The sequence below is a fragment of the Lithobates pipiens genome, unplaced genomic scaffold, assembly GCF_037356315.1.
Source record: "Lithobates pipiens isolate NorthernLeopardFrog02 unplaced genomic scaffold, aLitPip1_a1.2 Scaffold_8, whole genome shotgun sequence".
NCBI classification, from domain to species: domain Eukaryota; kingdom Metazoa; phylum Chordata; class Amphibia; order Anura; family Ranidae; genus Lithobates; species Lithobates pipiens.
In genome coordinates, this window is record NW_027507903.1 from 421,945,108 (window position 1) to 422,017,196 (window position 72,089).

The window sequence follows — 72,089 nt, forward strand, 5'->3', positions numbered from 1 at the left end:
ACGGATGTGATTCGCACCGCACTGCAGTGCAAATCACATCCGATCTCTGTGCGATTCGAGTTCAGCCATACAGATAGTATGGCTGAATTCATGTCGCACCCGCCGCAAACTCGCACGGGACCCTTTTTTTGGTCCGCAGCAGAATCGGATCGCATGGGTGTTCACACCATGCGATCCGAGTTTGCAGATCGCACTGCGATATGCGAACTGATCTGGGGGTGTCATTAACATTTCACTGACACTCCCAGCAGTTCGCATAGGGCAGTGTGAACTGCGGCCTGGAGGCATGCGATGCGGGAACCCGCCGCGGATTCGTGGCGTTCCCGCATCGCTCCAGTGTGAACCCAGCCTAATAAGCGATCGTTTTTCTGATCGCTGTATTAGGCCGCGTACACACGCGCGGACTGTTGGCCCAACCTTGTCCGCTGAACAGTGTTTGGGCGGACAGTCCGCTCGTGTGTGGGCTTTCAGCGGACAGTTTCAGCGGACAGTTGGACGGACAAGGTTTTACGGAAATTCCGAAAAACTGTCCGCTGAAACCTTGTTTCAACGAACAGTCCGCCCGTGTGTAGGCTTGTTCGTCAAACTAAGTTCCGCGCATGCTCAGAAAGGATTTTCAAGCCGAAAGTTATAATGCAGTGTATAGGACGTCGTATTTTGCGTCCCGTCGTACGTGCCGTTCACGTCATCGCGCACGGTTTCAGCAAACTGTTCGTTCGTCGTGTGTGGCTTGTCCGTCCATGCTAAGTTTGAGCGGACTGTTCGCTCAAACTGTTGGACGGACAAAGTTGGGCTAACAGTCCGCGCGTGTGTACGCGGCCTTAGTGTCACAGGTGACGCTAGTTAGGCAGGTAGGTATTTAGGTTCGCCGCAGCTTTTTTTAGCGCCAGGGACCCCCCATATACTACCGCATAAAGCCCCCTGATTGCCCCTAGTTAACCCTTTCACCAGTGATCACCATATAACTGTTACAGGTGACGCTGGTTGGTTAGTTATTTTTTTTATAGTTTCAGGGCACCCGCCATTTATTACCTCACTAGTGTACCCCTAAATTTAGGGGTGTCTACTTTCCAAAATGGGGTCATTTGGGGGGGGTTTGTGCCATCTTGGCATTTTATGGCCTTCAAAACTGTAACGCCCTTAGAAAGCCTGAAGGCGGTGCTTGGTTTTCGGGGCCCCGTACGCGGCTAGGCTCCCAAAAAGTCCCACATATGTGGTATCCCCATACTCAGGAGAAACATCAGAATTTATTTTGGGGTGTCATTTCACATATGCCCATGGCATGCGTGAGCAATATATCATTTAGTGACAACTTTGTGAAAAAAAAATAAAAAAAAATTAAAGTTTGTAATTTTCCTGCAACTTGTGGCAAAATATAAAATATTCCATGGACTCAACATGCCTCTCAGCAAATAGCTTGGGGTGTCTACTTTCTAAAATGGGGTCATTTGTGGGGGTTTTGTGCCATCTTGGCATTTTATGGCCTTCAAAACTGTAATAGGTAGTGAGGAGTGAAGTCAAATATTTACGCCCTTAGAAAACCTGAAGGCGGTTCTTGGCTTTCGGGGCCCCGTACGCGGCTAGGCTCCCAAAAAATCCCACACATGTGGTATCCCCGTACTCAGGAGAAGCAGCAGAATTTATTTTGGGGTGTCATTTCACATATGCCCATGGCATGTGTGAGCAATATATCATTTAGTGACAACTTTGTGAAAAAAAAATAAAAAAAAATTAAAGTTTGTAATTTTCCTGCAACTTGTGGCAAAATATAAAATATTCCATGGACTCAACATGCCTCTCAGCAAATAGCTTGGGGTGTCTACTTTCTAAAATGTGGTCATTTGTGGGGGTTTTGTGCCATCTTGGCATTTTATGGCCTTCAAAACTGTAATAGGTAGTGAGAAGTGAAATCAAAAATTTACGCCCTTAGAAAGCCTGAAGTCATTATTCAATCGCTTGAGGCAAAATAATAAAATATTCAATGGGCTCAACATGCCACTTATCAATTTCCTTAGGGGGTCTACTTTCCAAAATGGGGTCATTTGGGGGGGTTTTGTACTGCCCTGCCATTTTAGCACCTCAAGAAATGAGATAGGCAGTCGTAAACTAAAAGCTGCGTAAATTCCAGAAAACGTACCTTAGTTTGTAGATGTGACAACTTTTGCGCAAACCAATAAATATACAGTTATTGACTTTTTTTTTACCAAAGACATGTGGCTGAATACATTTTGGCATAAATGTATGACTAAAATTGAGTTTATTGGATTTTTCTAATAACAAAAAGTAGAAAATATCATTTTTTTTCAAAATTTGCGGTCTTTTTACGTTTATATCGCAAAGAATGAAAATCGCAGAGGCAATCATATACCATCAAAAGAAAGCTCTATTTGTGGGAAGAAAAGGACGCAAATTTTGTTTGGGTACAACATTGCATGACCGCGCAATTACCAGTTAAAGCAGCGCAGTGCCAAATTGTAAAAAGACCTCTGGTCATTGACCAGCAAAATGGTCCGGTCTGAAAGTGGTTAATGTTACATTATTGCTTAGATTGTCTTTAAATATTGCTGAATTATGAGGTGACTCCTATGGTCTAAAAACTTTTTCTGCTCCACATTCCTTAAATATATTAATTTATTCCAACCACAATGTATTTGGGATTTTTATGGTGCCAAAACACAGTTTTTCTTAAAAAAAACATATAATTGTATTTCACATACATTAAAATCATGTTACAAAAAATTTCATTTTCCATATACAGCAGAAATGTTACAGTTAGTTGTTCCTTCTGTATAGGCTACAATAGGGTTTTTATAACATCTTACCTGTAAAATCCTTTTATAGTCCACCTTCAGGTGCTGGACACTGGCACACCCTAAACAGGAAGTTACCTCCCGATATAACCCCTCTTAAACCAGGAGTATCTCCGTTTTGTAGCAAAGCAATACACGTGTATACTATAAAGAGGGGCAGGACCCCTGTGTCCTGTGATGTACTTCAAAAGAAAAGGATTTTACAGGTAAGCTGTTATAAAAATCCTATTTTCTTTAATCGTATATCACGGGAAACAGAGCCATAGTAATTACTATGTGCAATGTCCCAGAGCAATGCCAACTGAGGGGAGGGAGACATAACCAAAGTAGGGCACCATGAGATCAGAGGATTAATACTGCTGCCTGCAGTACACTGCACCAAGAGGCAACATCCTCATATCTTTTTACATCCACCAGATAGAATCTGGTAAATGTATGGATTGAAGACCAATTTGTGGCCTTGCAGAATTGAGCCATGGAGGCTTGGTGATGCACTGCCCACAAAGCACTAACAGCCCTGCAAAGCACGTGGTCGTTGAAATAATACTGATAAGGCCGAGACCTGTCCTTAGAAAGCACTCAAGGCCAGCTTTATTTCTCACCCCATCTGCAGAAAGTCAAGGACTCTACCTTTGACCTATTTCCTGGGGTGCAACTCCAGGTTTCACACCAGGAGACATATGTTTACCAGATTGCATAATATATAATTATGGAGGCCGCCTTCCTTGCATTAATCAAGGTAGAAACTACTGAACCTGACAGCCCATGCTTCTTCAGAGCGTGGGTCTCATTAGCCAAACCATTAAATTTAGCGTTTGTAAAGTAGGATGGAACACCGGAACTTGCAAGAGAAGGTCTGGCCGTGATGGTAGGGTCCATGGGTCCCCTACTACCATCTTTACGATCTCTGCATACCAAGATTTCCTGGGCCCCGCTGGGGGCCACAAGAATCAATGACTTCCCTGCCTGCTTGATCCTGCAAAGAAATCACAGATGCAGGCAGAATTGGAGGGAATACATAAATCAGCGAGGACCGTTTCCACGGGAATAGCAAGGCATCTGTTCCGCATGCTAGTAGATCCTTTGTTTTTTACACAAAGTTGTCAATTTCTTTATTGAACCTGGATGCAAACAGATCTATGTCTGGGATCCCCCATCTTTGACATATTGACAGGAAGATGTAGGGGTGAAGGAACAATTCTCTCAGGAACAACTGCTGGCGACTCAAGTAGTCCACCTGCCAATCTTCAATTCCTAGAATGAAGACTGTTGATAGGTAAAATACATTGTTTTCTGCCCAAGATAGGATATGATTCACCTTTCTCTGGGCTGCACAACTTCTTGTGCCCCCTTGGTGATTAATATAGGCCATTGCTGTGGCATTGTCGAATTGAATCCTGGCAGGACAATACCGTAAACTGAACATTCAGGCCCTCGGGACCAAGTGATCTGCCTGAATTTCTAAAATGTTAATGGTCAAGGCCATTTCTAATCTGGGCCACTTCTCTTGGACAGTTGCCACTTTCAGGACTGTTCCCCAACCTAAAAAAAAAAAGGTTGGCTCCGGCGCACCCAGCCTACAGCACCTGGTATTTCCAGGTGGTCTCTCATCTGAGTACTAACCCGGCCAACCCTGCTTAGCCTCCAAGATCAGATGAGATCGGGGTGATGTGGCCATAGGCTTTAGAGTCAGACAAATTGGGAATGTAGAGCTTGAACCCTTTGTTCCAAGATGAAAGGATACTGTTTTGCAGCAATCTTGAATGAAACTGAGCATAAGGAACGGCCTTGAATGAAGCCACCATCTTTCCCAACAACCTCATGCAAAGTTAAATAGAAGAAATTCATCTTGCTTCGACCACCCAAATCAGTTCATTTATGGTGCTGATCTTTGCCTGGGGTAAGAATACACTTTTCTGGGTGTACCTATGATCAGACCCAAATATTTTAGCCTTTGTCATGGTTTTAAAGAATATAGTCCAAAGTGCAGCGCTTATCCAAGTTCAATCATTGAAGAGAAGGCTGTAAACACTCTATGATAGTGAGAAAGCTTCCACCATTTCTGATGAGTGGAGAGAAAGGCACACAACACCCAGGTGTATCAAATCTGCTTACCAGATATCAAATAAAGATGAGCATCAAATGTAAATCACAGGGACTATACAGCTTCCGCTCTCCACCAAATAAACAGATAATCACCAGGACTTGGCCACTCTTAGCTGATGTCAATCTCTCACACCAAATATGAATGCATCCAAGAGGCAATCAGGATAACCCGTTTAACGCTAAGTTTGACCCATCTTGCTAGGTCAATTTTTGCCTTCCCCTATATGCTAAGGTATGCACGGTGGGCTCTGCTGATGTCCTCCTCCTCCTCACTTGTTCCACTGTATATACAGATACCCTTTCTTTAGTGGGGTGTGTGGCCCTTTAAAACTGAAGTTTTTTCTTACACAGGAGATCCCTGCACCTTTGGATACAATGTCACACTCATACAGCTCCTTCCTCTGTATCATATGATGCTTCCTCCTCACTCAGCTGACTCAGATTTCTCCTAGGTTGAGAATTTGACCTAGATATTCCAGGTAGTTGAATGTGGTGACCATACTTTGGTCTAAGCAGGCTACCGACTGGAACAGATTGTCTTGGTAAACCATAATCTTTAAACTTTGGGCCCTTAATCTGACTAGAAGAGGGGCCAGAACATTTGCAAACACTCAAGGTGCAGTAGCTAGACTGGAAAGCAGAACTACACACTGAAAATGAAGATTTTCCACCTTGAAAAGTAGATATTACTAGTGAGCGAGGAAATAGGCATATGGAGGTATCTTTTATGTCGATTGACGCCAGAAGTTCTCCTCCTTGTATGATGGCGATAACTGATTGGATTTACTCCATATGAAAAAAGAGTGGTTATATTCAGGAACTGAATGAACATTTTTGAGATCCAGAATGTCCATTCAGATTTGGAACCGTAAAGAAAAAAGAGGTTTGAATCAAACCCCAACCTCTGTCCTAACATGGGGACCCCCATGATCACTTTTTTCTTTTTGTCTGGATCCTTAGATACGTTTGATCTGAGAAAACAAGGAGTTCGGAACTCTTGGAACTCCAGTTTGTACCCTGAAGCTATTGAGGAAGTTCCCCATTCATCTCAATACTCTTCCTGCCAGATGATTTGAGAACTGCATAAGAATTTGAGCAAGCGGGTGCACCCTCTCATAAGGAGGCTTCAGTATCTTGTAGGTTTCCTCCCCCAAGACCTCTTTTGTCCTTGGGGTCAACCCTGACAATTACCTTTTGAATCTGATGGTGGAAGCCGCCGTGACTGCCTGGAGTTTGATGCCCCAGGCACAGGAAAAGTAACTTTAAAATACATTTACTCCTTTTCTAAAATGGCAAAAGGGGTGCTTTTTCCCACTAGAATTTCTTTGGATGCATTATCCAAAACATCCCCAAATAGCCATTTCACTGCAAAAAGGAAGACTAGCCAGGAGCTTTTTACAAGGTGCTTAGCGAAGAACGCAAGGCCTGAAAGTAGAATCTCTCATAGCAACTATTGCAAACATAAAGATCCTGGGCCTGCTGAGCAGGATAACCTTGAACACCTGTTTAAACTGTCTCTCAACGATTAAGCAATTACTGTAAGCAAAGGTTGAGACACTCAATCTGCCAGAGAAAAAAGTGTTTTTTTTTCAATAGGATTTCCACCTTTTTATCCGTTGGATCCCTAAGCATTTTGGCATTGTCTGATGGACTAGTCCATCTTATTCACAGAGGATATAGCAGCGTTATTTGCTGGTATATGCTATTTAGTGAATTTTCTCCATAGGATAAAGTGTAAAAACTTTTTAAGAGGGAAAATAATGCTTATCTGGGTGATCCTCTCAGATACAAAAAAACTTTTCCAGCAATGAATGGACAGGAAAAGGCATACACAGCTTGAGGAGGCTTTAGCAAACCCAAACACTCAGTTAAGGGTACATAATGTCTTAAGATTGAAACAGCCAATTCTCATGCATTTGACACCTCAGAAGAGGAGTCATCAGCCTCATCACAGTCCCCTGAGGGAATTCGTCTTCTCTTGTCTGAGGGTCCTGAGTAATGGAAGAGAACCTGTCACATTTTGATCCACACTGGGATGCGATTAAATTCGCTAAACTTTTTTTTAAAATAAATTATAAAATAAACAGGGGCTGCAGTGTTAAAAACAGTTGCAGACATTTCATGGCCCCAATGCTCACTCTGACCAGCTACCCCCTCTCAGGGGAGAATGCTATTTGTAGAGAGGAGTAGGCTTTCCAGAGTTTGAGGGAGACTCTTTTAGCTCTTTTTTGGGGGTGTTTCAACCCCCCTTCTGACCATAGCCTGATGCACAAAGCAGAAGTACTACCAGAAGAAATTGCATCCACTGCTTGATCAATAGTCCAGCCACCGTCGCTGCTATTAATTCTCAGCCTGATGCAAATAGTAAACGTGTCAAATAGGAAATGCCTGTGGCACCAAAACCTCTTTCATGCTCTTCTTTGCTCTTATGTCTCTCCGACAATCTTTCAGCCAAGTGTGGCACACTCCCGCGTTTGAGTATGCCAACGCCATGCTAAGCCCCGCCCCCCACCATCATATCCTCTCCTTTCTTTTTAAAAAACAAAAATTGGCCCAAGCAAGTATGGGCCTCTGATCCAACAGGATGTGCAAGAGAGGGATGGCGTGGAGGAGACCTGGAAGCCACCGCCGAGTAGGGGCGGTTGAAAGAAAATGGCATTGCCGATCATTTTTATTTCTTCCTTATACTCAGCCTCTTGAAGAGGAGAAGAGTTCAGCCCAGGTGGGGTGACTGGAAGAAGCAAGACCCCCCAAACTTACCGGAGGTCTGCCTGCTAGTCAGAGGAAACAAGTCTGCTGCTTCTGTGACACAGCATGATCTCTGAGCAAAGCATTAGAAGGTACATGCTCCATACAGCCCCCAGTGATGACAACATTTACTTTAAAGGAGACATTTCAGAAGAAAATTCAAACGTTTCTTAGAAAACTCCACTTACCTTTCCCGTCGCAGGGTTTTCGGTGGTAAAAACCAACAGACGAGTTCCATTAACAAACCTTCAGGAACCGGGGACCCTCAGGGAACCCACAATCCTGGACCCCACCAGTAAAACTTTATGGCCTTAATACCAAAAGTACTGGATGCCAGTGTCCAGCTCTCTAAAAAGAGAAGCGTTTACAAGCAAAACCTTGTTTCTTCAGATATGAGGCCCGGGTACCATTCAATTCGGCCTACAATACACTTTAAATGGATCCGGCAGCATAGCTAGCCCCAGCAAGGATTGCTCCAATGGAGCTCAGCACAGCATATCTTCACTCATGACCGACTCTGGTGAAAAAACTGAGATACTCCCGGTATGGGAGGGGTTATGTAGGGAGGTAACTTCCTGTTTAGGATGTGCTAGTGTCCAGCACCTGAAGGTAGACTATAACCCACATAGTAATTACTATGGCTCTGTGTCTCATGATTTTTGATTAAAGAAAATGTTGTTTCCTCTACATGTTTCGCTGACAAACTGTTTGTTAACAACATATATATATGTACAGTAAGAAAGCATCATACAAAAACCATATACCATTTTTTCAAAAACAGAATGCTGTCACACAATCATGCTTACCTTGGTCCTTATCTACCAGTAGGAATATTTACTCCTGATTAATGTTATTTCTACTACAGTAGCATTTTTTATCCTTAGATTCCAAGGTGGCACTTAAAGCGGTAGTAAACCCGCAATTTTTTTTTTTTTTTTTTTAAACCTGCAAAGCAAAAGGCATAATGAGCTAGTATGCACCGCATACTAGCTCATTATGAAATACTTACCTTAGAACGAGGCCCCGACATCTCGCCCGATCCACGCCGAGGGAGCCGACATGCTCCCTCGGCGTCTCTTCCGGGTATCGCGGCTCTGGCGCTGTGAGTGGCCGGAGCCGCGATATCGTCACTCCCGCGCATGCGCGCGGGAGATTTAAATCCGGCCGGACGAGCGCTGCCGGATTTTCACGGAGAGAACCCCCTTGTGCGCATGCACCGCTGCAGTCAGCGGCGCATACCGCGGGGAATATCTCCTAAACCGTACAGGTTTAGGAGATATTTTTTTTACCTACAGGTAAGCCTTATTATAGGCTTTCCTGTAGGTAAAAGTTAAAAAAGTGGGTATACAACCACTTTAAGCAGTCATAGAAGGGGCAATATGGTCCCAGCTATAAAAACAATAGATATTCCTTTAAATCCATATGTCATACATCTACATATATCTGTCCTAGGATTGTTATAACAAAAATTGATACCTCCCAAGTGAACCAAAATAGTTGCCAACATCCCAGAAGTTCAAATACGAGCAATGTGGAGACCCCCAATGCATTGGGACTTTAAGGACAACTCAAATATACAGATATATAGTAAAAAATAAAGTTTTATTTATATACATAATTAAAAAGTTGGTGCTTACATCACCAAAGAACAACATATCCAATAGACACTAAAATATGACCATTGGTAGAGCTAGCTGTAATATTGAGATTCTCTTGGCACTATTGTCAATGCCTTTCAGGAACAGTAAAGAATCCTTTATTCAGGGGCATTTCATAGCGATGATCATAAGTTTGCAATACTCTATAACAGAATATAACACACATTAACCACTTGCCGACCAGCCGCTGCAGTTATACTGTGGCAAGTTGGCCCGGCTGCGCAAATCACAGTAGGTGTACGTCGGGCTCGTACACACCAATCTCGTGTAGCAATTGGTCAGTGGGGGAGCCAATCAGCGGGTCTGGCGGACTCAATGTCTGCTGGCCACCCGCGGTCGCTCTCTCCATGGAGAGAATGGGGATCTGCCATAGTAAACAAAGCAGATCTCTGTTCTGTCTATGATGACACACAGATCCTGTCTTTCTGCTATACAGGAAGAGGGATCTGTGTGTTGTATCAGGCAGCCCATCCCCCCATACAGTTAGTAAACACACTGAGAGAACATATTTAACCCTTTAGTCGTCCCTGATGTTAAACCATTCCCCGCCAATGCCATTAGTACAATGTCAGTGCATATTTTTAGCATTGATCACTGTAATAATGTCACTGGTTCCTAAAAAAAGTGTCAAAAATGTCAGTTAGATGTCCAATCTGTCTGCCGCAATGTCGCAGCATCGCTAAAAATCTCAGATTACCTCCATCACTAGCACAAAAAAAATAAATAATAAAAATGTCATAAATGTATCCCCTATTTTGTAAACGCTATAACGTTTGCGCAAACCAATCAATATATGCTTAATGTTTTTTTTTTTACCAAACATATATAGCAGAATAAAAATTGGCCTAAATTGATGAAGAAATTCGATTTTTTTTTAAATGTTATTGGGTGTGTTTTATAGTCAGCAATAAAAAATATTGTTTTTTTTTTTTTTTTCAAAATTATCGGTCTTTTTTGTTTGTAGCACAAAAAATTTAAAACGCAGAGGTGATCAAATACCATTTATTAAACAGCTCCGGGAGTCGTGTGTATGCGGCAATAGAGGTGTCCACCATGAAGTGACACCAAGGCCCCAGATGATCCTCACAAGTAGGGATGAGCCGAACACCCCCCGGTTCGGTTCGCACCAGAACTTTCAAACGGACCCCACGTTCGTTATGAACGTTAGAACCCCATTGAAGTCTATGGGACTCGAACGTTCGAAATGGAAAGTGCTAATTTTAACGGCTAATATGCAAGATACTGTCCTAAAAAGGGTTTGGGGACCTGGCTCCTGCCCCAGGGGACATGGGTCAATGCCTAAAATGTTTTTAAAAATGGCCGTTTTGGCGGGAGCACTGATTTTACTGACGATTAAAGTGAAAAAAAAAGTGAAATATTCCTTTAAATATGGTGCTTGGGGGGTGTCTGTAGTATGCCTGTGAAGTGCCACGTGTTTCCCGTGTTTAGAACAGTCCCTGCACAAAATGACATTAAACGGAAATAACACCATTTAAAACTGCTTGCGGTTTTAATGTTATATCTGGTTCCTGCAATATGGTTGAAAATCATTCAGAAAAATGGCATGGGTAGCCCTCCCTGCCCATTACCAGCCTATTTGGGTCTTGTACGCATATTAAGGGGAACCCTGTACCCATATTAAAAAAAGGAAATGCGTGTGGCCCCCAGGCCCTATATACTCAGAACAGCAGTATACAGGCGGTGCAAACAAGACAGGGACTGTGTAGGTTTGTTGTGTTAAGTTGAATCTGTTTGTAATTTTCAACTGGTACATTTTTAAAGTGTAGCTCCAGTCAAAAAAACTATTTTTAAGCTTTTTGGAAAACATAGGGAAGGGTTATCACCCCTGTATAATTTGTTTTGTCGTCCATCTTTTTTCATCTCACTTGCTGCTGTCTCCTTGCGTTTGCAAGTAAGAGATGTTTGTAAGTTGGATGTTTGAAAGTAGGGGCCTGCCCTATATGCTCTGCAGAAATGGCGGAACAAGGTGTTGGTTTTGCCACAACATTGTAAGCCCTCAAAGTGACTCTTGGTGGGCGCTGGAGCGCCCTGCTGTGAACGATTATATCAAGAATTGTAATTACATGCCATTGTTGAACAGTGGTAGAAAAATTGACCTTTGGTGGTTGTGGTGCTGGTGCCACAACACTATAAGTCCTCACCGTTACTCTGGGTGGGCACAGGAAGGGGCCCTCCTGTGAAATATTATATCAAGAATTGTAATTACATGTCCCTGTTAAACAGGGGCAGAAAAATTTGGCCTTAGGCACTGCTGCTGGTGCCACCACACTGCAACCTCTTCCATATACTCTAGTTTTTTTGCTGGAATTAGCCCTGCTGCAAAGCATTGCATCAAAAATTGTACTTAAACGCCCCTGTTAAACAGGGGCAGAAAAATTGGGCCTTAGGCACTGGTGCTGGTGCCACCACACTGCAACCTCTGCCATATACTCTAGTTTTATTGCAGGAATTAGCCCTGCTGCAAAGCACTGCATCAAAAATTGTACTTAAACGCCCCTGTTAAACAGGGGCAGGAAAATTGGGCCTTAGGCACTGGTGCTGGTGCCACCACACTGCAACCTCTGCCATATACTCTAGTTTTATTGCAGGAATTAGCCCTGCTGCAAAGCATTGCATCAAAAATTGTAATTAAACGCCCCTGTTAAACAGGGGTAGAAAAATTGGGCCTTAGGCACTGGTGCTGGTGCCACCACACTGAAACCTCTGCCATATACTCTAGTTTTATTGCAGGAATTAGCCCTGCTGCAAAGCATTGCATCAAAAATTGTAATTAAACGCCCCTGTTAAACAGGGGCAGAAAAATTGGGCCTTAGGCACTGGTGCTGGTGCCACTACACTGCAACCTCTGCCATATACTCTAGTTTTATTGCAGGAATTAGCCCTGCTGCAAAGCATTGCATCAACAATTGTAATTAAACGCCCCTGTTAAACAGGGGCAGAAAAATTGGGCTTTAGGCACTGGTGCTGGTGCCACCACACTGCAACCTCTGCCGTATACTCTAGTTTTATTGCAGGAATTAGCCCTGCTGCAAAGCATTGCATCAAAAATTGTAATTAAACGCCCCTGTTAAACAGGGGCAGAAAAATTGGGCCTTAGGCACTGGTGCTGGTGCCACCACACTGCAACCTCTGCCATATACTCTAGTTTTATTGCAGGAATTAGCCCTGCTGCAAAGCATTGCATCAAAAATTGTAATTAAACGCCCCTGTTAAACAGGGGCAGAAAAATTGGGCTGCTGGCATCACCCAGAACCAAAAATGTTCTTCCAACATATCAGCAGAGGAGGAAAAGGATAGACAATCAACATAACAGGACAGTCACTCAGCATCAGCATAGGCAGTCTTGAAGGGATGTGGTATTTCAAAAAAAATTATTCGGTTACATCAGCTTCAGGTGCTTGGTAGCTGTGGGTGATCCAAGACTGATTCATCTTGATGAAGGTCAGTCGATCAACTGATTCGGTGGACCGGCGCACCCTGTGATCGGTAACAAAGCCACCAGCAGCACTGAAGGTGCGTTCCGAAAGAACGCTGGATGCAGTACAGGCCAGTAGCTCAATTGCATACTGTGCAAGCTCTGGCCAGTGATCCATCCTCAAGACCCAGTAAGCCAGAGGATTTTCGGTGGAAAAGGTGTCCAAGTCTGACCTTGCCCCTAGGTATTCCTGCACCATGTAAATCAGATGCTGGCGATGGGTGCTGGAGCCAATCATACCTTGGGGCTGCGGACTAAAAAATTGTCTGAAAGCATCAGTCAGACGGCCACCTTCTCCACCGCTCCTTCTGACCGATGCCTCAGCAACACGTTGTCCAGGACCAGGAGTTTGTAACCTCCCAGTCTCTGGGAACGCGTTGCACAGAGCTTTCTGCAAGGCCTCCCGGAGATGTCTCATCCTCTGCTCCCTCTGCGATGGCAAGATAAGGTCGGCAACCTTACCCTTGTACCGTGGATCAAGGAGAGTGGCCAGCCAGTAATGGTCCCTCTCCTTGATCCGAAGAATACGAGGATCCTTCCGCAGGCTTTGCAGGATCAGGGAGGCCATGCAGCGTAGGTTAGCTGAGGCATTCGGTCCGGAGTCCTCTGGGTCACTAAGGACAACATGATCCGCAGCTACCTCCTCCCAGCCACGTACAAGTCCACGTGTTTCTTGGGACTGTAAATCATCCCTACAAGACTGCTGCTGCTGCTGCTGATGCTGAGTGCCAGCCTCCACCTCCATGCTGACAAAATCATCCTCCTCCTCCTCTTCCTCCTCCTCATCCTCTTCCTGTGTGATGGGTGGCACAGCAGGAACACTGTCTGGATAAAGGAGGCCTTGAGAGGCAAGGAAGTCCTCCTCTTCCTGCCTCTGTTCTGCCTCAAGTGCCCTGTCCATTATTCCACGCAGCATATGCTCCAAGAGGTGGACAAGAGGTACAGTGTCACTGATGCATGCACTGTCACTGCTCACCATCCTTGTGGCCTCCTCAAACGGTGACAGGACAGTGCATGCATCCCTGATCATGCCCCACTGGCGTGGTGAGAAAAAACCAAGCTCCCCTGACCCTGTCCTGGTGCCGTAGTCGCACAGGTACTCATTGATGGCCCTCTGCTGCGTGTGCAGCCGCTGCAGCATGGCCAATGTTGAGTTCCATCTGGTGGGCATGTCACATATAAGGCGGTTCTTGGGCAGGTTCAACTCCTTTTGGAGCTCAGCCAGCCGAGCACAGGCATTAAATGATTGGCGGAAATGCACACAGACTTTCCTGGCCTGCTTCAGGACATCCTGTAAGCCGGGGTACCTGCCCAAGAACCGCTGCACCACCAGGTTAAGGACGTGAGCTACACAGGGCACATGGGTCAGTTGTCCCTGTCGGAGGGCGGAGAGGAGGTTGGTGCCATTGTCGCAAACCACCATTCCTGGCTTAAGCTGGCGTGGCGTCAACCACCTCTCGGCCTGCCCCTGCAGAGCTGACAAAACATCCGCCCCAGTGTGGCTCCTGTCCCCCAAACAAACCAGCGCAAGCACGGCATGGCATCGTTTTGCCTGCGTACTTGCGTAGCCCCTGCAACGCCTACGGAGCACCGCTGGTTCTGAGGACAGAGCACTGGAAGAGGCCATGGAGGAAGAAGAAGAGGAGGGGGTGGAGGAGAGAGGTGTGTCACAACCAATAGTAGCATTTTGGAGGCGTGGTGGCGGAACAACCTCCAACACTACTGCACCTTGTCCTGCATCCTTCCCAGCAGCCAGAAGAGTGACCCAATGGGCCGTGAAAGACAGGTAACGTCCCTGTCCATGTCTGCTGGACCATGAGTCAGCGGTAATATGCACCTTACCGCTGACCGCCCTGTCCAGCGAGGCAAGGTCATTGCCTTCCACATGCCGGTAGAGAGCCGGAATCGCCTTCCGTGAGAAAAAGTGGCGTTTGGGGACCTGCCACTGAGGAACCGCACATTGTACAAACTCACGGAAGGGGGCCGAGTCTACCAACTGAAAAGGCAGCAGTTGAAGTGCTAGCAATTTAGCCAAGCTAGCATTCAACCGCTGGGCATGTGGATGGCTGGGAGTAAACTTCTTCCGCCGGTCCAGCAGCTGGGGCAGGGACATTTGCCTGCTATAATCGGACGTGGGTGTACCGCTAGCAGAGTTCCCGGAAGCACTTGGCTGTGACACACCTAATTCTACACCTTCATTCCTCTCAGAGCAGGTTTCAGAGAGGACTGAAGATCTAGTGGGGTTGGAGATGCCAGCTGATGAGGAGCAAGGAGAGGTCCGCTTTGTTCTTTGGTGTGGGTCTTTGAGGTACGCTTGCCAACGAGCTGCATGGCAGGTCAACATATGGCTGGTCAAGCATGTGGTGCCCAAGCGGCTGATGTTTTGGCCACGTGAGATACGCTTGAGACATATGTTGCAAATAGCAGCGGTGTGATCTAAAACACTCGTCTCAAAAAAGGCCCACACCAAAGAACTTTTAGAATAACGCGCAGAGGCAGCGCTCTGCACAGGCGGAGCTCTGCGGTGTGTTTCAGTCGGTGTGCTGCCCCTAAGCTGGCCCCCGGAGGGCATCCTGCCTCGTTGGACATGTGCCTCCTCCTCCTCCTCCCTCCTTCCAGGCACCCACGTGGAGTCAGTGCCCTCATCATCCCCTCCCTCTTCATCGCTGTAGCAAACCTGGCAGTATGCTGCAGCTTGTGGAACATGACTGCCAGATTGCTGTCCTTCTTGAGCATCCCCTCTCTCTGCGCTCACGCTACTGCCTTCCTCTAGCTGAGTGTCATCATCAGAGCCCACCAAACACTGGGCATCCTCCTGGAGCATGTACCCAACACTGTGCTCAAAGAGTTCAGGAGACTCCTCAGGAGGATGTGGTGGGTCTAGGGAAGGAGTCATTGATGATGACATTGAGAGGAGGGAAGACGATGCGTTGGCAGCTGCTTTGCGACTACCCTGAGACTGGGTGAGAGAGGATGAGGAGGATGAAGAGGGCTTGGTCATCCACTCTACCAAGTCGTTGGCATGTTGCGGTTCAACATGTCCAGCTGCCGAAAAGAAGGACAAGCATGTCCCATGGCCACGTGCTGATGACAATGCACCGCGTCCACGACCAGCACTGTTGTCTCTAGACACAGAGCCTGCTTGCCCTCTTTTATCGGCTCGCGCCTGTCTGCCTCTCCTTGCTGGCCTTCCAGACATGGTAATGGCCTGAAGGGAGTTGGGTAAAACAGCAGTTGGGTAGTTTATATTGTGCTGGAGGCACACACAACTTCCAATAACTCCTGCAGATGGCAATTGGGCTCAAATAGAGAACAGCTATGTAGGTGGATTATAGCGGTATGTACTGGGTACAGAGCACGCAGACAGCACGCACTATCTCCTAACACTACTGACTGCAAGCTCTATTATTAACGATAGATCACTAGCTATATAGGTTAGGTGAATATCGCGGTGTATACTGCGGTCAGGGCACGCAGACAATAACCAGAAAACAGCAGAGATAAAGGGGTATATACAGATGTATACTGTGCTGTGCTGGAGGCACACACAACTTCCAATAACTCCTGCAGATGGCAATTGGGCTCAAATAGAGAACAGCTATGTAGGTGGATTATAGCGGTATGTACTGGGTACAGAGCACGCAGACAGCACGCACTATCTCCTAACACTACTGACTGCAAGCTCTATTATTAACGATAGATCACTAGCTATATAGGTTAGGTGAATATCGCGGTGTATACTGCAGTCAGGGCACGCAGACAATAACCAGAAAACAGCAGAGATAAAGGGGTATATACAGATGTATACTGTGCTGTGCTGGAGGCACACACAACTTCCAATAACTCCTGCAGATGGCAATTGGGCTCAAATAGAGAACAGCTATGTAGGTGGATTATAGTGGTATGTACTGGGTACAGAGCACGCAGACAGCACGCACTATCTCCTAACACTACTGACTGCAAGCTCTATTATTAAAGATATATAAATATAGTGAAGTGAATAGTGAATATAGTGGTGTATACTGCGGTCAGGGCACAGACAATAACCACTACACAACAGCAAGATAGGAAATCAGCCAAAAACGATCGGTGTGTACTGTGTTGAAGGTACACAGAACACCCACTGCTTCAGATGCTAACACACTACACGAGGCCGCCAAAATGGCGGCCTTATATAGTGTGGGGCGTGCACTACACAGCCTCAGCTATGATTGGCCACAGGCATCCTGCCTGTGGCCAATCATGGCTCTCCTCGCTGCTGGCGCTGCGATTGGCCAAGCATGCGGGGTCACAGTGCATGCTTGGCCAATCATAAGCCAGCAATGCACTGCGCCATCGCAGTGCATTGTGGGCCGTGAGCGCCATGCGAATTTTGACGCATACGGACCAAGTGTTCGGATTTCGCCGAACGGACGAACAGCCAATGTTCGAGTCGAACATACGTTCGACTCGAACACGAAGCTCATCCCTACTCACAAGGATCCCAAACTGCTGGTGTCCCCAAAACTGAAGCTGACAATGAAGTAGATATCAGTAATCTCTATGAAAAACTCCAGAAGGGGAGGGGAGAAAAGATGGTCTCTGTGGGGGTATTAAAAAACAGACATAAACTAGTAATCATGTAAAGAAGGGAAAAGGCAAGAGGGTACATATATACCTCTCAGGATTTACAGGACAGAAGCTCAAAGTTCCCCCCCTTTCATACAACATTTTATAATGGTATAGATACAATAATCTATACAATAGAGTGGCCATAGAAAAATGGCATAGATTGTTTGCCATCAATATATAGAAAAAGGGGAGGGGAAAATGGAGAGTGAGACAGAGGAGAAATGACAGACACACTGATCCAGTAGGGTGATGTAAGTACATTTTGATTTATCCACTGGGAGTCCCCATTTCTCATTGGGCAATAGATGTGTGTGACCCTCTACATCAAATAATGCAAGCAATTGGTAGATACATACCTTATCCATAAAGGGCATAAATTGTGGCCAAAGTTGACTAGGAGTAGCAGCACCTGCAGGGTGCAGGCATGCTGCTCTAAATACCAGCCGAGACACCAGTGCATGTGTGCTAGCAGTTACTGCAATCGAAAAAAAACACACAAAACTTGGGAAAGGGAGCTGCAAAAACGGGTCCAAAAAAGTATCCCTCAGACCACAAGTGCACGGTGCCGCCCCATGCAATATGGGGGGCATCATCACAACAAAAGATATTTCTCCTTTCCTCTAAGTATGGTCAAAGAAAATGATTGTGGCGCCTTCCATCCGTAATTACGGACGGGAGGCGCCACAATCGTTTTCTCCAGCGGAGTATGTTGGTCAAATTTTGCTGATATGTCGAACCAAGGACCTCGGTAGAAAACAAGCAATTGTGTGCATCACTGGCCACCATAACCCGCTGTGACTCCTAGTCCTAACCTAGCGGGACTGAGTACCTCAGGAAGGAGAACCTGGAAAAAGAGCAAACAGTCGATCAGAAATGGACTAAGATATCGGCCGATCAAAGCCATTTGTACCATCTATGGGCGGCATAAGGATCGATCGGATGGATTGAACGGCACTATAGTGGATATTTATCCACCCTCAGCGAACATTGAGGATGAAAATAAGGACATATTAATTATGGCTGCTCACCGAAAACTGAACAGTGTACCGCCAGGAAGGGGTAAAGTAATGAAGCCATGTAAAATATAATATCTGAAAGTGAAACGTGATGGCTATGAGGTGATTGCTATATAACATAGCTGTGTCCGCAGTTTGTTACTTTCTCTGCAATTAAGGATCGGAATCTTTACAAAGGATATCTGAGGGAATCACTGGTGATCTAAATTATACCTTGGTCCACAATAGCAATTGACTGATTCAAGTGGATCCGAATGCATGATTAACTTCCGACACTAATTAAGCAGATGCGTTGTCAACTCCGCAGTATCACAGTATTACGATCTTTTTAGACCTTAGTTGCGAGGAATCATACACACACTGAGCTGCCTACTATAAGTGAATAATATTAATATTAATATATCTATAAAGGAAATTGTTTCCACTTAGGGATGTTCGTGTGTGTATAATCTGAGTGGTGCCTTGTCCGTTCCTCTGTCTTTTTTGTGAGTGTTTTATGTTTAATTATATCTTTAGGTTCGGTTGTAGGACACACGAAGGGTACACGTGTTTGGGCTTGTTTAGTGTGTCACAAGGTTTAGCTCAGCAGGGACGAATGTTATTTAGTTATAGGGCAATGTGATTTTATGTCAATATGGTCTTGTTGTAGTAATTATTAATAAAAGGTTTAAATTAACGACAACCACTCTATATGTGTCCACCACAGCCATAGTAGCTGCCATTCTTTTTTCTTCAGGGTTGGCCTAATCTTTGACCATACTTAGAGGAAAGGAGAAATATCTTTTGTTGTGGGTATGCTATTTTTGGCTACAGCTGTGGCCCCTGTACACAAGAGGAGAGACATAATAGAGGATAATAAACAAGACCAGTATTAAGCACTGGAGTGATGATATGAGTAAAGAGAAATCCCTTTTCCCCTTTTTCTTTAATGGGGGGCATCATGCATCAGCAGCTCACGACGCACACGACGCACATAGAAGGCAGCCCACGATAAGCTAGAGCATGAGACAGACAGCCAACTCAGGTAAAAAACAAACATAAGCGTAATCAGAGCAACTGGTTCTGTTAATTCCTGGGGTCCTCCCAGTCCCCATCCAGCCTAAACCCAAAATTGGCATATAGATTTTTATTGTTCTTTCTCGCAGCCTCCTGATGAGAATCCCTTTAAAAAGAATTGATAACTAAGCAGGCTTTTGAGGCCAGGGGGAGAGGTTACCCCAAGTTCCGCAATCCAGCGTGCTTCACGCTGGAGTAGGAGCTTGTTCCATTTTAATCCACTTGGCCACAGATTAAAAGCAAGGAAATTCATTATTGGTAGTTGATTGCAATGGCAGTAAACAGCTCTAATAGTTAGCCATGCCCATGAACTGTGAATGAGTTGGTTTCGTCCCAAGTCCAGCCTCTTCCCAAACCCAAATGTTAGCCCTATAAAAGGGGAGTGTGGGAGGCTTTGTTAACTGTTTTGTGCACTAAAACAAAGCCAAATGTTTTTCACAACTGTTAAGCAGGTGTTTATTGCAATACCTTGAGCAATTATTCTATTATGTGATAGAAACTACATATACAAGTTTTCATAGAACGGCAACAGTCATATTTCTTTAGTACACACAGAGTTAAGCTTTTTTTTTGCACAAATACTGCCCCCCCCCCCCCAAAAAAAATACAATAGTTTGAAGTAGCATGATGCAGCTTAGGGGTTCAGATAGAGGATACAAGTTGGTCAGAAGCATTTATCACCAAAATGCATGTTAATGCATGCAACTAACTTTATTATGAATGGTATCTCAAGCCACTTGTGCCTTCAAGAACATTGCAAAATATAGATGTGAACCATTTTTGTACTGTGGTGTGTTATGGTGACAAAATAAAAAATGTAAGTCTATTAAAACCTGAATTGTGGAACATTGGCTGCCCAATGCACTGTATAGTAGAGTGCAACTCAGCAGGGAGTACTCCACTGCCGCCACTTTTTATTTACAAAGCGCTTGAAAACACTTTTAAAATGTAAGTGTGTTACCACTTTTTAATAAATCTTACTGGTTATACTGAATTATGCTATGTGGTTCTATTTATCTATCCTCCTGTATTTATTGATTGGAATTTGATGCCACTCACTCCTGTACAGAGACGGACCTTCCAAAAAGTTTGGGGAAACAACTCCAGAAAGTTATAGCCCAGCTGCCTGCTGATACTATAAAGCGTTTGTGACTCATAGAATGTATGTTCGTTTGGGTCTGAACCATCTGGTAAGCCTACATCTCCATAGGTGGTGGTGCGGTCACATTGGTGGTTGTATGTTGCATCCTTGGATTTTGTGGTCTAACTATAAAATGCATTTCCTGGAGAAAATGTGTGGGAATGCCGAATAGCATCAAAACTGCCCCATCAAAGTTTGTTTGCCGTCTGTAGGTGAAAGTATGAAGGAGCTGAAACTTTTGGCAGAGGAAGAAGATTTTACGGATTTTAAGCATGCTCTCATTGACTTCAATGTTAAAAAAGTATTCAAAAGCTTAATATTTTAAAAAGTTGAAAAAGTAGAAAAAATATTGAAGGAGAGCACACATCAGCTGAAAGAGCTGAACGTTTTAAAAGCTGAATGGCTTTAATAGCTGAAAGTATGCAGAAGTTACACAGAGACAAAAAACGTACAGAATAATAATAAAAAGATGATAATGATTAATAACTAGAAAATGCATTTCCTGGAGAAAATGCGTGGGAATGCTGAATAGCATCAAAACTGCCCCATCATATTGCCCCCAACAAGCTTCCCATCATATTCCTCTATTATAAATCAGTACATGGTGTGTCTGTGCTCTCCCCCACTGCCCATCACTGTGTATAAGAAGTGTTGGTAACCATGTAAACAAAACAGACAACAAAAGCCTGGCTGCCCTACATTTTCAGAAATTTTCTGAATTTATCACTAAACTTAAACAGCTTTTTCACAAAAACTATAAAATATATCAAACTGAAAATATATAGCCAGATAGCTGAATATTTAGTGAATATTTAAAAATTTTCTTGGCGTCTGTAGGTGAATGTATGAAGGAGCTGAAACTTTTGGCAACTTCTGCATACTTTCAGCTATTAAAGCCATTCAACTTTTAAAATGTTCAGCTCTTTCAGCTGAGGTGTGCACTTCTTCAACTTTTTTTTATACTATTTATACTTTTTAAAATATTAAGCTTTTTAACACTTTTTTTAACATTGAATTCAATGAGAGCATGCTTAAAATCCTTAAAATCTTCTTCCGCTACCAAAAGTTTTAGCTCCTTCATACTTTCACCTACAGACGCCAAACAAACTTTAAAATGTTCACAAAATATTCAGCTATCTGGCTATATATTTTCAGTTTGATATAGTTTTTGTGAAAATGCTGTTTAAGTTTAGTGATCATTTCAGGAAATTTAATTTTAAAGGCATTTGTTGCCATGGTTACCAAAGCTTCTTATACACAATGATGAGCGGTGGGGGAGAGCACAGACACACCATGTACTGATTTATAATAGAGGAATATGATTGGGCAGATTTGATGGGGCAATTCTGATTGGACAGTTTTGATGGTGGCAATATGACGGGGCAGTTTTGATGGGGCAATTTTTATGGGGCAGTTATGATGGTGGCAATATGATGGGGGCAGTCTTGATGGAAGCATATTTGATGGGGGCAGTTTTGATGGTGGCAATATGATGGAGCAAATTTGATGGGGGCAATATTATGGAGCAGTTTTGATGGGGGCAATATGATGGGGCAGTTTTGATGGGGGAAATTTTGATGGGGGCAATATGATGAGGCAGTTTTGATGGGGGAAAAATGATGGGGCAGTTTTGATGGGACAGTTTTGATGCTATTCAGCATTCCCATGCATTTTCTCCAGGAAATGCATTTTCTAGTTCATTATATTAGTCACGTTGTCACCTGTTGTTGAGCACGATACACAGTTGATACCACGGACCAACCATTATATATTAATTTATTTTAAATATATATATATATAGTTTTTGGCACTAGTTTGGCTAGGCCATTAATTCAATTATTCTAGCGGTACATTTTATGCGCTTTCTCAACTCAGAAGGTACCACAGGGCACCATAACATACATTATGTGCGATGTTGCTTAAAAAAGGGTCATGTCTATTTTTTGATCTGGTGTCATGCATTGCATTAATGCAACACACAAGTTAACATGCCACAATGGATTGCTAAACTGTGAATCAGTCCAAAGGAGTATACCTTTCTGATGACTGCAATCATGTATTGTATTATTCTTAGGTTTAAAACAATACAATTTTTTCTTTGGTAAAGCAAACTTAAAATACAGCTTTTAAGCTATTAAAGCATGTTTGGAAATGTTCCATACACAGGAAATTATACTTTAAGCCAATACACAATCAAAGAGGCAGCAAAAAAGAAGTAATGCAAATATACCCATCTATATGGAGGATAAAATGGCTCTAGTCATTTACATCAAGTGAAAAGACTCATCAAACCCATTTGTGGTATGTATTTATGTAACAAAAAAAAAAGAATAAAATAACCGTCTCGCTGTATTTAGAGCCATTTCTGACAAGGAAAATGTTCTTTAACATCAGGGGTGTTTGAATATTTGAATTTAACTGCATCATCCCTTCAGATATAATATTTTACATCTACTTAGAAAACACAAATTGCCTTGATTGAAATGCTATAACCATCAGGAAAGTAACTGTACACCAGAAAAATAATCATACTGTATATGATTTGTATTCATCTAAAATCTATTTATCATTGTAAAGCTAAAATTTCACCTCTGTTTTTTAGTTATTTAAGATATACAGTACAGTTAAGAAGATTTTTTTTTTTAAAGATGCGCCACGTGTGGTTTTACATATGTGCACATGGTGGCACTAGCAACTATTCCGGCCAATTTATTACTATTAAAAAAGGAAAATTGCACACAGGCAGGGCAATATACAGACCAATACAAAAAAATAAATAAAAAAATAAGCACAAAACGGTTAAAACTTCTCATGTTAGAAACGAAGGTTTTGGTGTGAACGGTACTGTCCGATCCTGAGCCACATGTCCCAAGCCACAGATGAGGACAAGTGGGTAAAAATAAACTAACATATCTATGCTTTGGCAGGTGGTTCCGATAAAATCCCGACACAGTAATAAACCATCCTGAGAGGAGTTATACGGTACTGAGGAACACATAATCCTTAGAGCGTTGACCAAATTTATTTTTTGTTTTGTATGCAAATAAGATACATATGGAACTTGAGTATATGCTGGATTATTGCTATGCTCCGAACATGTTAATTATTGCTTGAAACACTTCAAATGGAACCTGTTATCCAATTTGTTACATTCTTATATTGTTACACTGTGTTGTATATCTCTTGAAATACGTAATAACATTTTTATGAAACAAAAAAAAACAAAGGTTTGCATTGCATACATTTGCAAACAAATGTGAATCCACACATTTATTGTGTGATAAAAACCACATACACCTTTTTTTTATTTTTTTAGAAAGGCACTGCAATTTTTTTTTAGTATACATAGGAGTTGATTTATCTAAAGTGCAAAATCTGGTGCAACTCTGAGAAACCAATCCAGTTTTATTGTCAAAGCTTATTTTAGCAAGTTGAAATTAGAAGTTGTTTAGCTACCATGCACAGTTGCACCAGACTTTGCACTTTTCAGTTTTAGTAAATCAATCCCATTGAGCAGGGATCTTCAAACTACGGCCCTCCAGCTGTTGCGGAACTACACTTCCCATGAGGCATTGTAAAACTGACATTCACAGACATGACTAGGCATGATGGGAATTGTAGTTCCTGAACAACTAGAGGGCCATAATTTGATTACATAACAACTGCTTACCACATAAAATCGAATGGTTTGAAGTAGCATGATGCAGCCTAGGGGTTCAGATAGAGGATACAAGTTAGACAGAAGTTGGTCAGAAGCATTTTAACACTATTGTAGCACCCTCTAGTGTGCTAGAAGTGTGCAGTAGTGAGATTTTTTGTTAGTATAGGTTTTGATACGGGTTGGGAGTGACTCAGCAGAGCTGGATGACAGGCAGCATCACTGGGACCTCCCTCGTCTTTCCAGAACATTCTAGAATCGACTGGAAAGGGAGAAGAAGAGGAAAGGTGGAGCTGCCTGGGGTGTGGAAGCTGGAGATGGAGTGCTAGGCTGTCGTGGCCTTGGAGGTAGCTCCCCAGTCTGGGGGGGGGGGGGGGGTGACCTTGGGCCTGGGCTCAGGTGTGGACAGGATCATCCTACAACACACAGAGGTGTTTTGACCAGGAGGCACGGGAGGAGCCAGAGAGGACAGTGGGAGAAGCACTGCCAGGCAGTCTCCAGGGAGGAACTACAAGTCAGAGCCAGGAGGGCTGGTGAGTGTCATACAGTCAGAAGGTCTGACAGGCATGCCAGAGAGGACTGGGAGCAAGCAGTCTGGGAAGGGAGCAGACAGTGGCATAACTAGAACCTTCAGGGCCTCGATGCAAGAAACCATGAAGGGGGGGGGGGTGACCTTGGGCCTGGGCTCAGGTGTGGACAGGATCATCCTACAACACACAGAGGTGTTTTGACCAGGAGGCACGGGAGGAGCCAGAGAGGACAGTGGGAGAAGCACTGCCAGGCAGTCTCCAGGGAGGAACTACAAGTCAGAGCCAGGAGGGCTGGTGAGTGTCATACAGTCAGAAGGTCTGACAGGCATGCCAGAGAGGACTGGGAGCAAGCAGTCTGGGAAGGGAGCAGACAGTGGCATAACTAGAACCTTCAGGGCCTCGATGCAAGAAACCATGAAGGCCCCCCCTGACCTCCGGCCCTTCTCTTTAAACTCAGTGAGGAACACCAGGGCCCACTTTTGTGACCCTGGTTGCTCCACCACTGGTGTCAATAGTTTTTAACTTATGATATATATATATTTTTTTAGATATACTGTACACACACGGCAGAGCCAGTCAGTAGGATATTTCCACCGTAATATTGATCTCCCCACTGCCACAGTGAAAGAGAAGTGCAGAAGCACTTCTTTTATATGAAAGATGGCCAGAGGGAAATCTGTCCCATCTCTATGTCTGCACACATAATGCCAGGGCCAGGGAAGAGAGAGTGTGCTGCAACAAATGGTAAATGTGTCCAAACTAACAGTGGGAGGGTCTTAAAGGGGCATTTTTAGATACCAGGAGTGCACTACATACATGGGGGGGGGGGCATTCATTTAAGTATGGCATGAATAGTGGTATTTTCAGGAAAGGAGTGTAATGTGTTTGATGGTGTGTGCAAGAAAGGAGTGCAGTGTGTATGACAATTTGTTAACAAAATGAGCATAGAGGGTATGATGGTTGGTAGTATGTGCAGGGGCATAGTAAGAAGGGTGTAACGCTGGCCAGTATATGCACATGAGGCGTGTATGATGGTGGGTAGGATATACAGGGAGAGGAGTGCAGAGGGTATGATGGTGGGTAGGATGTACAGGGAGAGGAGTGCAAAAGGTATGACAGCGGGTAGGATGTACAGGGAGAGGAGTGTGGAATGTATGGTGGCAGGCAGAATGGTGGTGGCAGGCAGAATGTACAGGGAGAGGAGCAACACATCCGAAACCCAGGCGGATGAAGACCCCGCAGCATGTTTCTGCAGCAAATCCAGTAAAGCAACTATGGCAGCATCAGTTCAAAATGTGCAAAAAAGGAAAAGGTGTACAAAGGCAAAGGGATTTTTGCAATGAATTACCTCTACCTACCAACTGTCCCTTACTTGGAGGGACTTTATCTCTTTTGGAACCAAATATCTCTTTCCCTCTTTCCTTCTTATGCCACATACACATGACTGGACTTTTCGGCAGACTAGGTCAAACGGTCTTCCCGACGGTCTTTCGGCAGAGTTCCGACAGATTTTCCAAATGAACGGGTTTGGCCACACACAAGCACACCAAAGTCTGACGGATTAGAATGCGATGACGTACGACCGGACTAGAATAAGGAAATTCATAGCCAGTAGTCAATAGCTGCCATAGCGTTGGTTTTCGTCCGTCAGACTAGCATACAGACGAGTAGATTTCTCCATAGGAACTAGGCCCAGCGGAGTTCCGGCGGAAAAATTTGAAACATGTTCTATTTCTAAAGTCTGTCAGAGTTTTGGACACAGCAAAGGTCCGATGGAGCTCACAAACAATTGAATTGTCCGACTGATTTGTTCCATTGGACCTTTGCTGTCCAAAAGTCCGGTCGTGTGTACACGGCATTAGTCTCTCTTTTAAGTCTGATGTACAGAATGTATGAAAATGTACCATTTAACTAACAAAAGTGTTATGCTGCATTCAAATCTTAAAATCTTAAAATCTTCCTCCTATCGCTTATTTGTCTCACTGTTTTAAAAGCCACTATAAGAAAAAAGTAATTTTGGAAAATACTAATTCTGGGTTTATCCAATCTTTTTTGGTATATAAATAACTAATAGTTTGCATAATTGAAGGCATGGCAAAGGTGTGTCCATTGCCCTAATACAATGTGCTAGAAGGTGTCCCTCTTACTCATCTCAGAAATGTCAAGAGGTATTAATTATCTATTTCAAGAGAAAAACAGCACCAAAAAACATTTAATGATCACATGCAAAAGCAGATGCATTTGTTGCAAAACCACATTTACTGTATAATCATATAAGTTCTTTATCCACCCACAAATGATTTTAAAAAGTGCATTATATTTGATATAACAGCAACAGGAAGATGTTGATCATTGGCGGCCGCTCATGCAGGACGCATGGGCGCTGCTCCCCTAATCCATGCACCCAGCCCCCTAATCTACATGCAGGACACGCATGGATTTCAATGGGGTTTTTCTTTTTTGCAAGCACATGATTTTTTTTGGAAGCACATAATGCTCTAATTGACTTCAAAAAAGGATGGGCTCAGGGCACAGAGCACTGTGCCCTGAGCTCACCCAGTTGTGTGAAATTAGCGAATTAATATTCGTAAATGTGTTTCTCCTCCAGGCCAATCAGGACCCAATTGGCCGTGAGTTCTAAGACCAGATTGGCCGGATTCCAGGACTCCTGATTGGCAAAGGGATGAAGGTAAGCGTGGAGCAGGCAGGGGGGCCTGGCGGGCGACGGGTGGGCCAGCAAAGCAGTGATCAGGGGGGTGGGTGGTGGAAGGTTAGCGGTCATCGATCGAGCGATGGAGGGGTGTGGGTTTTGTGGTGGTTGGATGGCTGGCTGGTCAGATGGCTGTTGTGGCTTGCTGGTTAGGTGGTGGCCTGAGGGCAACCCGCTCCCCCAAGAGCGCACCCCCCCCCGCACCCCGGTCCTAATCTCAGGCTGGAAAAAACCTTTGCATTACTAAAACCATGCTTCTAGCCCCAGGGTGGGCACAGAAAGCATGGTGTGTACTAGTAATTTGGTCATACAAGCGTATTACTTGATTTGATAGTGTAATGTTCGGGGGACCAGGTAGATCGCAGGACACAGGCTTTTCACACAGCAAAGGGTTTATTAAACTTAAATAGCTTTACAGCAGCCAAAAACAAAAAGAAAAAGGTCTATAGTCTCACCGACTTGCAAAGTCCAGAATAGCTGTCTTTATCAAAACAGAGCTTGATCTTGATGGCAGGTAGCTTCCCCTGCCAGGAGCCTTCCAAACAGGACACTGCTGTCCACTTCAGTTGCTGCAATCCAAAATAAACACCATCCACCATCCACTATGTCTTCTCCACTCCTCCACACCCATCTACCACTTCCTGTCTTGTTTTTTAAAGACACTTCCTTAACAGGTGGGTTAATCAATTTTATTCCCTTAAAGAGACCACAACCCAAACAGAGGGGAAATATAGCGTCCTTCCAGGACCCAGCCACGGCGTCCTGTACAATAGCTATATCTTTTCATTTGGATTTATACGTTAGCCATATTCACTGATGCTGTATTTATCATTTGCATCATGTTGGTATCGAGGATAATTAAATAGCCCGGCTTTACCAACCATCTCCACCTTATTTAAAAAACTAGAAACTAGTCATACACTGACCAAATTCAGTGGTGTTGTATAAACCTTTCACGCCATGTTGATATCTCCTTCAACAAGATTATCCAGCTTTACCGATCATCTCCACACCATTTTAGACCTAATCTGCTTGATTACTCTGCTGTATTTGCACACTTTTATAAATCTACACTTGGAAAAAGAAAAGAAGGATATGAGAAGTTATTTAAATGCAGCTCTTATCTAGTCTCTGGATCTGTTCTGTTGATAGAGCCTCTAGCTACGGTTCTGCTAATTGCAATGCTTTTGTAATTTGAAATAAGACTTGTGTCCCTTGATTTCTTTATGGATTGGTGTTAATAAAGACGTGTTCCTCTGAATAGGGAATTCAGCCTTGTGCAAAATGAGGTTAAATAAATAGCTTATAGGAGCACTCAATAATTCACAGCAAGGGATGCATCCCATTAAGCAAAGAAATCTCAGCTCACAATGCAATGTGTATTATATCACAGAATGTAATTAAGTAATATTCACCCTGGAATAAATGTTGGATTTTTAATTCTATTCATGTCTCTCTCACGCTCTGTGTGTCTCTATAATGTGAACCAGGCAATATTTAGGAGTCTTATGACATCACTAGTGCTGCACAACACTGGGCAAGACACTGTACTGAATAGAAATACCAGTACATTAACTAAAGCATAGACATTAAATAATAAGGTTAAATGTTTTATTTGAATGACAACTTCAGCATTTAAAGTGAATGATAGCTGCATCAAAGGTACATTACTATTCAGTCTAATATGACAATATAGCATTTAAAATTACTTAAGGAACACAGCCAGCTGACAGAGTGTCTCAACTTTGCAGCTAGCTACATTTTTTTCAAAATCCTTATGACTGAATGTAAGCTTATTTTCTGAACAGTCCATGCTCCAAGTCTGTGAAAAATATAGGCCAAGTGTTCCCAGGTTTTGAATACTGCCCTCTGTAGTTTTCAGATAGGGAGGCTGCATAACAATGCGGAAGGGGGCTGAAGACTGATGTTCAGCTCAAAAACACTAAACAGCTTGGTGCAAACTCAAATTAAAGTAACTTTTTATAATATTTATTGGATAAAAGTTTCCGTTTTCCTATTTTAGTTGTCAGTTGCTGATTAATGATGAGATAAGGAAAGAAATTAACATTATTATTATTATTATTATTATTATAATACAGGATTTATATAGTGCCAAAAGTTTGTGCAGTGCTTTACAATGTTAGGGCAGATAGTACAATTACAATACATGAGAAATCAGAGGGCCCTGCTCATTAGAGCTTAAAATCTAGGAGGGAAGGTCAAGTGATACAAAAGGGTAAAAACTGTGGGGAATGAGCTGATGAAGAAAATGAAAGTACAGTTTTTAGGTGGAGGCAGGATAGGCTTCTTTTAAGAGAAACGTTTTCAGAGATTGCCTAAAAGTGGATAGATTTGGAGATAGTCTAACAGATTGAGATAGGGAATTCCAAAGGATGGGAGATGCTCAGGAGAAGTCCTGGAGGGGAGTATGGGAGGAGGTGATGATTGAGTTAGAGAGCAGGAGGCCTTGGAAAGAACAGAGAGGATGAAAAAAAAGTGTCCCTTGATGTAAATCCACCATCACTCACATTACCCGATGGTCCCAAAAAATAGAAAAAAAGACGCTTCTGCCTTCTGGTCACCCAGTGGCATTGCCCCCTTCTGATGTCAGAAGAGCAGTACCGATACCGCCATACCCCTTTTATGGCCAATTACTTGCATATAAGCCTTCAAAATGGGCACTTCTGATTTTTCCTGTTTGGCTCCCATAGACTTCAATGATGTTCGCTGTTGAGGTTAGAACATTTCCCCTATTCGGAAGTTCTACTACAAACTGAACAAGGTGTGTGCAGCCCATCCCTTGTCCTGACTGAGTGGGTGGGCTGATACTATTGGCTGAATTTCAAGTTTACTGTTTCACTATTAGGGTCTATGTGCTATTAGGGCCTATTAGGGCCTATGCAGGAAGCCTTTTCCACTCAAAGCATCACCTATTTTTACAGAAAATGTTTTAATTTGAGAAATGGGGGGGTGTGGTCAATGACTATACAGGGGAAGCCACCATTAAGGCTCGTTCACACCATATGTGTATGAAAACTGATAGAAACTGATGGGAAAATTTATATAGTTTCAAATCAGTTTTCCTCAGTTTTCATGCACGCTGACATCAGTTTTCGTATGTGTCAGTAATGTGCCCTATTCACACCAATGTTGATGTCATGTCAGTTTTTTCCTGTCCAGTTTTTTCCTGCCCTTGCAGAAAAACTGATATCTCTGCACCATGGTGTGAATGAGACCTTAACCTTTGTTACCTATAGCTATCTACCTTGTATTGGCTCAGACACAGCAGCAGAAGCCATTGGCTCCCACTGCTGTCAATCACAGCCAATTGGGAAGGAGCAGGGGGCAGGGCTGAGCCATGCTCTGTGTGTCTTATAAAAAAAAGCATTTGCGATCCATTTAATAGTACATCTGGCACTTCTGCCAAATACACCTTCACAGTGGCCATGCAACTGTTGACCTGTTAAAGTCAGTGCAAACCCTACCTCCATATTTTGTCCCCCACAAAGCAATGGTTATGCCCGTTTGCTTGCTCTGGCAAGAAGCATTGCCAGGCGGGATGGGATATTCCAATGTTACTTGGATACTTCTGTATTCTTGCTAAGTTGCTCTACATTAGAACATTTAACCTCATAAATGTTTTACTATGAGCAAAATCTGAATACACAATAGCTCTTTCATGACTATAATCAGGTAATTCCTTATAACACATTAGAAACAGGAGCTTACAACCACTTGGGAAATATAGGTCGCATAGCCTTTATAAAATGTCTCAATTAATTTCCCATTGTTGAATAAATTCTGAAAACAAAGACCTCCTGACAGCAAGAGACACATATTAGGGGCTAACTGGGGGATTATATCAAAACAAAATGGAGCTATTAAATGTCATTTTATGAAGTTGCCACATGAAGAAAGATCTATAATGTTCACATTTACAATTGATTATCATCACCCATATATTATGTACAAGAATGGAAATGCTCTGCTGTTCTTTTCAATACTTAAAATGCCTGGTATCCCCATTGGGACACATTAATAAAGATGTAATATAATGTATCAGCACAGCACAGTGATACAGCATACCTGTCTGACCTCTTTTTAATCCTTCTTTTCTTTCAAGCATACTCTTTCAAATTATTTCTTTCAGTCTCAGTAGAAGCAGATTAAAGCTAAAAAATACAACATAGCTTAATCTGGCTTCCAAACTAAAATGAGAGCACCGTAAAATCAACTTTGAGTGTCAGATCTGTGTCCACTTGACAGGTAAGAAGGCCTTGAAAACATAAAGAAGCTTTCATTGTTCATTGTTCATTTTACATCTGCATATCGTCTTGTTCACCTTTTCCAAAGAATACATTGATTGTCAACTCCTGTCAAAGTTATATACATATTATACACTTCATACAGTATATAATAGATACAAGAAAAGTTATTATCAAATAAAAAAAATAATAATCCCATATTTGGAAGAAATGCAGTATTACCTGGAAATAATGTTTTTTTTCTCAGAGATCTGATTTAAAAAACAGAGGTGAAGAAGTGTGGAGAAGAGTAGTAGTTACTAGTTAAGGTGTTTTATCAAGAGAACCTGTCTCTTGATTTATACAGTATGTCAACCATAACTTTATGACCACAAAGAGTTTAGGTGAATAACTTTGATTATCTGAAAGTCAGTGGGATATTTTAAGCAGCAATCAAACATACAGTCCACGTGAAGTTGATGTGTTGGAAACAGAAAAAAATTAGCATTGCAGTATGCTGTGCATGGGGCTGTGTAGCCACAGACCGATTAAGGTGCCCATGCTGTCCAGCATCCATAGCCAAAATTGCCTACAATGTGCACATGAGCATCAGAACTTGACCACGAAGAAATGGAAGAAGAGTATCTGGTCTGGCTGGCCTAGTAAATACATTTTCTTTCATATCCTCTAGATGGCCGGGTGTGCATGCATTGCTTACTTGGGAAAGAGATGGCACCAGTATAAAGTATGGGAAGAACACAGTCTTCTTCACAGTGTGATGCTTTGAGTAATGTTCTTCTGCGAAAACGAGGAACTGCCATTCATGTAGATGTTACTTTGATACATTCCAACTACCTAAACATTGTTGATGACCAAGTACACCCCTTCTGGGAAACAGTACTCCCTGATGGCAGTGACCACTTTCAGCAGAATAATGGGCCCTGTCACACTGCAAAAATATTTTAGGAATGGTTTGAAGAGCACAACAACAAAGTTTTGAGGTGTTAATCTAGTCTCCAAATTCTCTAGATCTCAAGCTAATTAAAAATCTGCCAGACGTGCTAGAAAAAACAGTCTGATCTATGGAGAGCCCCACCTCACAACTTATAGGATTTAAAGGATCTGCTATTGATGGTTTGGTGTCAGTTACCACAGTATACCTTCTGAGGTATAGTGATGTTCATGCCTCGATGAGTCAGGGTTTTTTTGGTGGCAAAGGGGACTGTTTTGGCAGAAAAATAGAGACCTACTCAATATTAAGCGGGTGGTCATAAATTTATGGCAGATCAGTGTCTATATGTATAAATTCATGATTTATTGATTTATGATTGATTATAATTTATTGATTTATGTGGCTGAGTGGAGAAGTCAACTGGAGATATTTCTTTTAGATACATATTAATGATTTAAATATTCCTAATTAGATTTTATCTTTTCTGATATGGCACTAGTCACAGTTTTATTCAAAAATTATAAATATTCTTAACTTGATTTTATCTTTTCTGATATGGCACTAGTCACAGTTTTATTCAAAAATATCTACATACTAAAGTCTATAAAAAAGGGCTCCAGGCAATGCATAATAATAAACGTATTAAAATGAAAAAATATTTTTGAGTCTGTTTTTTTGGTTTTAGATATAGCAATTGGGAATCTAAAACCCCCAAAAAAAACAGACTCAAAAATATTTTTTTCATTCTAACATGTTTATTACTATGCATATTCTGGATCCCCTTTTTAAAGACTTTAGTATGAAGACATTTGTGAAGAAAACTGTGACTAGCGCCATATCAGAAAAGATACAATCAAATTAAGAATATTTAAACCATTTATCTCTATCTAAAAAAATATATATATCTTCAGTTAGCTTTTCCACTCAGTTACATAAATAAATAAATCATGAATTTATTGACACACGATCAAAGCTATGAAACCATTATCTCAATATTTTAAATAGCCCTGGTCTCAACCATTGCTCATTATCATTTTCAAACAAACCCTCAGACAAAATAAAAATTAACTATGACGTTATACTACCATGTCTATTGTCCTGTGATGTAACGAGAGACAGCAATGCTCTTACTGTTTAATTAGATGTATCTGGCATGCAACTTACAGTATGAATATTTGCGTATTAGCTATTCAGTCCTATAATGTTCAGCTACAAATAATTACATGAAATGATGCTGTTTGGATAGACTAAAAGGTCATTCCTATAACAGCATAGTCAGAACAAAATGAATGCAATAAACCAAAGCTTTCTGATGCTGATTACTGTTAGTGGTGCCACTGCAAAGTTTAACAATCATTCATTTTTTATATTAAGTTTACCTCATCTACTGCTGCTCAGTCTGTATGAGATCCAGTGTTGCTAGGCTTAATATGAACATTGGCATCTGAGCGACCATCTTGTGCTGTCTGTGTTACAGTAATACCAATCTGTTTGACTGCAATAATGTTTAGACACCTAATTTTTTGAAACTATAGACAAGTCAATATGCTTATCTATCACTTTTCCCTGAATATCACTATATTAGTTAAAGTTACCTTATAATGCATCCCAGTCTATGACATTAACATTTTGAGGGGGTAACAGTTATTATAGCTTGTCAAAATCATAAACTATGATCACTGATCAAGTGTACATGATTGACAATTTTCCTAGGTGGGCAGAAAGCCCTCTTGATTCAGAATTCCATCGACAGACTGCTATGTTCTCTCCCAGCATGTGATGTCCTCCTACAGTACAGCTTCCTGGTAACAGGCCACCAATGTACTTGGAATGAAGTTGTAGATAAGTTGGCAATCTAAACCACCATACTGTGGGAATAGCAATAATTATCAAGAGAGTGCAGAATAAAATCACAATTGCCTCTTTTAACAAAACAAATGATCTCAACAGTTATCATTGTTTTCTATATAAATATACTTGAATTGTTTGAAATATATATTTCTGATGCATATGGAATTCACCACAAACTGCTATAATATACTAACCTATAAAGAGGAACTGAACTCTTGAAGATGTCCCCCCCTAAAAATAGGCAGATGAATGATAATGAACTAGTCACCAGAATTGTCTGTACTTTCTCTGCAGCTGATCTTTTGACCATTACTAATCTACAATGCCTTTTTCTGCACTGTGGTTCAGTGTAGAAGGGGCATCTTGGTAGATACAGGTTCTTTTCTTCACCTTATCAGAACTTCCAGCTAGAAGAACAGTGAGCCACAAAGTAGTAACATCATCAAATCTCAATCCAGATCCCTTGAGGCTAACATTTAGTGGCAGTAGTGACTGCGATCTCACCACATATACAACTATGGGACTACCAGGAGTGCCTAGGCACCCTTTTACCAGGAAATACATTGCTATTTATCAGGAAGAAATCCATAGAAAAATGTACCTTTTCAGGGTACTGTTCAGGCATTAAAATGTATAGACCTATCAATTAACATTTCCATATTTCCCTATAACATTGCAAATCTTCGCTTTTTTTGAGGTAAGTTCCACTGCAAGCAGTGTGCATCACAAGGTCTCTAAACGCTTCATTGCCAATCTGATAGTGTGGTCTACAAAGTACGTGAATGCAGGGTAGTGGATTTATAATCAATATTTTTTTAGTAATATTATTTATAGCTAAGAAATTGATTTAAACTCTGTTTCCTCATCCTTCTCATGAGAAGTTGCATATTCATGTATTCGAGAAATGTACTAAATAGTTTTTTTTTTATTTTTTTATTCCGCTTTGACATGTTGTTATTATTACTTTACAGTTTTTAATGTAGTGCTACCCCTGGTGGAGCTAAGTGACAAAGACACCTTTGTAGCAGTTTGCAATGGGCTTTATTGAACAGGCATAAACCCTTTAAACGAAAGGTGGGTTAGACAGTAGTGTAATGCCCCATACACACGGTCGGCCATTCAGACCACAAAATCCGTCAACGGATTTTGGCCAAAACTTGTCTTGCATACATACGGTCGCACAAATTTGTCGGAAAATCTGATCATTCGGAACATGGTGACTTTTGTAATGTACAATGGGACTATGTAGAGGCCAGTAGCCAATAGCTTTCGTCTCCAAATTTTTTCTGAGCATGCGTTGCACTTTGTGCATCAGAATTCTCTACAAACGATCGGAAAAAGTCAGTTCGGATTTTGTTGTCAGAAAATTTTAGATCTAGCTCTCAAACTTTTTGTATCGGAAATTCCAACAGAAAAAGTCTGATAGAGCCCACACATGAACGGATTTTCCAACAACATAATCCGATTGGACTTTTTCCGCCTGAATTTCTGACCGTGTGTATGGGGCATTACAGCAATGTAAGAACAGATTGAAAAGTGACACAGGTTATCAAGTTCAGTGTCCACAGCTGCCTCTGAAGTAACTAGCCCAGAACACAGTCAGCCAGTGTTAAAGAATAAGTAGTACAAGGGTAATATCAAATTTGGCAGTGCAAACAACAGGCACTGGAATGTACAAATGAATGACAACTGTAAGCCCTTGTACACACGGTCGGAGATTCCGACAACCAAATCCGTTGGATTTTGTCCGTCGGATTTTGTCCAACGGACCTTGTCCGAAACTGTTGCATACACACGGTCAGACAAAGTTGTCGGAAAATCCGATCTTTCAGAACATGATGACGTAATTTCGTTACAATGGGACTATGTTCAGGCTAGTAGCCAATAGCTTTGATGTAGGAATTTGATTTGAGCATGCGTGGCACTTTGTCCAATCGGAATTCTCTAAACATGATCGGAGTATGTCCGATCGGAGCATTTTGACGGAAAATATTTCTGGCAAGTTGGAAAATTAGGTCCGACGGATATTCCGAAGGAAACAGTCCGATGCAGACCACACACAGTCGGAATAGCCGACAAAACGCTCCGATCGGACACATTCCGTCAGAATCTCCAATCGTGTGTACAAGGGCTAAGACCTATCTAGAAAGTGAGGGTCCTGACTAGACTACTGGACAGGGGCATATGCAGTTCTGCCAGCATTGAGGCCCTTATCTCAAAGGGTAACCGTGGCCAAATAACACATTAAGGTGGCCAATAGTTCTCCCTAAAAATTGACACTCTTAATTGTACACAAATGTTAACTTGTGTTTACTAACTGTTGTGAACTTCCCAAGAAGTAAAAAGGATAAGTTGGCAAAAAGGGCAAAAAAGGGATTTTCTTTTGGTTTTCATTGTAAATGTATATAGTTACTGGACTATAGTATACTCTCTGTAGGCCCAATGTTGCATAGGATGCCTGATATCTGACTTGTATCTTAGTGCAGACTTCTGTGAAAAACAGTGAGCCAATCACACAAGCAGAAAATTATGTTTCTGAGGGGAGTTCTGTGTATAGAACACCTCCAGGTAGCCATTATGAATTGCATTTTACTGAAAATTACAGAGCTGCAGATTGAAAAAGAAGGTAATTTTTAATAACATTAAATTACAAATTATGACTTGTGTCGCAATTGTATATGCTATTTTTTTTTTTTCCCATAAGAGTAGAGTTACCGTTTTAACCATTTTAACCACCTTCTGTCCAGTGGTTCTGTTACCCTGACTTGGTGTTATATGATGTCCAGCAGGATAAGCCACGATCGATTGGTGTTGTAGTGTGTTACACACCACAACTCCGATATAGGTAAAGAGCCCCTGATGTAGGCTCTTTACCATGTGATCTGCTGTGACCGATCACAGCTGATCACAGCGTGTAACCAGGAAGTGTCGGTAAATGTTTTCCCTCGATTTACGCTGGCAGGGAGAGTCGATCAGTGGCTGTTCTGTCAGAGGGGGGGTCTGAGCTGATAATCAATGCATTGATTATCAGCTCAGCCCCCATCAGTGGTGCCACCACAGCTGTGCCCACCAAAGTGCCAGTCAGTGGCCACCAAAGTGCCCATAAAAGTGCAATTCAGTGCCCCTCAGTAACGCCTGTCAGTGCCCATGTCAGATGCCAATCAGTGCCCATGTCAGATGCCAATCAGTACCTCATCATCGGTGCTGCCTATCTCTGCCATCTATTAGTGTCCATCAGTGCCATCTATTAGAGCATATCAGTGTCGCCTGTCAGTGCTAATCATTGATAATCATTTGTGTCCTGGGTACAATGTTCACCAGGACAAATAGAAAGGGTGAACTTCTCCAATGGAAAGACAAGTAACGATAAAAACCTCACAGATGATTCACAAATTGTATGTTTAGGCAAATCAACCAATTTCTTTGCCAGGTTCATCCAATTTGCAAAGCAATTCACTCAGGAGTCATACCAGTTGGTCATAATGTAACTTCCATTGTTATGAGTCATTAAAAAAGTACCTTGACACCATTCATTGGGGTGTGACCAGATATCCGAGTGAGTGGACGTGTGCAGGCTATCTCCCTGCTCTGTCTCCGAGATACCTGTCAACTGTGCCCCATAATATGAGCGAAGATGGCTGCTGGAAGCGAGCGCAGGTGATGGCTCCCTAGTGCATGCTTAGAGCAGGGGGAAGATACTGCTGAACATCCCTGAGAGCACCCATGAGTATCTCGTGAGACCTGGCGAGATCCGGTGAGACAGGTGTAGGATAGCCCTGACCCATACAGCCAGTGGTGGCTCTCTGACAGGAATTTTAAAAGTGGAGTGGAGCGTGTGACCCACCGTAGGTGAGAACCGGAGAGCTGGACACAGGCCAGGCTTTGTATCATCACTATATCGACCATGACACAAAAAAGGGGAGAGGAGCAGGCACATCAGGAGAACGCTGGGGTACAACCACAGAGTGCAGCCAAAGACAAAGGGAATCAAGCGGCGGCAGCGACTAAGCTGGAGCAGCTTGTTCATACCCCTGCTCAGACACCAACAATGGGGTGGGCAGCAGCTGCAAGCCAGAGCTCAGCTGGGAGCTCCCTCTGATAGAAAGAGCCAAGGACAGAGGACAGTGGGGGCAGGGATAAAATCTGCAAGGATGACAGAGGGAAATATCCCTGAGCCTGAGCCATCATCTGAAGCCGGACCAATAATTAATAGAGGGAGAACCAACACTGAAAGATGTCCTGCAAGCAGTCAACGCATTTAAGTTTTCCCTATGTGATCAATTGAAGGAAGAGTTATCTTTGGGAAGCCATGATTTACAAAAACATGTGAAAGGACAACAGCTTTAGAGGGGAAGCTTAGCCCAGCAGAGGATGATTTAAACTTGATAAAACAATGAGAGAAAAAATGGATATACATGCGTTAAAAATGGACGACATGGAAAATAGACTGCGTAAGAACAATGTGAGGGTGGTGGGCCTCCCTGAATGGAATGAGGGCTCCAATACCATAGCGTTTGTCAGGTCACCTGAGACCAGGTGACAGATGCACTCCGTAGGAGCCAGAAGTGCACCGCTAAGGTAATGGACCCTAGGACTGACTGCTATGGATTGTATCCAGGGAGATTCAGGATGCAGATCTACTGGATCACTAACACAGATCCCAGTGGGAGCTAGAGCATAGATTCCCCAGGGCGCAGAGTTTAAGAGCCAGCAGGTGTTCACCAGAGCCTCCAGTGGTGAGGATGGACTTCGCTGCAGTCTGGTTCCAGGTCACAGCCCTTAGGGTCTCACAGCTCACGCTCACGGTAGACAACAGGAGAAGGAAACAGCAGGCTGGAACAACAAGGATACTAAATTGATAAGGCAAAGGTCAGGGAAACTAGCAGACAGGAACAACAGAGTACACACCAAAGGTTCAGAGTCACAGGCAGACAGGGATGGTCAGGGACAAGCCAAAAGGTCAAGGTCACAAGCAGACAGGAATCGTTGAGAACAAGCCAAGGTCGGTAACAGAGACAAATGTAGAGCACACGGCAAGCAGGAAACAGGAAGCCAAACAAACAGGAAATACACAATGGTTGATCAGCACCACTGGCTTGCAGTGCTCAGGTTAATATAGGGTTCCCTGATAGGGCCAGGGGTGGAGCCATGCTTAGAGGAGAGGTTATAAAAACCACCAGGTGGAAGTGGCTGGCCTCTTAGTCTGAACACATGAGGAGAGGTAGCAAACAGAGGAAGATTACTGCATAACCATGACAGCGTTCCTGGAGAAATGGCTCAAGGAAACCTTTGGAAAATATATTTTTTCACCACTTCTTTCAATTGAAAGAGCATATACAGTGCCTTTTAGATCACCGCCACCAGGAGGCTATCCCAGGCCACTACCTCTGAAGTTTCCAAATTACAAGGATAACATTATCTTACTCCAAAACGCTAGATACATGGGAAATATTCTTTACAATGAAGTAAGAATCTGTATGTATCCATACTTCTCACCAGGGTTGCAAAAGCAAAGGGCCAAGTTCACAGAACTTAAACATAGCTTACAAAAATTTAGAGTTACATATGCCCTTTTGTACCCAGCACGATTACGGAAATAGCCATGGGGGAAACCCAGTTTTTTGATAACACCAGCTGGGGCAACAACATGGCTGGAAGACAACAAAAAGGATGAGACTGCGGGCAAACTGAAAATTGACATATAGATTGTATAGTTGATTATTGAAAGTTTAATACACTTAAGGGAGATGGAGCAGGGAACCACAATAGGATGAACGGAATAATGAATGAGTGGTATTTATTTCTAAAAGTATTCTTTGTTACACATTGATTGTTGTTTTTTTTTTGGGAGGGAAGGGGGAGAGGGTTTGTAAATTAAAAAAATAATGTGTATCACTTGGGTGTTATAGTTTGTATGGAATGGTCACACAATAAAAGTCCTCAGGGCAGAGGCATAACTAGAACCTTCAGGCCCGGTGCAAGAAACTATGATGGGCCTTCCATCTGATCCCCGGGCTTCCAATTTTGAGAGGGTGTCCCAAATAAATGTTTTTGATGCATATAGCCTATTACACTACAAAAGGATTATTTATGTTTGGTCGGAGACCGGATGCCAAGTGCCCCAGATGCCAGGAGACTGGAAACCTTATACATATGGTATGGAGATGCCCAAAGTTATTTCGGTATTGGGAAGAAGTTATCGATATTATAGATTCAACTTTTGGGACCACCTTAGAATTAGAGGCAAGGCTTTGCATGCTGGGGTATTTGGAGAGTAATAGAGGTTTGGATAACACGTCAGCAGCAGTGTTGGGGTGTTTATTCCAAGCAAGAAAATGAATTGCGCAGAGACAGCAGTTGGAGAGGTCTCCATCTTCTGGGAATGGGTTAAGGGTATAAATGTGATAGTGTGGAAGGAAAAAGCAGCATACTCTAAACAAGGTAACTTTAAGAAATTTGAAAAGATGTGGAAACCATGGTTGAAAGTGATGGGATACCCTCCTTAGAGGGATTGGAAAATAAGATAGGTGTAGTAGTCCGAAGCAATCTTTTACGCGTAGGGCAAAAGTAACTATAGAGAGATTTCAAACAATGGGTAAAGAATAATGGACAATAAATTGGGGTACAGTAGATTGCATCTTGGTTGAGTCGGGTAGTAGTCTGGGAGGGGTTAAATTGTATAAAGGAATGGTGGTAGATATAGGAGGCGAGACTAAAAGGAGGAATGTAATTGTTCAGCTATGCACTAGAGAGCGAGCTAAAGGGAGGGGGTGAATGAATGTGGTATGAGAGGTGAGTTGAAGTCTATTTTTAAAATTATATGCTGAGGGGGGGGGGGGGGATAGAATGGAATGTTTTAAATGTATGTTTTATAAATGTAGGAAAGCTTTAATAAAGAATATATAAATACATTTTAAAAAAGTACCTTCATAAAAATTACTGTTGATTCTTTAAAAATGTTTCTTTGAACTGAAGTCCTGTATACTTTTATAAGTATGTCACCTTATTCAGCATTTCGAATAGATCATTCTGCCGAAAAAGTGTCAGGATTTTCCTACATTTGACATTCAAACTTTTTTGTCATTGTATATGATCTCTGCCAAATGGTCGATAGTGGGAGTTCTGTTGTTAAAATTCAAGAAAATTTAAGGAAATTGAAAACTACTTTAGAAATTGTTTACAAAAAATTTATTTGAATTTGCCAAGTCTTTTTTTCACTCCAGATATTCTTTACAAAAAAGCTGAAAACACCTTTGACCTCATACCTACGACTGTATACTTATTTGTAAGTGATTTATGGGTGTTTTTTTCTAATCTCCCTTCCTCTCTATTGATACAATTTATTTAATTAGATATTATTCCCCACTTTCAGATAAGTGCTTGCTCCTGATGAGTGGCGCCAAGCCATGAAATGGGTCAAGCTACCAGATGCCATGTATCCCAGCATTTTAGGCCCAATAATATATGCCATTCATTATACCTTGTGACAGGATCAGGAAGGTTATAGGCTATGCCGGTGTTAACTGTATTATATGTGTCAATTTCTGGTGACAAAAATAGATGCAAATAATTAGATTAATTAGATCAACCAATTAATTAAATGCAAATAATTAGACGTCTCCGCGTTCTACGCCCAACTAGGAAGTGCGGGCGGCACATGAGTCCCGGCCGGCTCGTTTTATTTATACGATCGTTTTTTTCTATGCACATGTGAGTGTAATATTTTATATTTTATTCCATTAAAGTAAGTGGTTTTACGCTATGCGAGTGCCTTTTGATTTTTTATATGATCCACGATACCCTCGTTCCCTGTCTGGAGGCTTCGTATTGGAGATAAAAGCTGTGTGGTGCCTGTGACGGTTCATCCATAACTTCTGTGCTGTTGCTCTGTTGATCTCATTGACACTGAGATCTATAACTCTGGTAAGCAGCCCTTCTTCTCACTGGTGGAGGATTGTTTGGATTGTTTTTCACACAGGAATCTGTGGGTGTCTACTCCATAATATCACCTTTGAAGAACTAACACTATTCTTTGGACAATTTTTTCTGTTTTTTTCTTCTTTTTTATTCAATGCATATTTTTTGTTAATTTTTTTTCTTTGCTTATTCACTACAATTAATTTATTGGTGTGTAGGTTTATCTTTTCTAATGTATATGATTTATACATAAGGGGTATACAATTTATGCTAATTTCATTATTGGTTCTGATTTAAAAACACTTTTTTCACTTATACGATGAAAAGATATTATTCACTTATATAATTTAATTATTTGCATTTAATTAATTGGTTGATCTAATTAATCTAATTATTTGCATCTATTTTTGTCACCAGAAATCACTATTTTTTTCTCATGACTATTGATGTTTTTTTTTTTGTGAATAGTTTTTAGAAAGCAAAATTTTTTTGTTTTTAGCGCAGCTCACCTTGTTCACCTATTTAGTTTGTTATCGGAGTATTACGATTAGGGTTGCTGCTTGTAGGGAATTTATATAACATTATTTTGTGTTTGAATAGCGCGGTTTACTCTTTATACCGTGTATTATATGTGTACCCCATTATTACAATTGGTGGACTCTGCAATTTTATTATGGTATTCATTTATAACCATGTTCACTATCAGTTACCACTGCTGTAGAAATCAACACTGTGAATAGTATGTATTTCTATATATATGGAATAAATGTATGTAATCATGTTTTTACAGATCATTAAACCTCTTAAACATCCACCATTGTATTCTATTCAACCCCACGCTTCACTCAAAATCCCCCCCCCCCCCTTTTTTTGCTCTCAACTTTTCAAGTTGATAGGGATAGAGGTGCATGACCTCACCACGTCATGGCCTCATTTAAAGTCCCAATATTTCCCATTCCCCTTTTCCCAATGAACTTTGTACTTCATATCTGCTGTATGTTAAAGCAAATACCTACAAAATGTGGCTATTGAAACTGAGCATTTGATGAAAACATCCATAAGTAGAAGTTATCTTGAGTGAAATATCAAATGTCAAAAAGATTAGTAATAGAGGCATTTGAATCAGGCATAAATAAATGTGTGCATCACATGTCCTGCTTTAATTCCACATAAAAATGTATTGACTAGAAGTTATCGAACACTCACCTGGAAGGAGACCTAGTGCATTGAGCATTGATTTCTACTGAATAAAACTGAATGCAAGAATAAAGCTTGGTATGTGGTTCACAGGTTTTAATATGCTCACCCTTTTGATGATGTCTTTAAATTGTAAAGGGATTTTTTTCAATTGTAAATTTTTTTTTTTTAATGGGTAAAGGGTGATTGTTATTTAAAAAAGAAAAAAAAAACCTTTACAATCACCCTTTACCCATTAAAAAAAAAAAAAACCTTTACAAACATGATATACTTACCTGCCCTGTGTAATGGTTTTGCACAGAGCAGCCCCAATCTTCCTCTTCTCGGGTCCCCCGCCTGGCTCTTGGCCCTTCCTCCTTGCCAAGTGCCCCCATAGCAAGCAACTTGCTATGGGGGCACTTGGTAGTGCTCGTTACTGAGCCAGCTATCTGCGTCCATAAGACACAGAGATCATAGCTCAGCCCTGCTGCCACTCCCGCCTCACTGGCTCCCACTGCTGTATCTCAACCAGGAGGGAGAGACCCCGGAGAGCCTCGGCTCTCTTGCACATCACGGAATCGAGATTAGGCTTAGGTAATTATTTGTGAGGGGGAGGGGCGCTGATGGGGGAACTGCGCACTGAAGGTTTATTTTTATCTTCATGCAAAGATTGCATGATGGTAAAAAACCTTCAGCCTTTACAACCACCTTAAAATGTTCCTAAACCCACAACAGTAAAATAAGTCTGTATATGCAGTAAAGCAGGGGTCTCCCGACTTTCTAAACAAAGGACCAATTTATTGTCTTTCAGACTTAAGGGGAGCCATATTGGAGCCAGGGGGTGTGGAAATTTTCCTGGCATTAGTGTACGTAAAAATTTCCACATTTGTTATTAGAGGGAGGAATAGTGTCCTATCGTTGGTATTATTGGGAGGAATAGTGCCCCATTGCTGGTGTCAGTGTGAGAAATGGTGCCCCATTGTTGATGTCAGTATGCAGAATAGTGTCTCGTATCAGTGGGAAGAATAGTGCCCCAAGGGCAGGATAAAGGCAAGCATCTGTCCTCCGGGGCCGCAGTTTGGAGACCACTGCAGTAAAGCATGCTTTTTATGCTCACTGTGGAACCCAAGGGGTTAATCTTCAGCATTGTGTAAAAATGCTATTTGAGCTTGTCTTCTCTGATCCCCCCCCCCCCTTTCACATTCCCCAATCCATCTCCTGATAGAACAGAGCCTTGGGGACATGCTGCACATGCTCAGTTTGGTGTGTATTGCTAGAGATTTTTTGTTGGTTTTTGGGGAGGGTGCATGTGATTGGCACAGGGCCAATCAGCACTGTCCATACAGAGGGTCAGGGATCCTGCAGCCTCATAGAACAATCAGGGGAGAATTCAAACTCCTCCTATAAGCTTTAACCGGTGCTTGGCTGGATACTAATAGAGGTCACAATACAGATATATAATGCTGATGGGAAAAGGTATTTACCAGTTTATATGTACTAAAAATAATTACATTTCCATGTTCTGTGTACTATGGAAGACCAGATATAGTGAATGCAGGGTTCTGGGTTTAGTAACACTTTAAGGTGAAATATGTGGGTACAGTAGCTGCATTTTTTTGCACTGCCTGCTTTTCCCATGTGGCTCGACTGTTCTATTTTAGTATTTTAGCTGGGAATAGCCCAAAGAATATATGGGCAACTGTCAAAATATCCTCCCATATTGTCTGCAAACAGCATAGTTTCTCATTGTTTAGTGCAAGTGGAATTCATTGTATGGGCACTTTACTGTTAGGTGAGACTTTTCCTACTTTATTATAATAGACTGCACTCAAGTTGTCGCCAGCATGTGCTCAGCAACATTTTATTTATGGACACCATATAGCACATAATATATTCAGTGATCCAAATGCTTTGACAATATACATATCTTTGATTAGGACATTATTATATATGCTTGAGTGAAAGCATAGACACCACCAGGAATTCTGTCCTGAGGGTTCATTGATCTATTAATTTTAACAATCTGCCTTCAAATTGATCATAAACACCAGTTTTAAGGGATATATATATATATATATATATAGCCCTGTAAGGCTGTGTTAGATGCTACCTACCTCTGATGAATTGTTATGAAACCCCAAAATTTCTAGGTATGTGTCTACCTACTAGTTCATTGCCCATCCAGAAAAATGATTACACAATTATATCTATCAGGTTTAGAATTGTATTTAATGTTATAAAAATTATCTTCTGTAATAACAAGATGTGTGTATTCTGTAGACCAATTATACACTACACAGGGCACTCTCTAAAGTCTGTCTGGGGCCTCATGCCATTTAAAACCAGCCTAAGCAAATGTTATTACTCAGCAGGTCTAAGAAAAGTATACACAATATTATTCAGCAGTGATGGAAAGTTTTATAAATACATAATAAAATATTTGGAACCTATAAGAACACCTATTTTACAAGAATGTACAAGCTAGCAAAATAAATAAAGTGCTTTGAAAGTAAAAAAAAAAAGACCCATATTTCAAAATCAATGCCTTCTATGTACCCACACACTATCTGAAGATTCCAGACACTTTGGAGACTTTTTATTTCTTTAAAGTTTTCTCCCTGGTACCTCCAGCAATGACAGAGTTTTTCCAAGTCTCTTTCACAGCATAACATTTCGTTCCATTTCACTACCTCTCCCAATGCCATCTCATTCCGAGTAGCATTGCTGACATATGCAGTGACAACTTGCCTTTTCTTGAGCCTTACAACCCATTTCAATTCACAGGCATTTCAATCCTCTGCCTGTCGCCTCCACTTGCTCTCTATGCTCTCTTTCCTTCATAATGTCTTCTTATTTGTAATTATTGTAACCACGAAGGCAAAAAAATACGTTCTCCCCTGAAGCTGCTGCTACCAAAAACATACCTAATTTCAAGAAGTTCCTATTATTCCTGAATCTCTGTATAAATATATTTTATTTGTGTTGGTCACTCTTTTTATTGCATAATTTTTAATTACATTTTCATCATTTTATTTTTTGCACAGGTATTTAACCACTTGGCCACTGGGCACTTAAACCCCCTTAATAACCAGACCAATTTTCAGCTTATGGTGCTCGCACATTTTGAAGGACAATTACTCAGTAATACAACACTGTACCTATTTGAATTTTGTGTCCTTTTTTTCACACAAATAGAGCTTTATTTTTTGTGCTATAAAAGAAAAAAGACCAAAAAATTCTGTAAAAATTTTTTTTTCTTAATTTCTGTTATAAAATTTCGCAAATTATTAATTTTGCTTCATATATTTTGGCCAAAATTTATACCACTACATATCTTTGGTAAAAATAACCCAAATCAGTGTATATTATTTGGTCTTTGTGAAAGTTATAGAGTCCACAAGCTATGGTGCCAATTTCTGAAAAATGATCATACCTGATGTCCTGAGACCCTAACAAGCCAGGAAAGTACAAATACCCCCCAAATTACCCCTTTTTGGAAAGTAGACATTTCAAGGTATTTAGTAAGAGGAATGGTGAGTTTTTTGAAGTTGTCATTTTTTCCCACAATTCTTTGAAAAATTAAGATTTTCTTTTCTTTTTTTCACAAAATTGTTAGATTAGCAGGTTATTTCTCGCACACAGCATATGCATAGCACAAATTACACCCCAAAACACATTCTACTACTGCTCCTGAGTATGGCGATACTACATGTGCGAGACTTTTACATAGCGTGGCCACATACAGAGGCCCAACATGCAGGGAGAGCCATCAGGCGTTCTTGGAGCATAAATTACACATATCATTTCTTGACTACCTCTTACATTTTTGAAGGCCCTGGAGAACCAGGACAATAGAAATGCCCCAAAAATGACCCCATTTTGGAAAGAAAACACCCCAATGTATAATCTATGAGGCATATTGAGTCTTTTGAACATGTCATTTTTTTCTAAAAGTTTTTGGAAAATGTGTAAAGAAAATGAATACGCATTTTTTTTTTTACACAACGTTGTCCATTTAAATAATATTTCAAACACATAACATGTAAATACCAAAAATTACACCCCAAAATAGATTCTCCTCCTCCTCCTGAGTTTGGCGATACCACTTGTGTGAGACTTTTCCACAGTGTGGCCACATACAGGGGACTGACATGCAGGGAGCACCATCAGGTGTTCTAGGGACATAAGTTTCAAATCTAATTTGAATACCTATTACATTTTTGTGAGGCACTGTAGTGTCATGGATGTGGCATGGATGAGATTGAATGGGGATGGATGAGCATGAATGAGTATGGCTGGGTACGGCTGAGTATGGCTGAGTATAGATGGGATGGCTGGGTATGGCTGAGTATGGCTGGGTATGACTGAGTATGTCTGGGTATGGCCGAGTATGATTGAGTATGGCTGAGTACGGCTGGGTATGACTGAGTACGACTGAGTATGGCTGGGTATGGTTGAGTATGGCTGAGTACAGCTAATTATGAATGGGGGTGGATGGGATGGCTGAGCATGGATGGATGAATGGATTAGTATTACTGAGGATGGATGGATGAGTATACTGAGTATGGATGAGGATGGATGGATGAGTATGGTGAGTATGGATGGATGGATGAGTATGCAGAGTATGGATGGATGGATATGCAGAGTATGGATGGATGGGTATGATGGGTATGTATGGGTATGCAGAGTATGGATGGGTATGTAGAGTAGGGATGAGTATGGATGGGCATGCATATTATGGATGGGTATGCAGATCATGCAGAGTATGGATGGATATGTAGAGTATGGATGGGTATGCAGAGCATGCAGAGTATGGCTGAGTATGCAGAGTATGGATGGGTATGCAGAGCATGCAGAGTATGGATGGGTGAGCATGGATGAATGGATGAATGGATCTGTCACTGAGCAGCGCTGTGGGCACTACACATGCACACTGTCCACAGTGCTACTGCGCTGCTGTGCTGCTGCTGGAGGGAGGAATCGGAAATCATTACGGTTTGTTTACATGTGATTGCTCCGTCATTTGACGGAGCGATCACGTGGTAAACGCCCGCGATCAGTGGCTGTTCACCATGATCCATGATGCCAGAGGACCCGGCAGTCACGGGAGTTCTTCAGAGCGCGCTCCAGGGGGCGCACGAGAGTGGAATTCTGGGAGGACGTCATAGTACACCTTCCCAGAGTTAAGCAACCGCCCTGTAGCTGTCATTCGGCTATGGGCCGGTTGCTAAGTGATTAAATAAAGGCTTTGGTTTAAACAATGCCCTGTCCTGTAATGGAAGTATCTCTGTTTACCTTACTATAACTTATGCATGTTTTTTTCTCTTTGATTTTCTATATCAGCATAACAAGTGAATAAAATAACAAAAATAAAATACAAAAACCTTGTATATAAAGTTGTAGAGTAGTTGTACATCCTTACGGATTGTTATTTAGTTTGTGAAAGCACTGTGTATCATAAACAATTGAAATACTTTTTACTGACACCAATGATGGGGCAATATTCCTCCCACCGACACCAACCATGGGGCCTACTCCCAACAATGGCACTAATGACGGGGCACTATTTTTTCCACTGACACCAATGAGTCACTACTCCTCCCACTGAAACCATTGATGAGACACTATTCCTCCTCCTATTTACCAAAGGCCAAACCAAACCTGAGGCATTTTTTATCCCAGTGATACCAGGACATTTTCTACTCTCATTGGACACAGTTCAACCTCCCTAAAGTCTGAAAGACAGTAAACTGGCCCTTTTTTTAAAAAAGTTTGGAGACCCCTGGGGTCATTTGCAACCCTGTGGTGACATTTCAGTGGCTAACAAAATACATACCGGAATTAGGGAGGTGCTCTGCAAATTAGGAGATGGATTGAGATTTATTTTAGGTGCTACATGAAGATGGACTTGAACAGAAATTATTCTCCCATGTTTTAAAAAATTGGCAGGACAGTTAAAGTAGACTTGTAGAAGGATGTTTCTGAAATTATATGATACTTAGATTGTGCTACCTGTATGCTGCTCAAGGCCTCATTTTCAATTTCTATTGCAGTGCTCTTTTAAAGAGGTTTATGAGGAGAAGCTGCAGAGATGCACATATAACCCCCCCAATCCCCCCCCCCCTTAACCATGAACCATTTGCTTGGTTCAATTCAACTTAACAGCTAAAATACACATGTGACCCTCCCTGGATTAACAGTCAAGCACACAAGGCTTTGGCCACAAGCATGCAAGTATTGTGCTTCATTGAACTTGCCCATGTCTTTCACTGGCAAATGGGTGTTGTAAGAGGGGGCTAAAAAAATAGGACCCACTCTTATGACATCAACTGGCAGGTATCATACTCTTCTGCCTAGCAGTAACCCAGAAAAGCAGAATTAGTTACATATTTGCCATTTAGCAGATGCATTTGGACAGCTTTATTTTAAAGCAGAGTTCCACCCAAAAGTGGAACTTGCCGCTTTAAGTACTCCTCACCCCCTGACATGCCACATTTGGCATGTACATTTTTTTGAGGGTGGGGGAGTGTGTACCTAGTTTAGAGTGTAACAGGGCCTATCCATGGCAGCATACCTCTGATAAGCTCCGCCTTGAGTAATAGTGAATATCATAAAAGAAATGTTTAGCACAACCCCAGCATTATACTTTTTTCCTCATACCTCATGGCAGTGAATTTTGGTTGACTATCCTTAGCTTCTGCATTCGGCAGCTTTCGTCTGGGTTCAGCCTGTCCTGGATGCAGTCCCTTCTCTTGGGCAGCTAAATGTTCTAATAAGGATAGGAGTCCCTTCTGTAGGGTCTTTTGGGACAAGCGGTTTGTCTCTTAACCAAGAACTTCACCTGTACTAGTGTTTTAGGCATTTGCTCAGGCTTGGCAACAGGGGTAGCAGCTACTTTATTTTTCTTTTCATTTTTTTTCTCTCCCCAGGTTACTTTCTACATTCTGTCTCTTCTCAATCCTCCTGTGTGCTCCCTTCACGCTTATAGCCTCCTTAGGAGCAGCACACAATTTGCGCCGGCTTTTTCATCTGTCCTCGGCGTCTTCCATCGTGTTCTGTTCATGCGCCAATGGCTGAGACTTCCAGGGCAGGGCAGGACTTGCATGTCTTTGCCCTCATGCACTGAAGTCAGGACAGAGGCGTTTCCCCTCCTGTTTTCCCTACTTACTTCCCCCGGTAGCCTCAGTAGGACACCTGACACTGCCTGACTAATAAAAAGGAAAATATCCCTATAGTGAAAACAGGACCTAGCCTATTAACCCTTTCCTACTCTATCTTAGATACTTAATCTGCTAGCTGCCTAAGATGAGCCATTCGCCGCCCGAACAAGATCCTACTCTACATTTAAGGTAAGGGCCTACGTCCAGGTTTATACATGTTAAAAAAAGGACTGCACTTAAAAAAAAAAAGCTGGTACTCTTATGTATTTCAGCTCTGCATGCCAGAAGACATCCAAGAGGACCTCAAGGCAACATGAAGACTGTGATGAATCTAGTCCCAGCCGAGAAAGGTCATCCAGGCCCGGAGACCATAAGAGTGGCAGGAGATCATCGGCCAAAAGACACCGACATTCACGTTCTCCGAGACGCAGATCCCCAAGATATTTAAAATAGTGAATATCTGCATTTAGAAAAAAAAGGAACTGCAGCCGCCCCAAAAAAGAACACCAGTAGGGGTTGTTCGGTAAAATAATATAACTCTAAACAATGTTAACTAAAAAGGCATATACAAATAAGTATATATATATATATATATATATATATATATATATATATATATATATATATATGGCACTTTCTATAAAGTGCAATGTGCATATAAATAGTAAAATAATTATATAAGAAAACCTCAATTAATTATAAAAAGTGACCAAAAGGTGTACCCAAAACACCATAAAGCACAAGCGTAGTGTAATCCATGTAAAAACAAAATAAGAAAACACAGTCTGTGAGTGATCCATGCAAAAACCAGCAGAAAAAAGGTGACTCTCCAGTGCTCCCCTCCTTCATAAGCTTCCCCCTATTGTGTTTGCACTCACCAGAGCGCTTCACCCTTGCAGGGGTAACAGGCATAACAACAGTATCCAAATACTGGCGTCTACCTCACCACGGTCTCCCTCTGATCCGGATGGATGTAGACTCTTGGACCCTGTCCTCCTCTTGGGGGTGGCTTAAGAATCTTGGAAGGAAGGACCCAGCAGGCAGAAGGCTCACTGGCTCGGTTATCAGCTTCCTGAGCTTCCCATACAGAACACAGATGGATCTAAGATCCCCAAGATGTTGGGCCTGTGAGGCCACCCCACTACCAGAAAAATTGGTCTGCCGAAATTGTCTCAGGGACTATGCAGCAGATAGAGAGTCTGAAGGACTGCAGATGTAGTGGACCTACTTAAGAAAGCAATCAAATATTCCCTGGCAGAGTTAGTGGCGACAATGCCATCGCAAAGGTCAGCCCCTCCTCCTCAAAAAGAAATGACTAATGCGTCTCTTCCCGGTCCGTCCACGGGTGAAACCTCTCAACCAAGGGCTGTCACCCCGATGGCTGCTTCCTCCAACATATGGAGGAGAGCACCATTTCAGGAGACTCCTTGGATGACCTAGATGCCTCAGGTTTTGCCTTCTCCATGGTCCAACCTTTACGTGCAGGCGGTGAAACAAGCGATCAGCTGGGAAGAAACTGACACAGAGGCCAAGAAGGCTTAAACGTACTTCCATTTCTAAAGCGTCAGATTTCTTTCTTCACGCTCATGAATGAAATCAGAGATGTGATGGAGGAGGAGGAGTGGAAAAAGACAGAGAAAAGATTCTCCCTTAATCATCTGGGAATGTTATATCCACTCTCAGATATGGACTCAGCAATGCTGGACTGCCCACCGATGGTAGATGTAGCCGTAGTGCGGTTGGCAAACAACGTCCCGTTACCCATTGGAAGACTCAACTTCGTTTAAGGATCCACTAGACAGAAGAATGGATCTCGACCTCAAAAAAGCTTACTATATGATGGACAATGCCTGTAAACCTACAATAATGGTGACTTCAGTATCCAATGCCCTTCGTGCTTGGACAGATAACATAGAAACCACAGTCTTCCCAAAGGAAGACAGCAAGGCTTTGAATGAGCTAAAGCTCTGGGCAGACTTTATTGGGGAAGCCGCAATCGATTCAGTCCAAAGCTCTGCAAGGTCAATGCTCCACACAGTGATGGCCAAGTGGGCCTTATGGCTGAAGCCATAGTCGGCTGATGTCGCCTCATAACAAAACTGGTGTAAAATACCATTTGATGGCAAAGCCTTGTTTGGAGAGAAATTGGATAAGGCCATCTCTCGTGTCACAGGTGGAAAATCAGGCCTGTTACCCCAAGACAGATGACCCAGGCGCACCAGGGCATTTACGCTCAGATTTGAACACTTCAAAAACAAGGACTAAAGGTAGTCCAGACAGAGGAAAGGCTTTAGACAGAATTGGAGAAGCACACAGTCCACCTTCCTCAAGACTCGTAGACAGAGACCCCTGCCTACCTCCCTTTGTGGTCTCCACAGTCAAATACAATCACTTTTGGACATTTCTAGACAACCCCCCAAGGAATTCTTTACTCTAACAAGGGTATTAAAGTCCCCTCAAAAAGCGGAACCTCTACATCAGTTTGTTCTCCTTCTGCAGGAACAACAAGCAGTGGTGTCGTGCCTCCATCCGAGAGGTTATCAGGTTTCTCCTCTACCCTGTTTCTAGTTCCCAAGAAAAACTGAGGTTGGGGGACTGGATGCTGTCGATAGATCTGCAGGATGCCTACTTGCACATACATATACTCCCACCATTTCAGAAATATCTGAGGTTTGCAGTGGGGCAGGTACACCTTCAATTCCAGAGCCTCCCGTTCCGCCTTTGAGCATCACACAGAGTCTTCACCAACACCCTAATCGCTATTATAGCCCCCTAAGAGAATTAGGTCTCAGAGTATATCACTACTTGGACAATATTCTCCTAATGGTGAATGATCCAGTCCAGTTAGTGGAACACAAGTGCATTTTGTTGTAAACACTAGCAGAATTCAGCTGGAAGATAAACCAGGAGAAAGGTCGCCTTTCTCCGACTCAGGAGATAGTTTATCTTGGTGCATTATTTAATACAATGAATGGAACATTATCCCTTCTGCCTCAGAAGGTGGCATGCATCATTCGAAAGATGAAGAATGTGAGTGTGAGGTCCTGCGTGACAGCTTTGAATTGCCTGAGCCTGATAGGACTGATGTCATCGTGTATCCACATGGTCCCTTGGGCCCATTGGCACCTGAGACATTTTCAGTTGGAATTCTTGAGACTTAGGAACAGACACCATCTATCCCAACCCATACACCTGACACATCTAATGCTCAGGAGTCTACATTGGTGGATGAAGAAACACACGCTTATTAGATCGTATTCGTTAGGGCATATAAACTGGATCACAATTACCATAGACGCCAGTGCAACAGGCTGGGGGGCACACTGCAACTAGATTTCAGCCCAGGGAAGATGGTTCTTTCACACAACAGGCCTGGTATTAAACATCCTGGAAATCCGGGCAGCCTACCTTGCCTTACTAGCCCTAAAATGTGAGATTACAGGGAAACCAGTACTACTGCAAATTATTATTATTAGTATACAGGATTTAAATAGCGCCAACAGTTTGCGCAGTGCTTTACAACATGAAGGCAGACAGTACACTTAAAATACAAATCCATACAGGAGGGACTAGAGGGTCCTGCTCGTTAGAGCTTACAATCTAGAAGGGAGGGTCAAGTTAAAACAAAAAGGTAATAACTGTGGGGGATGAGCTGATGGAGAAAATGAAAATACAGTTGATGGACAACAAAGCTGCGGTATCATACATACACCGACAAGGGGGACACACAGCAACTCCCTACTGAGGTAGGTGGAACCCATTATGGCCAGAAAGGAATCTAAGAGCAGTCTATCTTCCCAGTCATCTAAACTCAAGAGCCGACCGTCTATCTCGCATCTTGGTTCGTGGATGCCAACGAATGGTCTTTGCACCCGAAGATTTTCAATTGGATTGTAGACCAGTGGGGTCTCACCAAGCTGGATGTATTGACAACAGCGATCAATACCATAATAATGCTTTCTAAGCCCCCTGGACATGCGCTCTGGCTTATGCCTTCCTTCCCTGGCCTCTTATCCCGAAATTTCTGATGAGACTTAGAAACCATAACAGTAATAACAGTCCTGCTGTACTGACAGAGATGACCTTGGTCCCCCACGGCAATGTACAGTACCTGAGTATCCAGCCTTGAGTCAAAATTCCAATAATACCTTTTTTTCTGTCACAGGGATGTCACACCTATCTGGATCCCCACAGGTTGAAACTTCACATCTGGAGGCTGAGAGGCAAAGGTTACAATCCTTAGGGTGCTCCACCAAAGTTATTTCAACCCTGCTCAGAGCAAGAAAGCCATTAACAAACAGTATGTATGACAAGGTGTGAAACAAATTCAGGACTTTCGCAGTAGGCAGAAGCTTCAATATGGATTTACCATCCTCCTCTCAACTTCTCAAATTTTTGCAAGCAGGCCTAGACTTAGGTCTAGGGCTAAGTACACTAAAAGGTACAGGTAGTGGCAATTTCAGCAGCAACCAGTAAAAGATGGGCCGAGGATTCCTTAATAATCCAATTCTTTAAAGTCGTCAGAAAAATCCGCCCACCAACTAAACAAATTTTCTCCCACTTGGGACCTTTCTATCATCCTAGAATCTTTAGCCAACCAACCATTTGCCCCTTCAGAGTCAGCATCACTATGGAATCTAACTCTAAAACTGACTTTTCTAATTGCCATAGTATCTGGCAGAAGAGTTTCAGAGTTCAAGCTTTGGAAGCAGATCATAATCATATCATCTTCTATCCCAACAGAGTGGAACTCAGAATGGTATAAGGATTTATCCCCAAAGTCACATCTTCCTCAAGTATGTCGGAACCTTGGGCACTTCCAACGTTTTGAGAGCAGGACTCAGGTTCACTTCACGAGCTGGATATTGCCTCCACTTTGAGATACTATCTGCAAGCCCCAGTGTCCTTTAGGGATTCATCTAGGCTTATAATCCCCTGGGGCAAGAACAAAGGCAAGGAGGCATCAGCAAGGACAATTGCCTCATGGATTGTTAAACTCATCCCAAAGGTGTACAGGTCAAAGGGAGTGGATCCCCCTTCGGCTGCCAGGGCACACTCCACCAGATCGGTATCTGCCTCTTCGGCGACAAGAGCCAATGTGTCAATTGAAATCATATGTAGAGCAGTGACTTGGTCATCCCAACATACAACACGTTTTAAAAAAACAAAACAGGGTGGATCCAGGAGCTCTCTCATCGGTGGAGTTTGGCAGACAGGCTATAAAATAAGCCATTGTTTGTTCTTCTAAATAATAACCTTTTTAAATAAACTTCTTTCTATGCATCATCGCAACCGTTATAGCTAGTTATTTTTTATGCAGGTATGCTGCCATGGAAGCACCAGGAAAACAGAACATTGTACCATACTTACCGTAATTTTCCTTTCCTGGTGCCTATCAATCACGGTAAGCATGGTACAATTGTCTGTTTTTTGGGGGGCAAGTGTATATATAGTTTAGAGTGGGGCTTCCTATCCCACTTCCTTCTTCCTGCATTCTTGGCTGCTTAGGTGATTCCTCCTCTCCCCCTACCTCTCTATAATCTTCTGAGACACATCACAGGCCCCAGAAGAAGCTCACAAATGCGCAATGCGCACCCGACCGTGAAGCCGAAAGCTGTCACGGCCGAGTGCCCACAGTTGCTACACGTTTTGTAGCTGCTGACTTTAGTAAACGAAAAAACGTGTGGAACTCCGCTTTAAGCTCTTCCTACAACTGGTTTCTATGCTGTACTATAGTTAAGAAGTTACTTTTGCTAATAAAGCAGTGTTGCTCCCTTTGGCTCATCGATAGAAATGGGACAGATTTTCTACTTGCCAGAAGCTACAATGCAATCTTTTAAAAAAAAAAAAAAATTTAATAGCTTTATTTTACTGGTGAATTTTAGTGCTCATAAAATTGTACAGATTGACAATGTTAATAAAGAAGGAATTTTAAAACTACGGGGAGTAAGTTACAATGTTGTTGTTGGTACTTCCTCTGGGCTGCTTAAATATGCATTTTATCAAAAGGAGATTATAGCTGTGACGGACCTCTAGGGAAATCAGGTTGTTGTGGGAAAACTGCTAAGTCAAAATTATTACATAGTCACATACTTTAAAAAATACAAGGTAGCCTTTGACGACATTTTTCTCTATCAATGTGTAGCACAATAAAATGAGGAATACAAGTCTGTATTTTTTATTCTTCTGGGTTATCTGAAAAATGTTGGAAAACGAGAGAGAGCAGCAGAAACAAGGAGGCAAATGGCATTTGCATGTATAAAAAAAAAAAAAAAACTGCATTGGAATGCATTTACACCTAATGCAAGAACATTTTCACATTTGTCAATATGATCAGGGCCATCTTTATTATGGATTGGAGCAATCCAATCCAATCCATAACCAGTTCCATTATTTGGCACCTTTATGCATCTGCTGAGATGTGAGTATTCACATGCACGAAAATTTATGGAGCTGTGGCACCATGTTATTTTGAAAAAGAGTTCCATCCTCCAATTTGCTTATCTTTGCACAACAGGCTGATGTTAGACTTATGCCGCGTACACACGATCAAACAATCCGGTGGAAAAGTCCAGTAAACTCAAGTCCGCCAAACAATCCCCCCGTGTGTACCCTTCGGCATACTTTTTTGACCCGACAGTACGGCGGACTTAGAATTTCGGTTTGCACAACAATCTACCCGCCGTACTCGCATTTCGGCGGACAATCCGGCCGTGTGTATGCCAGTCCACCGTACTTTTGAAATGAGCGGACTTTTCCCGCCCGGAGAAAAGTCCGCTCATTTCGAGCGGGTCTCCATGTAGGCGGGGCCCGCGAAGGAGACGTCGCTGGCCCCACCGCCTGGTATGGACTTAAAGGGGAACCCCAACGCCAAAAAAAATCGGCGTGGGGGTCCCCCCATGTCCACAACAGACCCTTGTCCGAGCACGCTACCCGGCCGGCCAGGAAAGGGGGGCGAGCGAGCGCCCCCCCCTTAGCCGTACCAGGCCGCGTGCCCTCAACATGGGGGGTGCCTTGGGGAAGGGGGGGGCCGCGCGGCCCCCCCACCCCAAAGCACCTTGTCCCCATGTTGATGAGGACAAGGGCCTCTTCCCGACAACCCTGGCCGTTGGTTGTCGGGGTCTGCGGGCGGGGGGCTTATCGGAATCTGGGAGCCTCCTTTAATAAGGGGGCCCCCGGATACCGGCCCCCCACCCTATGTGAATGAGTATGGGGTACAATGTACCCCTACCCATTCACCTGTAAAATAAAAGTACAAAAAAAAACACAACACACAAGATAAAATACTTTATTGCACAGCTCCGAGGGTCTTCCGTCTTCGGGGGTCTTCTCGCCGGACTCCTCCGCTATCTTCTTGTAGCTCTTTTGCTAGCGGAGGAGTCCGGCTTTCTTCCTCGCCGCCAGCCTCTTCTCCCGACTTCGGGGGTCTTGTCCCCCTCTTCGGTTCTTCTGCCGGGCCACCGCGCCTTCTTATAGCTCTTTTACAGGCGGTGACCCGGTCTTCTGTCACCGCTGCCGCCTTCCGTTGTTCTTCTTCTTCTCCTTCTTCTCCTGGAGATGTTGACTCGACGCTCTCTCCGGCCACAATGCCAGGGACGCGCTGCGCGGCCACTTATATAGGGACAAGGGGCGGTGTCACATGGCTTTATGTCACATGGGTTGGTCACATGGGTTGATGTCACATGGGGACTGTGACATCGTAAGGGGGCGGGGTCAACATGTGACACCAACCCATGTGACATAAAGCCATGTGACACCGCCCCTTGTCCCTATATAAGTGGCCGCGCAGCGCGTCCCTGGCATTGTGGCCAGAGAGAGCGTCGAGTCAACATCTCCAGGAGAAGAAGGAGAAGAAGAAGAAGAAGAACGGAAGGCGGCAGCGGCGACAGAAGACCGGGCTACCGCCTGTAAAAGAGCTATAAGAAGGCGCGGTGGCCCGGCAGAAGAACCGAAGAGGGGGACAAGACCCCCGAAGTCGGGAGAAGAGGCCGGCGGCGAGGAAGAAAGCCGGACTCCTCCGCTAGCAAAAGAGCTACAAGAAGATAGCGGAGGAGTCCGGCGAGAAGACCCAGGAAGACCCCTGGAGCTGTGCAATAAAGTATTTTATCTCGTGTGTTGTGTTTTTTTTTGTACTTTTATTTTACAGGTGAATGGGTAGGGGTACATTGTACCCCATACTCATTCACATAGGGTGGGGGGCCGGTATCAGGGGGCCCCCTTATTAAAGGGGGCTCCCGGATTCCGATAAGCCCTCCGCCCGCAGACCCCGACAACCAACGGCCAGGGTTGTCGGGAAGAGGCCCTTGTCCTCATCAACATGGGGACAAGGTGCTTTGGGGTGGGAGGGCCGCGCGCCCCCCCCCTTCCCCAAGGCACCCCCCATGTTGAGGGCACGCGGCCTGGTATGGCTAAGGAGGGGGGGGGGGCGCTCGCTCGCCCCCCTTTCCTGGCCGGCCGGGTAGCGTGCTCGGACAAGGGTCTGTTGTGGACTTGGGGGGGACCCCCACGTCGATTTTTTTCGGCGTTGGGGTTCCCCTTTAAGTCCATACCAGGCGGCGGGGCCAGCGAAGTCTCCTTCGCGGGCCCCGCCTACCTGGAGACGCGCTCGGAATGACTTTCCTCCGCGTGTGTGGGCGAGTCCGTTCATTTCGAAAGTACGGCGGACTTAGTACGGCGGACTTAGTACGCCGTATTAGTCCGCTGAAAAAGTGCCGTGTGTGGGCAAGTAGCCCGTTCGAAAATTCCGACCTACAGTTTGGCGGACTTCCGCCAGACTAAGTACGTCGGACAGACGGCTACGTGTGTACGCGGCTTTAATGACCAAAGTTGTAGGCAAGACTTGCAAGCATGCCCCTTTACCTCCCCAGTGGGTAGCATTCAGCACAAGTGATGGTGGAAATGATCTCAGGGCAGCATGATATACATATGAACGTCACCTCTATCTATTTACATATCAATGTTGCTGGTCTGCAACTATTTACATGTTAATGCTGCCACTTCGTACATAACAATGCAGGTTATTTACATGTTAACACAGGGCCTGCGGTGAGCCATCTGTACACAGCAATAGGGCAGAGTCAAACAGCATTAGTAACATAACTTCACACAGAAATATCAGGACACAGAGCGGGACTAAAACTTAAAGGGACAAGGGAATTTAAACTGGGATGGGTGGCAAGTATGAGGCAGCTGCTAAGGGCCCTACAACAATGATGGGGCCCAGGGCAGCTGCCCCTTTTGCTCTACCTTAAAGACGGCCCTGAATATGATTCAAAGCTGTGCACATCCTGTCACCAATATAATTTGCACACAAACATTTCCCCATGTTTCCTATAGTCTCACAGAAAGCACAATGCTCCTAAAGTAGTGGCTCTCAACTCCTGTCTTCAGGACCCACTAAAGGGGATGGATTTTAAGTATTACCTTGGAGAGATGCAGACTAGAATACTGCAATCTCTGAGCAGCAAATTATATCACCTGTGATGTTTTCAGTTATCTTGAAAACCTGGCCTGTTAGTGGGTCCTGAGGACAGGAGTTGAGAACCGCTGTCCTAAAGGGTCATTGGTAGACTTTTAAATGATGCATCTGGACAAGTTGATAGCAGGCAAGCAGTGGCAGCTGGTGCTCAAAGTGTTTGAGGGGTGCAAAAAAACTGAAAAATACTGAACCCCCCCCCCCATCAATTGCAGCCTCACTGTGACCATCAAATTAAGCCATTGTGCCCATCAAATGCAGCCATTGTGCCCATCAAATGCAGACACTGTGCCTATCAAATGCAGCCATTGTGCCCATCAAATGCAGCCATTGTGCCCATCAAATACAGCCATTGTGCCCATCAAACACAGCCACTGTGCTCATCATACGCAGCCACTGTGCCCCTCATATGCAGCCACTGTGCCCCATCATATGCAGCCACTGGTGCCCATTATATGTAGCCACTTGTGCCCGTCGTTTGCAGCCATTTGTGCCCATCAAATGCACCCACTTGTGCCAATCAGATGCAGCCACTTGTGCCCCATCATATGCAGCCACTTGTGCCCCATCATATGCAGCCACTTGTGCCCCATCATATGCAGCCACTTGTGCCCCATCATATGCAGCCACTTATGCCAATCCAATTCAGCCACTTGTGCCCATCATATGTAGCCACTTGTGCCCATCATATGCAGCCATTTGTGCCCATCATATGTAGAAACTTGTGCCCATCATATGCAGCCACTTGTGCCAATCAAATGCAGCCACTTGTGCCCATCATATGCAGCCACTTGTGCCCATCATATGCAGCCACTTGTGCCCATCATATGCAGCCACTTGTGCCCAGCATATGCAGCCACTTGTGCCAATCTAATGCAGCTGCTTGCGCCCATCACATCCAGCCAATTGTGCCCATCATATGCAGCCACTTGTGCCAATAATATGCAGCCACTTGTGCCCCATCATATGCAGCCACTTGTGCCAAACAAATGCAGCCACTTGTGCCCATTACATCCATCCAATTGTGCCCATCATATGCAGCCACGTGTGCCCATCATATGCAGACACTTGTGCACATAAAATGCAGTCACTTGTGCCCATTATATGCAGCCATTTGTGCCCGTCATATGCAGCCACTTGTGTTTGTCATATGCAGCCATTTGTGCCCGTCAAATGCAGCCACTTGTACCCAATAAATACAGCCACTTGTGCCCATCATATGCAGCCACTTGTGCCCAGTATATGCAGCCACTTGTGCTGATCAAATACAGCCAGGCGTGTCCCCCGGCTTGGCTGTCACTTCACTTACCCCCTGCAGCCGGTCTGGCGGCATTTACTGCTTGCGTGGCGGGGTTCTGCTCCTCTCCTGGAGTGACAAACAAGTACGGGGCTGTCACTGTGTCAGAAAATGTGGCATGGCAGTCCCATGCCTACCTCAAATGCACAAAAAGACACCTCCTTAATGGGACTTTAACTGGACCACCAATACCACCAAAATTGAAGATAAAATCTTTTTATTTTAATTTATTTTACAAAAAATAAAAAAGACATCCAGACACAAAGTATCTCCAATAAAATACAATGAAACAAATATACATAGAAAAAACATCTATACAGGGAACCGCTAATACTCTCATTAATGTCTCAAACCCTATTTTTGTTTTGCGACATTAATGAGAGTATTAGCGGTTCTCTGCATAGATGTTTTTTCTATGTATATTTGTTTCATTGGAGATACTTTGTGTCTGGATGTCTTTTTTATAAAATAAATTAAAATAAAAAGATTTTATCTTCAATTTTGGTGGTATTGGTGGTCCAGTTAAAGTCCCATTAAGGGAGTGTCTTTTTGTACATTCTCCTGGAGTGACAGGGCTCTCCTCATCAGTGGCTCTTCTCCTCAGCTGCTCTCTTCCTCGGCGGGAAGTAGCTGCTCTCCCTCGGTGGCTCTCCTCCTCAGGAATAAGCGGCGGCTCTCCTTCTCATCGGCTCTCCTCCTCAGCGGGAACCAGCGGCCGTGGCTCCTCTTCCGGTACAGCGCTAGGCATCCATTATCCATAGGATTGCCTAATGCTTTGGCCAGTTGGGAGACAAGTCTCACTGAGCTGCCTGCTGATTGGTAGGGAGTGTGAAAATAGTGAAAATTAATTTGCTATGCCACACAGCAGGGTGGGATCAGGGAGCAGTGCCTCTGGCACTAATTACGTTCTTCAAAATACACACCCCCCGCCTATCCCCACAGGCAAGGTACAGTAAGTAGGAGTATCCTGTATTACCTGCCAAGTACAGTAAAATAAATGAGAATTACAATTGGAACATCAATGATGTATTTTTTTTTTAACAGAGATTTAAAAAGTTAAAAAAATAAATAACGTAAACATTTTTTAAATCAATATAATAATGAATTTGTGTTGGAAAAAAATAATGGAAAAAAAGTACAAAACACATCCTCCTGCTCATTAAAATGCTTCCTAAATTTCCAGAAAAGGCTACATTTCACTTGCCAGCAGCAAAATATGACTTTGTTTCAGCAAGATACAGTATCTGTTATACATTTAAAATGGTTTCATTACTAATAAATTAATCAGTCACAAATGTGTATGGCAAATGTACACTTCCTACATGCTAATTCACAAATTCTTATATTTTTCCACATCCATGCTGCATGTGCAAAACATGTGCATATATGTTATCTGCGTGCTCAATCAAAAAGTTATCATAATTACATTTTGACTGAATCATACATTTAAATATGCAAATACCGTGGACAGGTATTGCTGTGTGTAGTTGATCTGAATTGTTCACGTGAATCTCTGAAATAAGCACAGGTGTTTGCACAGTCACAATGATTTTCAAGATTCTGCGTGGGTGCCAAAGAAATGATCTTGGCATAGATCAATTAAAATATTGGTTTTAATTATTTACATGTATCACTGAATTATCTATTTTCAATCAATCAATATTTTATGATGGCTGCCAGCACATAAATTTAAAATAAATACAGCTAAAAATAAATTGAAAAGATGTTCCAAGAGATACCTGTATATTCTATTTTTTGTAAGTAAGAATGTCCCCAAAATTAAACTGTTCTAAGGCCATCAATATGCAAACAGGTACTCTCAACTGCAATTCAAGGCTCTGCCAAATCCCATGCAATGTATACATCTCTCCATAGGTACGTAATACTCAGGGCCGGTGCTACCACTAGGCAAACTAGGCAGCCGCCTAGAGCGCACTCCTGCCTAGGGCGCCTGGCCACTGGTGTTTATATTCTCTTCTCTCTGCAGCAAGCAAGAAAGTCTCATTATTAGCAGGCAGCCACCGCTCTGTTCACACATAGTGTCAGAGGCGCAGTGGCAGCAGAGGACTGTATCTGTGTTCTGACTCCCAAATTAATAAAAGCAAGCAAACATTCATTGATGGCCACTGGTAGGCTGCACTGATGGGTGCTGGTAGGCTGCATTTGATGGGTGCAGGCGAGGCTGCATTGATGGGCACTGGTAGGCTGTATTGATAAGCACTGGTAGGATGCATTGATGGGTGCTGGTGAGGCTGCATTTGACGGGCGCTTAATTAAAAAGGTGGGTATACATGGGCAGGGCAAAGTGGTTTAGTAAGGGGTGGAGCCAGGGGGGGGCAGCAAAATTAGGTTTTAACTAGGGCAGTGATGGCGAACCTTGGCACCACAGATGTTTTGGAACTAAATTTCCCATGATGCTCTGGCACTCTGCAGTGTAGTTGAGCATCATGGGAAATGTAGTTCCAGAGCATCTGGGGTGCCAAGGTTCGCCATCACTGACCTAGGGTGTCAAAAATCCTTGCACCAGCCCTGGTAATAATAACTCTGTCATTCAATGCAACCAAACTGAGCAAATCAAATAAAAGTTACAAATTCAGGATCCTTCCCTTTACCCACTTAACAACCGGCCCATAGCCGAATGACGGCTACAGGGAGGTTGTTTAACTCTGGGAGGCCGTCATATGACGTCCTCCCAGAATTCCGCTCTCGCGCGCCCCCTGGGGCGTGCACTCGAGAGCATCCGTGACTGCCGGCTCATCGCGGCCGTTTACCACGTGATCGCTCCGTCAAATGATGGAGTGATCACTTGTAAACAAACCGGCTGTACCGATCGGTACAGCGGAGGGGGAAGAGATCGGTGTCAGCAGCGATGTGGGCTGCATCTGCAGTGCCCACATTGCTGCTCACTGAAAATTAACCCCTCAATTCCCAGCCATTACTCTGCATTACTCTGCAATACTCTACAATACCCTGCAACACTCTGCAATACCCTGCAATACTCTGCAACACTCTGCAATACCCTGCAATACTCTGCAACACTGCAATACCCTGCAATGCTCTGCAACACCCGCCAATACCCTGCAACACTCTGCAACACCCGCCAATACCCTGCAACACCCGCCAATACCCTGCAACACTCTGCAACACCCGCCAATACCCTGCAACACTCTGCAACACCCGCCAATACCCTGCAACCCTCTGTAATGCTCTGCAACACCTGCCAATACCCTGCAATACTCTGCAATACCCTGCAACACTCTGCAATACCCTGCAATACTCTGCAACACTCTGCAATACCCTGCAATACTCTGCAACACTGCAATACCCTGCAATGCTCTGCAATGCTCTGCAATACCCGCCAATACCCTGCAACACTCTGCAACACCCGCCAATACCCTGCAACACCCGCCAATACCCTGCAACACTCTGCAATGCTCTGCAACACCCGCCAATACCCTGCAACACTCTGCAATGCTCTGCAACACCCGCCAATACCCTGCAACACTCTGCAATGCTCTGCAACACCCGCCAATACCCTGCAACACTCTGCAACACCCGCCAATACCCTGCAACCCTCTGTAATGCTCTGCAACACCTGCCAATACCCTGCAACACTCTGCAATGCTCTGCAACACCCGCCAATACCCTGCAACACTCTGCAATGCTCTGCAACACCTGCTAATACCCTGCAACACTCTGCAATGCTCTGCAACACCTTCCAATACCCTGCAACACTCTGCAATGCTCTGCAACACCCGCCAATACCCTGCAACACTCTGTAATGCTCTGCAACACCTGCCAATACCCTGCAACACTCTGCAATGCTCTGCAACACCCGCCAATACCCTGCAACACTCTGCAATGCTCTGCAACAACTGCTAATACCCTGCAACACTCTGCAATGCTCTGCAACACCTTCCAATACCCTGCAACACTCTGCAATGCTCTGCAACACCCACCAATACCCTGCAACACTCTGCAACACCCACCAATAACCTACAACACTCTGAAAAACCCGCCAATACCCTGCGACACTCTGTAATGCTCTGCAACACCTGCCAATACCCTGCAACACTCTGCAATGCTCTGCAACACCCACCAATACCCTGCAACACTCTGCAACACCCGCCAATACCCTGCAACACTCTGCAATACCCGGCAATATCCTGCAATGCTCTGCAACGCAATACTCTGCAACGCCATACTCTGAGATACCCAGCCATACTCGGAGATACCCAGCCATACCCAGCCATAGTCGGTGATACCCTGCAATACCCAGCCATAGACACCCCCCTTCCCCCCGCCCTCCGGTGCTTCTACCGACTCGCCAATACGATCAAAGCCAGAATCTTTTTTTTTTTAGGCCTCCCAGCCTAGAGGTGAGATGCGGGGTCTTATTGACCCCATATCTCACTGTAAAGAGGACCTGTCATGCCATATTCCTATTACAAGGGATGTTTACATTCCTTGTAATAGGAATAAAAGTGATCAAAAATTTATTTTTAGGGAAAAAAATGTCAAACTAAAATAAATAAAGTAAAATGAACAATACATTTTTTTTTTTTTAAAGCGCCCCTGTCCCCATGTGCTCGCATGCAGAAGCGAACGCATACGTAAGTCCCGCCCACATATGAAAACGGTGTTCAAACCACACATGTGAGGTATCGCTGCGAACGTTAGACCTCCTCTGTAACTCAAAACATATAACCAGTAAAAAAAAATTAATCGTCGCCTATGGGGATTTTTAAGTAGCGACGTTTGGCGCCATTCCACGAGCGTGTGCAATTTTGAAGAGTGACATGTTAGGTATCTATTTACTCAGCGTAACTTCATATTTCACATTATGCAAAAATTGGGCTAACTTTACTGTGTTTTTTTTTTTTTAAGCACAAAACTGTTTTCTTTTCCAAAAAAAAGCATTCGAAAAATTGCTGCGCAAATACCGTCCGAGATAAAAAGTTGCAACGACCACCATTGTATTCTCCAGGGTGTTTTCTATAAAAACATATATAATGTTTTGGGATTCTATGTAATTTTCTAGCAAATAAATGATGATTTTTACATGTAGGAGAGAAATGTCAGAATTGTCCTGGGTGCTCCAGAACACCTGATGGCGCTCCCTGCATGTTGGGCCTCTGTATGTGGCCACGCTGTGTAAAAGTCTCACACATGTGGTATCACTTTTCTGGCATGTTAGGGTCTCAAGAAATGAGATAGGCCGTCAGTACTTCAGGTGTGATCAATTTTCAGATATTGGCACCATAGCTTGTGGACTCTATAACTTTCAAAAGACCAAATAATATCCACCAATTTGTAATTATTTTTACCAAAGATATGTAGTAGTATAAATTTTGGCCAACATTTATGAAGAAAAAATTACTAATCTGCTAAATTTTATAACAGAAACAAAGAAAAATTCATTTTTTTACAGAATTTTCTGTATTTTTTCTTTTATAGCACAAAAAATAAAAAACGAGCGGTGATTAAATACCACCAAAAGAAAGCTCCATTTGTGTGAAAAAAAGGACAAAAATTTCATATAGGTCCAGTGTTGCATGACTGAGTAATTGTCATTCAAAATGTGAGAGCACCGAAAGCTGAAAATTGGTCTGGTTATTAAGGGTGTTTAAGTGCCCAGTGGTCAAGTGGTTACTGTTGTTCAGGGAAAGCACCACCCCAAAGCACCTTGTCCCCATGTTGATGAGGACAAGGGCCTCTTCCCGACAACCCTGGCCGTTGGTTGTCGGGGTCTGCGGGCGGTGGGCTTATCAGAATCCAGGAGCCCTCTTTAATAAGGGGGCCCCCGGATACCGGCCCCCCCACCCTATGTGAATGAATATGGGGTACAATGTACCCCTACCCATTCACCTGTGAAAAAAAAAACACACACAAGGGTTAAAATAGTTTATTGCACAGCTCCGGGGGTCTTCCTCCGTCTTCGGGGGTCTTCTCGCTGGACTCCTCCGCTATCTTCTGCTCTTTTGCTAGCTCTTTCACTAGCGGAGGAGCCCGGATTTCTTCTTCGCCGCCACCCTCTTCTTCCGACTTCGGGGGTCTTGTCCCCATCTTTGGTTCTTCTTGTTGGGCCACCACGCCTTCTTTTAGCTCTTTTACAAGCGGTCGCCCGGTCTTCTGTTGCCACTGTCTTCTGGCCTTCTGTTCTTCTCTTCTGTTCTTCTCTTCTTCTCTTCTGGAGATGTTGCCTTGTTGCGGTTTCCGGTCACAATGGCAGGGACATCGCCAAATGATGTCCCCGCCCATTATGATGTCACAGTCCCAGCATCCTCACAGGTGAATGGGTAGGGGTACATTGTACCCCATACTCATTCACATAGGGTAGGGGGCCGGTATCTGGGGGCCCCCTTATTAAAGGGGCCTCCCGGATTCCGATAAGCCCCCGCCCACGGACCCCAACAACCAATGGCCAGGGTTGTCGGGAAGAGGCCCTTGTCCTTATCAACATGGGGACATGGTGCTTTGGGGTGCACCCCCATGTTGAGGGCACGCGGCCTGGTACGGCTCAGGAGGGGGGTGCTCGCTCGTCCTCACCCCCTTTCCTGGCCGGCCGGGTAGTGTGCTCGGATAAGGGTCTGTTATGGACCTGAGGGTGACCCCCACGCCAATTTTGTGGCATAGGGGTTCCCCTTTAAGTCCATACCAGGTGACGGGGCCAGCGACGCCTCCTTCGCTGGCCCCGGCTACCTAGAGACGCGCTCAAAATTAGCAGACTTTTCTCCGGGTGGGAAAAGTCAGTTCTATTCAAAAGTACGGCGGACTGGCACACACATGCTCCAGGAAGAAGTCAGCTTTGACGAAACGACGTAGGGTTGAGTGGCATGCTGACGTCACCGCCATTCCCCGTTGGTCTAGGAAGGGCGGGCAGTGTAAGCGAGAGAGAGCCGGCCGGCTCTTTACTATATTCATGCTTGTATACGGCTGAAATTGTGAGTTTGCAATTTTTGTTCTATTGTGTTCAAATAAAAGTTTTATATGGAGTTACGCTATCGGAGCCTTTCTGTTTTATCTCATTAAATGATTGTGGTGAAACGGGAGACACTCCGAGGAGGGGATACACGAGTTGGAGATATCAGCAGTGTCTTTTAAAGGGATCGGATTGATGGTTTTGTTTGCGAGCACGTATGATCTCCCTAAAAAGAGATCTTGTCAGCTGGTAAGCCTCACTGAATCTAGTGGTGGAGGAATTCCTTTCTCTGGGTGCACTTGCTACATACTTGGAGGGTGTTTTGTACGGAGTCACCTAAATGGACTGAAGCCTCATCTTATCTCTCTCCCTTTTTTGTTGGACTGTTCACGCTTTTATTTAGTTCACGTTTTTTATTTGTATTATTTGTGGTTATATTAAAAAATATATATATATATTGTATATTGTGTGTATCTCACATTAAGTTCAGCAAGAATTTATAATTTTATTTCCTGTTTCACTGATATAGGTTTTTCAGTATTTTTTGGACAGCGCTGTTTTCCCAATTTTTTCTTATGGCACACACATGGCCAGATTGTTCGCCGAAATGCGAGTCCAGCGGACAGATTGGAGTGCAAAAATACTTTCTTAGTCCGCCGGACTTTTGGGTAAAAAAAGCCCGCCGGAGCCCAAACACGGCGGGATTGTCCGGCGGACTTGAGTCCGCCGGACTTTTCCACCGGATTGTTTGATCGTGTGTACGAGGCATAAGTCCCATCTTTGAGGTAAAAAAGTTATTTACATATTTAGTACCTTGGTTTGCAATGTGGATCCTAGGGTGCAAGCCAAGAAAAACAAAATAACTACATTGAGTAGACCTAAAATCTGTTGCTATATGTAATTTGTGCTAATAAAATGAAATGTACCTTTCAAAAAGTTAGTATATGAAAGCATGTCAAAATATGAAATATGTTTAGTTCACCACTCAAGACGTAGCTAAACTGAAGAACAAAAGGTATTGCAGCTTACCAGTACTTGGATGTGATGGCTGCATTTGTTTTCTTTTCACACTTTATTTTAACCTGGTAATCCTGCTATTAACTCCTGCACTCACGTAAAGTGACAATCGTACTGAGCAGCATTGTCATTCTAGGACAGGGAGTGTGTTATGACTATATAGCACTATAATATGACCGGTGGTGGCTTTAGACACCAGAGCAACGCATTTAGAAGCCAATTCTACAATCTTTTGAATGCATGGTTGCTTTTTTGTCAGGTTTTTTTTTTTTTACCAGCCGAGCAGAGATTTTATATAGAATATTGTGCTACAACACATGTGCCAAGCATTTGTCTTGCGGCTGTGTCATGGCCCTATTGTCTTCAATGGGCGAGTTTGACGGGCAGTCTTGCCTGTTAAACTCGACAGGCTGAGTTAAATTTACCCCAACCATGAAACAAAGCATTGTACTTTTGGCTTGTGTACAATCGTCTCTGGCGTCCATGTCCGCTTGTAGGTTTAAACCGCCTGTTTTTAATGCCCCCTGGTATGTGAAATAGCCCTAAGTCAGTAGAACATGTCCATTTTCTCTTTGCAAAGGGAATTTTCACTTAGTGAATGAGGCAAAACAAAATAAAAAAATCAAAAAAAAAAATCGCTTAGCAGATAATACTCAATCACTAGCAAGGAGAAAAAAAAAACCCTGAATATTTCACCTCGATAACTAAAATAAGTTAAAGTTAAAAAAATAAAATTAAGTAAACATGCTCCACTTAATTAGTAAATCCATGTCATTGGGGGTTATTTATGAAGGGCACACCCAAAGTGCACTTGAAATTGCACTGAAAGTGCAGTTGCTGTAGATCCAAAGGGGACATACAAGGAAAATAAAAAACAGCATTTTAGCTTGCATATGATTGGCAGAGCTTCTTCTCATTTCAGATCTCGTTAAAGCGACTGAACTTCCAAATGCACTTTCAGTGCAATTTCAAGTGCACTTTGCACTTATAGTGCAAAGTGGATTTACCTTTCGTAAATAACTTCCATTGTGTCAATAAAAAGCAGTCAGTCAACTAGTATTTTCAGAGGGAGGTCAGCAATGACAACCCTGTATCTATTCATAATTAGAGTTAACTTTAAAAACAACCACAAATACTTTATAGCCAGTTTTTTGTGAACAGCATTTTTTTGGCATAAGGGTTAGATAACCAGAGCTCTTCTGAAAGCATAAGTCCAGCTTCAAAACCGAAAAAAAAATGATATTACTGTAGCACGCTTTGGTGATATATTGTCTCTTGAGCACACAGTGGTTTGCTGGAAGACAGTTCCTTCAGGCATCCATTCACATGAGGAAAAAAAAAAAAAATCCTAAGACAGATGCCAGTGACTCATTATGCAGTTCTGTTCTTGGAGCAGCAAACAAACTTTTATCTCGCTCTGCAGGAATGGAACTTTTGGCACAAAGGGAACAGGTGTTCTGAGTACCTGCTTAGCACAGTCAGCCTCTTAGGAACAAAAATGGATCAAACTATATTTTTGTTTTCCCTGTATGCTGAATATTCAGCAAAGATCACCTGCATGTTTGGAACAACTTGGATCATTTAAGCAAAATTAAACATTCTGCTGGGGAATAAAAAAGAATTTTGTACGACCTAACAGCTTAAAGCCCAACTCTGGCTAAAAATCTGATTTTATTTTTTGTTTTAGGGAAGAGAGTACATATTTATTGCTGTCTGTGTATATGCAAAGTGGGTGAGGGTCAGATTTAAGGCTAGGGTTACACTGTTGAGGGTGCAAGGCAGCGCATAAATTGCATCTGTTCCTACACCTGAAACAACTCACAGCCAACCCCTGCTGTTGCTTTGCAGACACACTTGTAGGCAGATAGTGGTTAATGCTGACCCAGTTGAGAAGGCTGAGATTAATTGTGTTTCCCATGTCTTTCTTGGAGGGTTTTCTTGGGTCTGACCCCCAGGTGTTGTGTGCTATAAAAGGGATGGGGGTATGGTTGCCACCTCAACCCTTTAAACCCGAACATGTATAAATTACACAGGTTCTGAGACCGATTAAGGTGGTAATTAAACTCGCTTGGTGCCTTATCTTCATTTAACTAGCTTCAGAACCTGTTTAATTCAAAGGATTTCAGGTTTAAAGGGATGAGGTGGCAACTCTAGATGGAGGCCTGGATCCTGGGGTTCTGTCTTACTATGGGGCCCGTACTAAGAGGAGAGACCAGACCTTGCTCACTGCAATTGCTGGAGTCTGGATTTCCAGTGCTAGGTTAAGGTCAGAGTTCCCACTTTCTAGGGGGAGTGATGGGACCTGCAGTCCATCTTGAAGATGTAAATACTGGATACTACCATTTTAGACTCGGACTGGTCTGAAGTTACTAAAGGGCTGTAATACAAGTAACCAGCACACATAGCTAGAGTTCTGGTCACCAAAAACCCATTGGGGTATGAAGATAATTGTACAAGAAGTCATACAGTTTGAAGATACAGTGATTACCAAGGGTAGCAAAGGTTTTTCTAGTGGCCTGTCGTAAGAGTGTACATGTG